This window comes from Geotrypetes seraphini, chromosome 7 (assembly GCF_902459505.1).
Source record: "Geotrypetes seraphini chromosome 7, aGeoSer1.1, whole genome shotgun sequence".
In the NCBI taxonomy this organism is placed as follows: Eukaryota; Metazoa; Chordata; class Amphibia; order Gymnophiona; family Dermophiidae; genus Geotrypetes; species Geotrypetes seraphini.
The window spans coordinates 155989729-156061817 of NC_047090.1; positions in this window are offsets into that span (position 1 = coordinate 155989729).

Sequence of the window (72089 nt, forward strand, 5' to 3'; positions counted from 1 at the left end):
CAAAGCCTACCCCTCGGACACTGGTGTGCCACATATATTTTATTAATGAAGATTTGCCTTAGACGTGAAAATGTTCCAAAACCCTGCGTAAGACTTAGTGGTATCTATAAGGAAACCTCTGGAAAGACTTACGTTATTTGTCTGTTCTCATTTATAGAAGCATTGTCCATTCATTGATATGTAGAAATATAAACACTGCAGTAAACTAACACATCCCAGGTATTACGCTCAATCCCACTGAGCCAGTAAAAATAATGTGCCACCCTATGTAGCTTATCTGTCATCTGAACCCGTGCATCACCAGAGGACAAAAGGCTGAATGAAGAACATTGATGCATATACCCCAAATCCCTTTTGATCCTTACTTCCATACAGATATTTTATCATTTAAATAGGGAGGAAAAAAAGGGGGGCTGCATATCTAAGCCATGAATTGCACATTAAAAGGCAGCTAAGAGGGAGTGCTGAAAAGTTCTCAGCCCAATGAGGTGGATATGGTTCAATCAATGATCTGAAACAATGTCAAAACATAGCATTTTGTTTGTATTATAAGGTAGCTTTTGGACTTGCCCCACGATATCTTGTTGACAGATCTGATATTCTGTCACAGAAGAATAATAGAAGATCACATGCCTGTTTGTGTTTTCTTCGGTTAAGGGCTGTAGAAGTAAGAAATATCACGAACGTACCCTTGTTTATCAGGCAGCATATCATGACAAAGATTTCCGATTACTCTTAGCCAATTCCATTTCATATGAGCACTTTAGAAAGTTGCTGAAAACTTATCTCTTTTCTACATTTTTGACAAATTAGTTATCTCTGTATTCTTCATAAAATTACTGGCTTTCTCTTCCCTAGTATAATCTTTTGTAAACCGCATTGAACTTATGGTTATGCAGTCTAGAAATTTGTTGTTATGTTATGTTTCTGCAAATTGGCACTTAGCAAAATAAGATATCACTCGTTTCACCTACAGTGGCAAAGTAACACTCAGAATTTCTCTTCTGGACAGGGACCGTCTATTGTTTGTTAAATGCACAGTGCTGCATATGTCTTTCAGTACTATAGAAATGATAAATAGTAGTAGAATTTAGGAAGTTGGGTGATGGGGCCGAGAACTTTTCAGCACATGTAGCATAAGTGAGCCAAGTATAGGACAATCAAGCCATTGTGACATCACTGGCTCTTATTGGTGGAATGAGGCATTATGACATCAGAATCTCAACTCTGGTTACCAGATAGTGAAACTCTTCACACTATGAGAGGGTGCTGAAAAGATCTCAGCCCAACCAAGAAGAGAAAAACGTGGATAGGGTTCAATCAATGATCTGAAACAATGTCAAAACACAGAATTTTGCTTCTGCCAATTGGCACTTAATGAAATAAGATAACACTCTTTTCAGTTACAGGGGCAAAATAAAGTTCAGAATTTAGGAAGTTGGGCTGAGAACTTTTCAGGACCCCCCTCATATGCAGCATAAGTGAGCCAAGTATAGGACAGTCAAGCCATTGTGACATCACTGGCTCTTATTGGTGGAATGAGGCATTATGACATCACAATCTCAACTCTGGTTACCAGATAGTGAAACTCTTCACACTATGAGGGGGTGCTGAAAAGTTCTCAGCCCAACCAAGACGAGAATGAGGTGGATAGGGTTCAATCAATGATCTGAAACAATGTCAACAGAACCAAAAGAAGGGAGGTCCAACCTCGTCTGCTTTAAAAAAAACCAGCCAGGAACAAACAAACCAAAACTGCAGATATGTACAAGTTTCAAGTTTCAAGTTTAATAGTTGTTTTGATAGAGTGAGCGATTTTTACTATTTGCAGAGACTCTCGGCGTGACACATCATCTGTTTGGTTTTATATTATCTTTTTCAATATTTGTTGTGACATATGTTTTTTCCTTTATCTACCATGGACCCCTGATGAAGGTTGTCCGAAACACGGACCGTGTTGGGTCCCCCGTTTGGTAAAAAGGTTTTAATATATAGCTTGCTTGTCACAATAAAATTCACCTACATCGTTGTACATATCTGCAGTTTTGGTTTGTTTGTTCCTGAAACAATGTCAAAACATTGAATTTTGTTTCTGCAAATTGGCATTTAATCAGATAAGATAACTCTTTTTTCAGTTACAGTGTCAAAATAATGTTCAGAATTTAGGAAGTTGGTAGGTTGGGCCGACAACTTTTCAGCACACTCTCGTATCTGCTTTGCATTTACAGCAGTCGAAAGCACTTCAAGTACAAAACTCTTTATAAACGCACTGTCTACTGGAGAAAGCTCTAAAGGATTCGCAGAAGGGCTCAGCTGCTCTTAAAAACAACTTCCAGGAAAGTGGCCTACTGTAAAGCAGATTTTATTTCACTATTTATTATTTTTATTAGGTTCTCTCCCATTTTATGTGTTAACTTATATAAAAAAAAGTGTCAGATTTCTTTTTTCACAACTATATAGTTAAGCTGCCAACAGAATTTCACAATAAACAGCCTCCAATAGCGGCCGAGCAATCCCCAATTATTCCTCACAGCAGTGGAAGGCAGAATTTCAAAGACTAGAAGATGCCCCCAATTTGCATCCAGCCTCATTTGTCAGTAAATCTGCTTTCTGTAGGGAAAGTGTTTGCCATCCTGTGCTATTAGTCATTCAGTAAAAGCAAGACTTGTAATTAACACTCGTGATAATTAGGTGTTGGTATGATTTGGTTTGGAATCAACCTCTGGGTTTTAATTAGATCTCAGAATTAAAGACAATGGCTCTGTTTTTGCTAGCCCCGTGAGTTCAAAACTCTGCACTTCATTTCCCATTTGGAAAATATATTCAGCGTTTGACATTGTGAATTGCAAAATAATCACATTTTTACTCCATGAGTCTGATTCTTAACTGTCGCCACTGGTGTTTATTCTTTGTGCACAGGAAAGTATTAATTTTCAAAGCCAATTTCAGAGTTTCACCCGTGGAGGTGGGCTTTAGATCATTTCCCGCTTTCTATGGGAATAATTCCAAAAAGGGCGCTAAATGTTAGTTACCACAAATCTGGGCGCAAAGATGGCATAGGGCCACCTGGATTCTATTATGGAACAGACCATAAGTGGGCATGTGCATTTCAGCAATTAGGTGCCATCGCTTATGCCATGTAAAAGGCAGGTGTACATGTTAGCATCTAAATATTGGAGCACCAAATAACATATAAACCCACTCTTTTACGAATGCATAATGCAGGTTTTAGCGCCGGCAGCGACAGTAACTGCTCCGACGCTCAAAGAATTCCTATGAGCGTCGGAGCATTTACCGCCGCTGCCGGTGTTAAAACCCGTGCTATGCGTTCATAAAAGAGGGGGAAAATCTTATTAACTTTCAAAACTCGAACCTCTTGTCAACCTGAACTCATCAATCAATTACTAATACCATATGCCCCTCAAAGACCCCTCGGATCGGTCTCCCAAGACTTGCTTGCTATTCCATCCGTAAGGCACATCGATACCATGCACACTAATAACTTCTCGGTTACCGCTCCTTCGCTCTGCAGCTCCGCCCCAAACCATTTAAGAGACAAAACATCCCTAAATTACTTTACGCCAAAGCTAAAAAAAAACTTTTTTGTTTCATGATGCCTTTGGATCATAACTGTCCCCTTAAGGGCGTTTTTACCTACAAGCGTTAAACTTTTCCATCCTCCCTTCCCGTTTGTATCTTCCCTTCTCCATTCTATACTCTGATATAATGTAGTTCTCCCCCTTTCCCCACCATTTCAGTTTATTTTAATTCATTTTGTTTGTCTCTGTATTAATGTACATGAACTATTGTTGGGTTTTAAAAGTACTTTACTGTTATTTTATGATTTTTGTTATATCCTTTTCTTTTTTTTTTCTTTTTTTAAATTTAATTATTAGATGTACACTGCCAAGAAGTCTGATTAAGCGGCATAACAAATTTTTAATAAACTTGAAATTTGGAAACATACTCTCAATATTCTATACATTTTGGGACTGAAAAAACCCAAAACCCAACTGATTGCTGTGGCACAGGAGAAACAGCCAGCTTAGACTCCAAAAAGGAAACAAAATGTACAGGTTAAAAAAAAAAGTATATTTAATGAAGCCGATTTTCAGACTGGGAGTGGCAGCCTGGCTACCTTCTACGGTGGTCTGTGCTGTAGTTCCAAAATTAGCCTGGCTCAGAAGGGATCGTATTGTTCTTAGTTGCCTTGAAGAAGAATTTTATGATCAGGGAATCGGTTTGACCCTTCCACACCCCTGTACCTCTTTAAAATCTTCGCCCAATTTGCACACATCATTTGAGTCTTGAGCTAATTTGCACCAGTATTTGGGTGCTAACAATCAATAAGGTGTATGGGGACAGACTTAAAGATCTCAACATGTATACTTTGGAGGAAAGGCGGGAGAGAGGAGATATGATAGAGACGTTTAAATATCTACAGTACATGGCGTAAATGAGTCAAATCTCTTTCATTTGAAAGGACGCTGTGCAAAGAGAGGGCATAGAATGAAGTCAAGAGGCTCAGGAGTGACCTAAGAAAATACTTTTTTACAGAAAGAGTGGAGGATGTGTGGAACAGTCTCCCGGAAGAGGTGGTGGAGACAGATACTGTGTCTGAATTCAAGAGGGCCTAGGATAGGCACGTGGGATCTCTCAGAGAGAGAAAGAGATAATGGTTACTGCGGATGGGCAGACTAGATGGGCCATTTGGCCTTTATCTGCCATCATGTTACAATGCTTCTATAACCATAAAGTTCTATGACATCACAATGCAGGTATAAAGAACCTTAGCCAATAGGGAGAGGAGAAGATAGTGGATGCTGCGGATGGGCCATTTGTCCTTTATGTGCCATCATGTTTCTCTGTTCGTATGTTTCTAATTATTGGCATTAATTAGCAACAATTTGGATTTATACATGCATGAAGATGTGTGTGTAAACCTTTAACTGCATAACTGAAGCAAGGGTGTGTCCATGGAAGGAAAATGGGTGGGTCAAGGGTGTTCAATAAAAATGCATGCAGTATGACAGAATTTGAGGGATTTGAACCTAATTTACGCATGAGGATTTACACCAGATTTTGGTTGGTATCAATCAGCAGCCATAAGTTAGGCGTGGATCCTGGTGCAATGTGCTATTTTATAAATGATGCCCAACTTGGAGCGCAGTTTATAGAATATTGTGCAGTGCTGATTGTTTTTATTGCCCAAATTGGGTAAAGTGGATGGGACTGATATATTGCTTTTTCTGTGTGGTTACAATCAAAGTGATTGACATATTTTAGAAAGGTACTTATTTTGTATCTAGGGCAATGAAGTGTTAAGTGACTTCCCCAAAGTCACAAAGAACTGCAGTGGGAATCAAACTCACAACTAGAGAATGACATGTGGACAAATTTGTCCCCGCAGGAACTCATTTCCCTGTCCTCCTGTCCCCACGAGTTTTGTCGCTGTTCCTGTCCCTGCCCCATTCTTGTAATCTCTGCCTTAACCATGTGCCTCAAAAACTTATGATTTTAAAGTGTTTGAGGCTTGTGCAGATGAGGACGGAGCTTAGGCATTGGTGGAATGAGGCATTATGACATCACAATCTGAGCTCTAGAATGTTGCTACTTATGATTTTATTTTTTTTTTTAAATTATTTATTTATCAAATTTTTAAATGTTATAAATCAAGTATCCACTTGTACAGAAAGTTGAAGAAAAGCAGGAAAATAATACTCAAAAGTAAAATACATGGTAATCAAGTAAAATAAAATAAAATTTAGCTTAAATTCAGCTCAAGTCCTCAAAATTAGATCCAAGAAGGATAAGGCGGACTTAGTAACAAATACTAACAACTATCAATTCAAATATTAGGAAAACAAGATCCCTTGGCTGAGGAAGGATATCATTATTCAAATGCACTTCACTTTGATTTTAATTTTCCTTCATCCAGCCGAGTTCCTACCAAAAAGGCTGTCAACTGGAATGGTTCAAAGAATACATATTTCTTCATATGGTATTGTATTACACATTTACAAGGGTATCGAAGAAAAAAAGTCCCACCAAGAGATATAACTCCTGGTTTTAACAAAAGAAACTCTCGTCTTCTTCTCTGGGTTTCCCGTGCCAAGTCTGGAAACATTAATATTTTTTGTCCAAGAAATTCTTTCATTTTGTTTCTAAAGAACAATCTAAGCAACCAGTTTTTATCTGGGGCAAGAGCCACAGTAAGAAGCAATGTTGCCGGAGATGCAAGCTCTCTATCCGAAAGTTCCGAAATTGCTGAAACATTAATTGGTTGATTATTCTCCTGTTGTTTAGATGGTGATTTAATAGGTTTCGTTGGTAGGTAATATACTTGAGTAAGTGGTGGTAATGTATCCTCTGGAATACCCAAAATCTCCAACATATAATGCTTCAACATATCCCTAGGCGTCACCGAGGGTATCTTAGGAAAGTTAATCAGTCGGAGATTATTATTACGCGAAAAATTCTCCAAAGTTTCCAATTTTCTACGCGCTACTTATGATTTTAAAGTGATTGAGGCTTGTGCAGATGAGGACGGAGCTTAGGCATTGGTGGAATGAGGCATTATGACATCACAATCTGAGCTCTAGAATGTTGTTACTTATGATTTTAAAGTGATTGAGGCTTGCGCAGATGAGGACAGAGCTTACAGGAATGGGGCAGGGCCAGGAAAAGAACTTGCCAGGACAGGACGGGAAAATGAGTTCCCCTGGGGGTGGGGAAAAATTTGTCCCCGTGTCATTCTCTACTCACAGCCTCAGGATGCTGAGGCAGCTGCTCTAACCTCTAGGCTATTCCTCCATCTAGTCCATAGTGTATATACTGTATGAGAGCCCAAGTGATAGAAAACTGCTTGTGAATTCTGTTTTAATTTAACAGTCATAACTCACTTCAACTCGTTCTTCATGGTTTTGCAGATGGCATGTATAAGAATGAAAAAGTTATCAGGGTTGAGATGAAGAAAATATTACCAGCAGAGACTGCCAGCTGGAAATAAAAAGGATAAAAGGATAGAAGGGGGTTCTTAAACAGATAAAGAGCATAAATCTGGAATAAAAGAGATACAATAAAGTGTGAGGGGGAAAAAGACACTGGAAACACTGTTTCAGTTGAGACATACAACAAAGTGGCACATGCTGCATATAACAGTACAAGCAAGAAGGGAGGGAGGGAATGAAAGCCACCATATAAAATGGAAGGAAAGGAAAACCATACACAATGGAAAAAAAAATTAGGATTACACAGCAAAAAGAGTTAAACACTGCATTAACGGTGTCGCTTCTCAACACTAGGCTTGATTACTGTAATATCACATACTCTGACTAGAGGCCAATCTTCAGTTTTGGTTACGGTGCTGAATTACCAAAATCGTGAGTGCCAAACCCATGAATAGGAAGGGAGACCTGAGTAATCCAGTATTCAAGCCAGAATATATAATGAATATATATTCTGACTTGAATACTATTTGGATGATTCTAAAGAACTTCCAGGCCAGGTACAATTTTTTTTCCCCAGAGGATAAAATCCAGATGTTTATGGGCCATGTTTGTGCCATACAGTCAGTACCCGAAGTCAAAACAGAAAGCATTTATTAATAATAATAATAATAATAACTTTATTCTTTTATACCGCCACAATCTGACGACTTCTCGGTGGTTTACATTGAAGAGAGCTAGACAATCAGGGAAGTACAAATAGCAAAAGTATAGAGGATTATCAGAGTAGAATTATTGCAATTATTAAAGAATTATTACATTTTGTACAGATGTAAAGTTATAGTGGGGATTCGTTCTCCCAGCCTCTGTCCTCCATACTTTACCCATCTTCTCAAGTTCACCTCATATTGCAGTAATGGACTCACTAACAAAACTGAAGCACCACAATTCTCTCAAAGCCCTTCTGGCCCCCAATAAAATGTATTCCCTCTTCTTGAGAACTTGAGAGCTACTCCCGTTCCCAGAACTACTCATTTAACAGAAGGGCTGTATTCTTCGGCCACACCTCTATCTTTCACCGTCTGGAAACAGCAGTCAGTGTTCCACGGTGCATTCAGGACATCCTCAGACCCGCTTGGAAACTTTCCAAACAGATGAACATATCCCTTTAAAAGGAAGCAGTTTTCAATCTGATTCGTTACCGATGCCTATGGCCGTACCATACCATTTCATATACCGTGCAGATTTTCAACGAGGGTTCATCGCACCTGCGTGGGCTCTCCCTCTGATGTCACTTCCAAGGAACGGGTCCAGGAAGTGACATCAGAAGAAGAGCCGACACAAGTGCGACAACAGGTTAGGGGTTGCTGCTCACCGCAAGGGACATTACAGAGGTATGGGGAAGGGAAGCGAGGGTTGAACTGAAACATCGGTCGCTAGGTATAACATATCCATCACCTACAAAGCTGCCATCCTAGAAGCAAAAAAGACCTACTACTCTCGCCTCCTACAACTAGCCCCTTCTAGATCCAAACAATTGTTCACCCTCACAAACCAACTCTTCACCAGCGCCCAAAGAAAAAGTCACAACAACCAAACAGAACTTGATAGCGAGACTCTCTCGGACTTCTTCCAGTCCAAAGTACAAACCATCCGAGATAATCTTGACACCAACACCAAACCCACTCCTATTCAACCCCAACCGATTCCAAATACCCCACCCTCCGCCGCTCTCTCCCAATTTCATATGGCCACTCATGCCGAGGTTCTCGAAACCCTGAGAGAACTCAAACCCTCCAACACCATCCTCGATCCCTGCCCATCCAGCCTCCTGCTGTCCACAGAAGACGCCATGGCAGAATCCATCCTCCCCATCATTAACACCTCTCTAACCACTGGGACTGTGCCCCTCAGCTGGAAGTCAGCTATTATCAAGCCCACTCTCAAAAAACCCACTCTTGATCCTAACGAACCCGGCAACTATCGCCCAGTCTCCAACCTCCCATTTGTCTCCAAACTCCTTGAACGAATTGTGCTCCACCGACTTCACCCCTTCATTGAAGAACAAGCTGCTCTATCCCCTGCCCAATCCGGCTTCCGAAAAGGCCACAGCACAGAGTCAGTACTCCTTGACATCATTGATGATAGCTGGGCAATACTCGACAAAGGCAGTGATGCCCTACTAGTCCTACTTGACCTCAGCGCTGCCTTTGACACAGTCGACCACCACCTCCTCACATCCAGACTCTATGACCTCGGAATCAAGGACACAGCCCTCCAATGGATCACCTCCTTCCTCCATCAAAGGACCCAGACTGTCCTACTAGGAACTCACAAATCTCGCCCCAAGCCTATAAAATATGGTGTTCCTCAAGGCGCCCTTCTATCCCCCCTCCTATTCAACCTCTACATCAGGCCTGTCATTGATATAGCGCAGAAATATAGCATTAAAATCCACTCTTATGCAGATGACATCCAGCTGCTCCTCCCACTAGGCGAGAACCGATCGTCCCAAATTACTAACCTCCAACATTGCCTCTCTGATATGAAAACTTGGATGTCAAACAACAAACTTCAACTAAACGCCACTAAAACAGAACTCTTATGGATCAGAAAAAAAAGCACCAAATTCACACGTCCTACCCTAGCATGGGACTCCACTCTACTAACGGCAACAGATCAGGTACGCAGCCTAGGAGTAACCTTAGACGGACACCTATCCCTATCTGCCCACATATCCCAAGTAATCTCCACCTCCTTCTACTACCTCCGCCAACTGAAAAAGATCAAACCCTACATCTCCACACCGGACCTCGCCCAACTCCTCTACGCATATGTCCTCTCCAGAATGGACTACTGTAACTCCCTATTCAATGGACTAACCAAAAATAATCTCAAACGCCTCCAACGTGTCCAAAATGCAGCTATCCGCCTCCTACACAACCTCAACTACCATGATCCCGTCTCCCCAGCACTCTGCGCTGAACACTGGCTCCCAATTAGCCAGCGCTGTGCTTTCAAGGCCCTAGCAGTAGCCCACAAGAGAATTTATGCCACCACCCCCTCCTACATAAAATCTAAGCTTCCCATCTACACCCCCACTCGCACCCTCCGCTCAAAATCGGAAATACGCCTATGCATTCCCCCTGGAAGGTCCCTCCTCTCAGAAACTGCCCGCAAACGATCCTACAGCCACTTCATCCCACATCTCTGGAATAAACTCCCCCCCCCAACTCAGACAACAGAACTCTTTATTGACATTCCGTAAAATGGTAAAGACCCTCCTCTTCAACTAAAGGTCTCCCTCAGTCTACACCCCCCCTTAAACCCCACCTCTCTCTTCTCTCCCCTATTTAACTTCTCCTAAATTTCAGTATAGTCCTCTCTTAGTCTGTACTCTGATAAATTGTCTATACTCTGAAAAATTGTCTGTAGCCTGATAAATACTGCTCAATCTTGTATGTCCAAGCATCTAAACCTATTGCACATTTATTTGCCTAACTACTTCTACTGTGTATGTTTACTTGTAGACCGTTCTGAGCTACTGGGAGAACGGGATATAAATCTAAATAAATAAATAAATAAATAAATAAATAGGTATAGACTTAAGAGGATGGGTCAGCAGACTTGATGGGATGATCGAGACCTGCATCGTGTTGGACTTTAAGAATAAATGGGATGCCTATAGGGGATCTCTAAGAGGGTCAATCTGAAGAAATAGTCACTAGGTATAGACTTAAGAGGAAGGGCCAGTAGGGTGGGCAGACTTGATGGGCTATAGCCCTTTTTTGCAGTCATCTTCTATGTTTCTATGTTTCTATGAGTGGGAGGGGCAGGGAAGGAGCGGGGGGGGGGGGGGGCGGAGAGGAGGAAAGGTCCACACCCCTATCAAGACAACTCCCGGAGCGGACCATCCCCTTACTAAGCCATTGATTCCATAGTCATCTTGATTGGATGTAGGAAGACTTGAAGTGATCCAGAAGAGGGTGACAAAAATGATAGGAGGCTTGCGCCAGAAGACGTATGAGGAGAGACTGGAAGCCCTGAATATGTACACCCTAGAGCAGGGGTGTCAAAGTCCCTCCTCGAGGGCCACAATCCAGTCGGGTTTTCAGGATTTCCCTAATGAATATGCATGAGATCTATTAGCATACAATGAAAGCAGTACATGCAAATAGATCTCATGCATATTCATTGAGGAAATCCTGAAAATCCAACTGGATTGCGGCCCTTGAGGAGAGACTTTGACACCCCTGCCCTAGAGGAAAGGAAGGACAGGGGAGATATGATTCAGACATTCAAATACTTGAAGGGTATTAACATAGAACAAAATCTTTTCCAGAGAGAGGAAAATGGTAAAACCAGAGGACATAATTTGAGGTTGAGGGGTGGTAGATTCAAGAGCAATGTTAGGAAATTCTACTTTACCGAGAGGGTGGTGGATGCCTGGAATGCGCTCCCGAGAGAGGTGGTGGAGAGGAAAACGGTGACGGAGTTCAAGGAAGCATGGGATGAACACAGAGGATCTAGAATCAGAAAATAATAGTAAATATTGAAGAACTAAGGCCAGTACTGGGCAGACTTGCACGGTATGTCTCTGTTTATGGCCTTTTAGTTGAAGATGGGCTGGGGAGGGCTTCAATGGCTGGGAGGGTATGGATGGGCTGGAGTAAGCTTTGACGGAGACTTCAGCAGTTGGAGCCCAAGCACAGTACCGGGTAGAGCTTTGGATTCTTGCCCAGAAATAGCTAAGAAGAAAAAATTTAAAAAATTTAAATTGAATCAGGTTGGGCAGACTGGATGGGCCATTCGGGTCTTTATCTGCCATCATCTACTATGTTACTATGACTATTTTTTTTTTTAAAGTGGAGGATCTCGGGATCTAAGCTCACACTTTTCTGACTTTAAACCGTGACCTTTGCCGGCTGTCACCTGTAAACTAGCATGAGAGCCAAGGCTGGCTCCTATTCATCATCACCTTATTACTCAATAACTAACATATGTGGTGGCACTCATAAAGCAGCCAAAATGTGCATTCCAGTGGTAGAGACTAAAGTATCTCCAAAGCTGGGCCAATGCGCTGAGTCATCCTTTCCTCCAGGGATTATGACATTCGCAAATAAGTAAGAAATGAAGCATTTGGAACAAATGAGAAAAGATTACCTTTGCATAAGTAGCTGTTTGAACAACAGCTGCCATTTTAATGGTCCAAAGAATTTTCAATATTTCTAACATGGTTTTTATTTATATTTAATTTGTTTTTGCCGAACTAATGCCATCCTTTAGTTATATTAACATTGGGGTTTGTAATTGAAACATATTCTTAATTAATTAATAACATTTCCTTATCATTCTCAGCTGCATAAAAGACAAAGATTTGAGAATGCATTAGGCAAAAGAATGATCACATACTATTTTTAAAGACTGTAAGCTGCATTGAACAATGAAGCAAAATAAACACGCAAGAAGTGAATCTGGTAGAGGAAAAATGGCTATATTTCAGGGGGATTGTTTACTAAAGTTTGCTAAGCACCTTAGCATGAGAACTAGTGCTTGCTAATAGCACATGAGTACAGTACCATTACTACGCTGGCATGGCATCGTGCGGTAATTTGATGCGAACTGCACGGAAATACCTTTAAAACAAAAAAGAGCCCAAGAGCTTGTCTCGATGGGCGACTATAACAATGGGCTGGATGGCCCAAGTAGTCGCCCATGTGGAGACAGTTGCAAGGGCATGAGGGGAGGTAACAGGATAGGAGGTAGGAGGGAGGGACTTGGTTCCCACCTCGAAGGGAGGGGTGGAGCAACGGGAAGTAGGGCATGATGGGAGGAGTGTTAGGGGATTGCATGCCTCCGGGGAACAGCGTGCATCCCTGTCCGTTGGAGGCAACTTACTTTGTAAGTCTTACCTTTCCTTCTGCAGGGCTTCTTGTTTGGCTAGGCCTGCTTGGGGATCATGTCTGCGCATTGTGGGGGCGGTGTGGCGACATTCTTGGGCTCCCGGATGATGGTGGACGTGGTCGGCCTCTTTTCCATGTGCCTGAGCATGATGACTCGTGTGCGGGGCCTGTGCTGTGCGTCAGGCGCCGTGGGCTGTGCTCGGGATTTCCTCTTCGCTGGCGGGTGGGTCCTCGCTTCGGGGGTAGTGCGGCGTTCGGACTACGGGCGCGGTGGGGGAAATTTTCGTTTTACGGGGTCGGCACCGGTGTTTTGCCGGACTTTGGGGCCACGTGCTCGGCTTCCTCTGGTGGTGTGGGTCAGGACAGGGGGTCCATGGCGCGATCCCACTGTTGAGCCGTGTTTGCATGCTTGCGGGCGGTGGCTGGTGCGGTGTGCGTGTGCTGGGGGGGAGGGGCTAGCGCAAGGGTGTTGCTTCGGGTGGTCGTGGGGTGTGCCAGCAGCCCTGCTCTCTGCCGATATCGTGCCGGATGTTGTTTTGGGTTTGTTTGTTTTTCTTTTTGAGTGTTGAGGCGGGTGTTGGGGAGTGCTTTGGGTGCTGCTGCATTTCTACGCCTTGGTACTGGCGCTATCGCAGGACTTTCGGCTCCTCATTCAGGGTTGTTCTGGGGGTGCAGTGGATGGGGGGGCGGTGTTCCATGCTATGGGGGTGCCTTGCGTCTTAGGGATTGTACCCCGAGGAACATGCGTTGCGGATACTGCTCGTCCTTCTCCTGGGACGGGTTGGGGGGAGACGGGTGTGGGGGACATTGGGGCACTTGCTCCTGCTCTTCTGCGTTGTCACTGGCGGACATTGGGGTGCTGTTGGAGGTTGGTAGGCTGGTCCTTCTCCTCACAGCCATTCCGCTGCCTTTGCCTGTGGGAGCCCCTCTGAGTCGGGTCTCTCCCCCGTCTGTTTCTGCTGCTCCCTAAGCCGGTGCTGGACTGCGGCTGATTGGGGCCCCGGGGACACAGATGCTGTCTAGGTCCCCTGCAGTTGTGAGTTTTCTGCCTGGTGGCTCCTGCCAGTTGATCTGTACTGCTCTTGCTCGTGGGCGCTGGTCTTGCTCGCGGGCTTAGGGTCCGTTAGGTAGGGGGTCAGGGTCCTTCCCTGGGGCTGGGGGAGTTAGTACCCTTGTCGCGGTGCCTTAGGGCATGGTTCCCCTTTTCTCTGGGCGTGCATTTGGACACCTGCTAGGTCTGCCCTCTCTAGTTGGAGTGGGGGATGGCTTGAAGGGGGTTGGCAGTGGGGGGCTACGGCCATGAAGGGTGGTACATCGGGTGCGGGTGCTTTGGGGTGTGGGTATGGGGTGCTATTGGCCAGTTGCTGCTGTTCTTTTGGTTTTGTTTAAGGTCCGGTAGTGGCTGTCACAGAGGATCATCTCTTCTTCGCTTTTGGTCATTGGACAGGGTATCAGATCCGTTGGTGACCGTGCCCTGGCCGGCACAGTGGGCGACATGGATCGGGGGCATTGGTGGTTGCTGCAATTAGCGACTCTGTCTCGCCTGATCCTCTCTGCTTCTCTGGTGGGGCACTGGCCAGGAATGCCAGTGCTGTGAATGATGGTGACCCTGGTTGACACGGCTGCGGGGGCCAGCAGACATGGTGGTTGCTGCGAATGGCGCCATTATTGCTTCCAGTCCGAGAATGGCCGTCTCAGGGGCTCATCTCTACTTCACTGTCAGGAACGCCGGAGCTGGCGGTGGTCTGCTGCCGCGGTGGTAGCTGCGGCTGGTGCCATTATTCCGGTTCTGGGATTGCTGTGAGACTGGGGGTTGCTACAAGGGCGCCCTTTGCTTCGGTGGCATGCCCCTTTTGCCAGCTGACCGCAGGACATGGCGTTGTTCTGTGGCAGCGAAATGTGGCTTGGCTGGTGGCCTGGCTTCCCCTCAGGGGGATTGGGCTGGTCTGGTATTGTGGACCCCCCGGGGGGGCAGGTCCAGGTGGTTCTGTGGACTCCCCGGGGGGGCAGTGCCTAGGGGGTTCTGTGGACTCCCCGGGGGGGCAGGACTGGGGTGGTTCTGTGGACTCCCCGGGGGGGCAGGACCGGGTGGGTTCTGTGGTCTCCCCGGGGGGGCAGGACTGGGACGGTTCTGTGGTCTCCCCGGGGGGGCAGGACCGGGGCGGTTCTGTGGACTCCCCCGGGGGGGCAGGACCTGGGCGGTTCTGTGGACTCCCCGGGGGGGGCAGGACCGGGGCGGTTCTGTGGACTCCCCGGGGGGGGCAGGACCGGGATGGTTCTGCGGTCTCCCCGGGGGGGCAGGACTGGGGGCGGTTCTGTGGACTCCCCCGGGGGGCAGGACCGGGGCGGTTCTGTGGACTCCCCGGGGGGGGCAGGACCGGGGCGGTTCTGTGGACTCCCCGGGGGGGCAGGACCGGGATGGTTCTGTGGTCTCCCTGGGGGGGCAGGACCGGGATAGTTCTGTGGACTCCCCGGGGGGGCAGGACTGGGACAGTTCTGTGGACTCCCCGGGGGGGCAGGACTGGGGTGGTTCTGTGGACTCCCCCGGGGGGGCAGGACCGGGGCGGTTCTGTGGACTCCCCGGGGGGGGGGCAGGACCGGGGCGGTTCTGTGGACTCCCCGGGGGGGCAGGACCGGGATGGTTCTGTGGTCTCCCCGGGGGGGCAGGACCGGGATAGTTCTGTGGACTCCCTGGGGGGGGCAGGACCGGGACGGTTCTGTGGACTCCCCGGGGGGGCAGGACTGGGGTGGTTCTGTGGACTCCCCCGGGGGGGCAGGACCGGGGCGGTTCTGTGGACTCCCCGGGGGGGGGCAGGATCGGGGCGGTTCTGTGTCTCCCCGGGGGGGGGGCAGGACCGGGGCGGTTCTGTGGACTCCCCGGGGGGCAGGACCGGGGCGGTTCTGTGGACTCCCCGGGGGGGCAGGACTGGGGTGGTTCTGTGGACTCCCTGGGGGGCAGGACCAAGGTGATTCTGTGGTCTCCAGTTTCATGTTTCTCTAGTTTCCAGTTATTCCTGTTTTGTTTTGATTGAATGCTTATCCGAAGATACTAAGTGTTGTACCAAGATTAAACCATAACAGGGATACTAACATTTGAAGAGATTAAGCATACATGATTCATTATGGGGCATACTTGGGGGGTGGGAAGAGAAGGATTGATGGCAAAGCTATTTGGTTGGATCAGGGTGGTTTTGTGGACTCCCCGGAGGGGGGGGGCAGATTTGGTTCTGCTGACTCCTCGGGGGTGTTGGCCTTATGTGGTTCGGTGGACTCCCCGGGGGCTGGACCAGGGGGGAGTTCTGTGACTCCCCGTGGAGGGCAGGACCGGGTGGTACTGTGGACTCTCCGGGGGGGGGCTGGACCTTTGTGGTTTTGGGGTCTCCTTGAGGGGGCAAGGCTGGGGTGGTTTGGGGCTGGACTGGGGGGTAGTTCAGGGGTCTCCCAGATGGGCAGGCCCGGGGATTGTTGGGGCACTTCAGGGGGGGAGCCAGGACCGTCCGGATTTGGCTGACATCCGGGGGGCTGGTTCGGGGCTGTGCTGTTGTATTCATGGCTGGGGTAGGATTGGGGGGTTCTGGGGATCTCTGTGGGGGCAGTTTGGGAACGGATGTGGTTCGGGGGCAGGCTGAGCAGGGACAGGTGGCGCTGGTAGCTTGCCGGTAGTAGGAGTTACAGGGGTCGGGGGCCGCTTCTTCCGGGTACTGGTCGCTGGAGGTTGGTTCGTGGGGGCGTTTGGGTTGCGGTTATGTCCAGGCTTGCGGTTCTCCAACGCTCTGTTTGATGTGTCTCATTAGGTGATGATTGGGAAGGTTGGCAGGGAGCTGCGCCCAGGTTCTGTCGTGGTTTGTTGGCAAGTTAGGGATGCAGTTATCCCGAACGTGTGACTCGGCAGGTACTGAGCGGGGGACCGGCAGGGAGTCACGCTCGTGCTCTGGTGACTCTGGTTATAGGGGCATGTTTGGATGCGCCACTCCCCATGACTCTTGCGGCAGGTCAGGGTCAAGGGCCGCATGTTTTGACACTGGTATGTTGGTGTGTTTGGGTTTGCCGTCCTCCCAAGCTCTAGTTAGTCGATTTCATCTCGCTTGTTACTGGGGCGTTTTTAGACATGACATCTCGGACTATTGCTGCCGAGACAGTGTCGAGGGGGGGGGGTTGAATTTTCCGGGTACTGGTTTCCGGGGTTCTGCGGGACCTGGTTCTTTCCTGTGTGTTCCCTTCCTGGGTTGTTCTTTAACAGGGTTGCTGGGATTAGTTGTACTGTTGGGATTCCCAGAGGTCGCAGCTTTGCTTTTGGGTGGGGGGGCCTGTAAGTTACAGGCCTATGGCGGTAACCCGAGCTACAAGGTCTTCGCTCATCAGAAGATGAGCGGGTATTTGGCAGTCAGCTCAGATGAGTGGTGAGGCCGCGGGTCAGGTGACCCTGTAAGGGGAGGGGCATGGCGGTCCATGCCTACACCCCTAGGCTCATCTGGGGATGAGTGGTTAAGGGGAAGGGAGCTCAAGTGAGCGAATATGTCTTGAGGCCCGTGGCACGGAAGAGGGGCATGGAGATTCATGCCACCCCCTAGGCTCTTGCTGATACGGCAGGATCAGGGGAATACAATTGTGATTTCTGTAAAATTGCAATGTCTTGTAGCTCGGGGTGAAGCAATTGTTCATTGCTTATTGGTTGACCCAATAAACAAAGCTGCGGCCTGAATTTTACCATCAATAAAGTGTCTGTGTTTTATTTATCAATAACATTATTGCTGAGGATATAATAGCGTGAGTACAGTGAAGGGAGGTTTTAGTAATCATGGGGTGGGTGATGGGTTATAAAGGGGGCGAGGGGACGACAACTTGGCCATTCCAGATCCATAAGTTAATAGGAATTTTCTTTTCACTCAACAAATAAGTTAAGCTCTGGAACTCATTGCCAGAGGATGTGATAACAGTAGTTAGTGTAGCCGGGTTTAAAAAGGTTTGGACAAGTTCCTGGAGGGCAAGTCCATAATCTGCTATTTATTTATTTGTTTTCTATCCTGTTCTCCCTAAAGAGCTCACGTTTTTATCCTAATTTAACACATATTAGGTATCTAATACCAATATACATAATATACAGTTTACAGGTTAAATTTGTCATAGTTACAGTGCAAGATTTATCAATATAAGTTTTCATCCAAATTGACACATACCGAGGATCTCGTACCAATATCCATTTATATTTCTTTGTAACCTATTGGCCTTAGGCAGGGGAGTTATTGAGACAGACATGGGGGAAGACAATGTTTGCCCTGGAATCGATAGCATGGTTTGGGTTTACTGCCCATCTTCGGAGTTCGACCTCCCTCCAACACTTCAGAAAACATTTGAAAACTTGGCTTTTCTCCAAAATGTACCTACTCCCTCCCTCTCCATTATACTAAGTCCCCTCTTTCCCTCCTTTTTACCAAGCCCTTCTTCTTTCCATTGGAGTTCCTTTCTTTATTAATTCCTGTAAACCGTGTCGAGCTCCACTTCTGTGGAGATGATGCGGTATATAAACTTAAGGTTTAGTTTAGTTTAGTATTTGTATTCTATCCGGTTTGGCCACTGTTGGAGACAGGATACCGGGCTAAGTGGACCATTGGTCTGACCCAGTATGTTATGCAAGGAGGAATGATTGTGGGCGGCATATTGCAGTTAGCACCCAGTATTTTACTGTGATATAAAAGCATAAGACTAGTTCAGACCAAAGGTTCCTCTAGTCTAGATCAGTATTTTGTTTCTAATAGTGGCCAATCCAGGTCACAAGCGCCTGGCAGAATTCCCCAAAGTACCAAGATTCTATGTTACCTTTTCCTAGGAAAAAGCAATGGCTTTCCCCAAATCCTCCTAAAAAATAATCCATGGACTTTACTTCCAGGAATTTGTCCAAAACATTTTTCAACCCAGCTACATTAAACTGCTTTTACGCATGAGCTCCAGAGCTTAATTATATGGTTAGTTAAGACATATTTACTGATCTGCTGTTAGTGATATGCAATCTGTCATTAAAATTGTCCATAATACCCAAAGATTGGAAGGGAGCCAATGTAATGCCAATTATTATTATTTTTTTTTTTAAAAAGGGTTCTAGGGGTGATCTGGGAAATTACAGACTGGACATCAGTTCTGAGCAAGATAGTGGGAACTATTATAATCTTACACTACATTACATTACATTAGTGATTTCTATTCCGCCTGTGCCTTGCGGTTCTAGGCGGATTACAAATTAGAAGAGATCTGGACATTACCGAGAGAAATTACGTAACAATGATTACCGAGAGAATTACATAACAGTGGTTCATGTACTTTACATGGTCTGGTAGAGGATTATAAATTATAAGATATTTGGATTTTTCCAAAAGAATTACATAGCAGAGAATCAAGTGATAACAGGATATCGTGGAGAATATCAGTATATATGGGCTGCAGAAGAAAGATTACCAAACAACGAAGGAAGAAGTTTGTTGGATACTGTAGGTAGATGCTTATTTAGGAATCATAATAATTTTGGAAGGTGAGGTTCTAGGAGTTGACTAATGTGTTATTCACGAGTGGGAGAGCTTGTGCGAAGGGTAGGAGATTAGTTAGTTAGTTATAACCATTATAACTATTATACCAGTTCTTCTACCATTCACTGCAGATATGTTAATATCCATTCGTGACTATATGGTTTATTTTCTTAGATTCTTCAAAGCATGTGTTCTTAGTCACATTCTCTATAAGTTATTGATTCCATAGCTTTGTGTTTTGATCCTATAGCATGTTATCTATAATAATGAAACCGTAGCCGCGCATGCACACTTGAAATGCCGTGCCTCCGCATGCACAGGAGAGGAACCGCCGACCAGAGAAGCGTCTCAGCGCAGTGGCAGCAGTCCTGACCCGCCAACCCCCCACTGTAAACAGGCTGTTCACGGCAAGCCCTTCAGGGCCTTTCCTCTGCCGCATTACTTTGGATGAGGTAGAAGAAAAGCCCTGTCAGGGTTGGCCGCGAACAGCCTGTTTACAGCGCTGCCACTGCTGCTTTGGGTAAGGAATGGGGGGGTTGGCGGGTCAGGGCTGCTGCCGCTGCTACTGATATTTGGGTGGGGGAGGAAAGAGATGCCTGACTGGGAGCTGGGGCCTGGGTTGGTGAGGAAAAGAAAGACATGAGATAGCCACTGCAAAGTGAAAGCCACAGCTGGATTGAGGAAAGGGCAAGGGATCCCTTAGCTGGCACAGCTGGAAGGCGGCTTCAGTGAGGGTCAGGGCAGGGAGAGAGAGAGAAAGAAAGATAGATGGGGCAGGGAGAGAGAGAGAAAGAAAGAAAGATAGACAGCAGGAGAGAGAGAAAAAGAAAGATAGACGGGGCAGGGAGAGAGAGAGAAAGAAAAAAAGATAAGATGGGGCAAGGAGATTGACAGACATCTATTTCTAGCACCCGTTAATGTAATGGGCTTAAACACTAGTTGACTCTATAATGTATGGATCTCTGCTCCTAAAAACTTTGTGCATGTATTCTTGTAACCCGTTCTGGGCTCCTGGGGAGCAAGTAGGCAGGTCTGGGTCAACATGGGTTCAGCCAACGGTAGTCTTGCCTCATCAATCTGCTTCATTTCTTTGAAGGTGTGAATGAACAAGTGAATAAAGGTCAGTCAGATGACGTAGTGTATCTAGACTTTCAGAAAGCTTTTGATCAATTTCCTCATTAGAGACTCCTGAGAAAATTGGAGAGTCACGGGATAAGAAGCAGTATTCTCTTCTGGAACAGCAATTGGTTACTGGACAGAAGACAAAGGGTAGGGATAAATGGCCATTTTTCTCATTGTGCTGTGCACGGATTTGTGTGTGCAACTTGGGCCAAACTATACAGCATCCGGGCCTTATTACAGCTAAGTAAATAAGCCTCTAAATATGCCATTGTTCTTTAGCTGGGGTACACAGACCACATATTTTGAATCAATCGATCTGTTTTGTTGATCCTCAAGAAACTCTGAAGAGGCAACATTGGTTTGGAAACTTGGAAATCACAGGCCTGGAAGGATCCTGAGCATGTTACCGCTCTTCAGCAACTCGAGAGCAAAGGAGAAAAGGAAGACAAACTCAGTCCCAGGAGTCAATACAGAGGGACAGGCAGTCCCGGGAAACTGCACCACCCCCTACTGGCAGGAATGCAGTCAGAGGACTCCCATTCAGCTTAGAGGAAACAGCGACTATACAGTGCATCCATTCCGTTTGCTTTGAAAATCCAGGAGTTTTAGGCCCTCTTTTGCTAAGGTGCGTTAATCGAATCGAGGAGGATGGGCAGGGGAGGGCTTCAATGGCTGGGAGGGTGTAGATGGGCTGGAGTAAGTCTTAACAGAGATTTCGGCAGTTGGAACCCAAGCACAGTACCGGGTAAAGCTTTGGATTCTCGCCCAGAAATAGCTAAGAAGAAAAAAAAAAAAAAAAATTTAAAATTGAATCAGATTGGGCAGACTGGATGGACCATTCGGGTCTTTATCTGCCGTCATCTACTATGTTACTATGAATCTGCACGCGCTAAACGCTAACGCGTGCATGTTAGTCTATGAACACATTAGCTTTTAGCCTGGGCTAATTCAATTAGCATGCGCTAATCGGTTAGCGCACCTTAGTAAAAAACGGAGTTAGACAATTTTCTTTTTCTTAGACAGTTTTCTTCTTTTTTATTTTTTTTTTTGCCCTGGTTTTGATAAGGGCTTCCTTTGAATTACTGCATCATGGCTTAAGGCGTTAAGACTAGAAGCAATTATTAAATAAACTGACCAATAAATAAAAAAAATACTGAACAAACTGCACACTGTTCCTTCTTTTTAATTAAAAGCAACGACCCCCTCCCCCCCCCACACGCACACACTTTTATATTCATTAAATAAGTCATCTCTTACATTTATCAACTGTACATATCTATTCTAGTACCAAATTCATTAAAAACAAAATAGCTTTGCGTTAAAAAAAAAAGTGTTATCTCCTGTGTTTTGAGTGATGTGCTGCATTGCCCAGGAAGGGTTGTAAAGACGGGATGGTGCAAAGGGGAAATTCTTTGGTTTGAATGAATAGTGGCAGTTCTGAGCTCTGTAGCAGAAGCATCGTTTTCTCTGCATTAGTCACAATGAGACAGACAGGGCTTGAGCATCTACAGCTACATTTGGCTGTCTGAGCTACAAATTTGGATAACAGCTAGATTGCACCGGCTCAACTGGTAGGGTTGCATGAATACAAACTAAATGCTGAGGACTGAGGATTATTGATCTCGAGGTCCTTTGGTCACAGTCCCTTGAAGATGTCTATCAAGGCTCATAGCATTAAGAATGACGTGCACACAAAGGAAAAACAATCTGCATATTGTCCTCTTTATTTGGAGCTTTCTTTTCTGACAGTTACCGGGTGTTTGTATATGCTACTTATAGAATTTGCTCGATTCAAACACCACGTGGTCATCTTATATCCTGAAGGCTGTGAAAGGACACATCTCTGGCACCTGCCTAGAATCATCAAAATTTGGCCTGCTAATTCCCCGCAGCCCAAACATATCACGCATCTCTGTTGTATCTTGAAACTGCTTAGTATTTCCACAGTAATGGGCTTTTTTTTTTTTCTTCTGACAAACGTCTCTCAAACCAAAAGCCTAGTTATGCACACCGTGACATGACAGAGGTTTTCTGTCCTAGCAGCGTAAACGTGATGGATGAAGACCTATTCAATTAAATCTGCATTATTGATTCATGGTTTGATAATTGCTTCCTAGGCCCTCATCAAGATTCTGCCAAGAACATTCAGATATTTATGAAATGATTTCAAAACTAGCTCTATGAAACTTTCAGATAAATAGGAGACCCGATTTGGCAAAGGTTGGGAGAGTTGTTATTTCCCAAAGAAACCTGTGCTTAAAAAAATATAGGAAAAGGTGAAAGCTTTATAGAGTATTTTGCCTTTCTGTGGTTACAGTCAAAGTGCTTTAAATATTATATGGAGATACTTATGTATTTTGTACCTGGGGCAATGGGAGAGCAGTGTCACTGGGATTCTGAAACAGTTATATATAGAAACTAGTATTTTAGCCCATTACATTAACGGGTGCTAGAATATATGTCTGTGTGTCTTTATTTCTGTCTCTCTCTCCCTCCCGCTGTCTGTCTCTCTCCCTGGCCTCCTTTGTCTGTATGTCTTTCTGTCTCTCCCTGCCCCTGTGTCTTTCTTCTTTTCTTTCTATCAGTCTCTCTCCCTGCCTCCTATGCAGCAGCATTTCTCTCCCACCATTTCCCTGTGCAGCAGCCACAGCAGGATTCCCTCCCCCTCCATGTCCCTCCCCCCACACCACTTCCCTGTGCAGCAGCAGCAGCGTTTCCCCTACCCCCCTTTCCCTTCCCGCGGTCTGGCCAGCTCCCTTAGTCCCTTACCACCCCCCCCCTCCCTTCCCGTGGCCCCGACTAACCTTCCGATTCCAGCAGCGTCTGCAGCACTCTACACAGAGTGCTGCAGATGCTGCTTGAATCAGAAGATTTCAGGACCCGCAGCCCTTGCCGGACCCGAAGCGAGCTCTGGGGTCTGTTTTTTTTTACGTGGGCCCAGCCAGAGCAGGAGGAGAAGCCTGGGAGGCAGCAATTAAAGTCCGTTCCGGCCCCCACTGACGTCGCCCTGGCCAGTTCACATCCTTGAGACTGCAAGAGCCGCCATGTCCGACAGGCTCCGCGCCGCCGTGCGCATGCGCACTCCTACCTGCGGGTCCCTACAGCTCACGGAAAACGGGAGCATGCAGGTGGGAGTGTGCATGCGCTTAGGGCTTTATTATATTAGATGGCAATTTGCAATGTAGGCTTGGAAGAGCAGCCATTTACACACAAAGGGCAGATTTTACAAAGCTGGACATCCATCCTTTTTACTAAAGCGCCTTTTTACTATCAAGAATGATATAACTGTCAAGGTCCTGTCATCACAGAGATTCTGTCCTGCGGTCTGGGTAAAATAGAGGCATGGAGGACCACCTCCACCTATTAAAAAAAAAAAAAAAAAGGTAGGAGAAGAGGAAGTAAACTGTTTTAGTTTTAACTAGTCTACTGACTTGGTATCCAACTGAATATCCCACACCAAGGTTAAGGAAAGGAACCCTCATATAAACACCTAGCAGTGCCTTGGCCTGAGGACTTCAGCTTATCTCCAGCCATCAGGAGAGCCACCTTCTCCGGTGTTCTAGATTACCAGAGAGATCATCAAAGCTACATAAACACGATTCCCTTTATTATAATCAGAACTGCTACTAAAGATAGGTGTAATTATGGAGGCGAACTTTGAAGAATGAGCCATTCTCACAGTGGCGTTACAAAGGTTTTCGATTTAAGAAACTGGAGCCTTTGCAGTTGTAGCTATGTTTGAGAAGGACATAAGAACAGCCATACTGAGTCAAACCAGTGGTCCATCTAGCCCAGTTTCCTGTTTCCGACAGCGGCCAATCCAGGTCACAGTACCTGCCAGAAAACAAATACTAACATGAAAATGTGCAAGTTTAAACTGATTTGAAGTAATTCAGTAAAAAAGAAGTGGGTCAGAGCACATATGCAGTGTGGTCTTTGTTATTTCAGAAGGAGAGTGTATGAAATGTGTGATTAGCAGCCTTCCTCAGCCTTCTGGAGAAGTGTCCAGTTCTGGCTAATGCCCCCCAAAACAAATATTGTGCACCCGGCCCACTCTCAGGCTCAAAGTATACTGTACACTGGGGCCCAGGTGCACTAAAAATTGTCATAAGACCATGTGGGTCACTGTGGGCCGATTCAATGACCAATTTTAAAAGGGTGATTAATGTTCAGCCGGCTGTGCATGCAAATTAGTTTTGCGGAGGTCGGCTATAATCCCACCCCAACATTCATTGTAAAAGCAGCTTTAGACACAGGAAATGCAACTTTCACACGTGCAGAGCCAGCAGGTGAAGTCCGAATAGTGAGCGCCAGGGGAAACCCCGAAGCAGCCTTCTGCCACTCAGCTGTTTAGAAAAAAAAAAAAAAAAAAAAGAAGCCACAGACAGCAGCAAAAAAGGTCTAATGGACCTTCAAAGTAACTAACTTCTATTTCAGGCACTGGACTAACAATTATATACAATAAGATATATATAAATCATTAAAGAAGGGGGGAGGGAGTCTCAGTGTGATGGAACAGCGAAAGGATAAAAAAATCTCCAACACTCACATACTGAGGTGAAGGTCTAATAACCTCCACCTGCACACCATCATCGAGTCCCTCCTGTGTGCACCCACCAACCAAATCACAAAATAAAGTGAAAACATGAAATTCAACAGTGACATATTCACAATGCTGAAACAGAGAAAAATACTTTGAAGGTCCCCCCAGCTGACTCCCAGGATCAAAAAGGAAAAACTTAGCTTGCAGGCATAGTCCGAAGATGAAAACAGAGGCAAGGCAACACAGTAAACTGCCAAGTCAGATGAAATTCGGGATAAGGTTCAACCAGCCCGGTTTCGGGGACTCTAGGTCCCTTCCTCAGGAACCTGTAGCTTTAAACGGGCATCACTCATTCAGCCATGAGCAGCAAGTGAAGCAAACAAGCCAGCATGGAGAGAGGGAGGAGCCAACAGAGCAGGAAGCAGACAGAGCTTAAAAACTGAACAGAGAACATGTTTAGGGCAGGAAGACTTTTTTTTCTTTTAATGGCACAGATGTTGTCCTTGTGTTACACACACACAATACCTGTCCCTATTTTTAAAAAGTCATGCTGCCCCCCCCATGCCGCCCCTCCTGATTATGGCTGCACCCCTGACAGCCCCCCTAAAAAAAAAAGAGAGGCAAGAGGGATTTGTATTGAGAGCTGTTACTTGTATTTACTATCAATAATAAAATGCTAGAGGCGCATGCGCTCTTAAAACTTCGTGAGCATTGGCGCCTGGAGGTGTGCTTCTGTGCCAGTCCTCAGGGCGCCTGTGCCAAAGACACCAGCGACTCCTCCCTCCCGCTCCTCTTCAAAGCGGCCTGCTGAGGTTCGCCAGCCGCTGTAGCGAACCTTGCAAGCCGCTCTCCACCTGCAGAAGAAGGAGTCGCCGTGTCACCTCCCGCCCTCACTCGCCGCTGCCGCTGATCCTCCTCTTCAGAGCAGCCTGCGATCGTGGCCGGCTTTAAAGAACCTCGCAGGCCGCTCTCCAGCTTCAGTAGCACGCTCCCTCTGACGCACGGGATCACGTCAGAGGGAACGTGCTACCGAGTTGGAGAGCAGCCTGCGAGGTTCGCTAAAGCCGTCCACCACGATTGCAGGCTGCTTTGGTGAAGAGGAGCAGGCCAGAAGACGCCTGGATGTTGGGAGGGTAAGAAGGGAATCAATACCGGGAGCCAGGGGGAAAGGGAGCTGCTTTGGGGGGAAGGGTGTGCTGGGGGGGGAGACAAAAGGGGCCATGGAGAGATAGGGAGAGAGAAAGGGGGCTGCTTTGGGGGGAGGGGTGTGCTGGGGGGACAGAAGGGGCCATGGAGAGATAGGGAGAGGGAAAGGGGGCTGCTTTGGGGGGAGGTGTGCTGGGGACAGACAGCTTTGCTGGGGGGGGGAGACAGAAGAGGGCCATGGAGAGACAGTTAGGGAGAGGGAAAGATGGCTGCTTTGGGGGGGAGGTGTGTCCTGGGGGCTTTGCTCAGGGTGGGGGGGAGACAGAAGGATATAGACAGCGACCAAGGAGAGAGAGAGATAAAGAAACAGACAGACAGATACATCTATTCTAGCACCCGTTAATGTAACGGGCTTAAAGACTAGTGATCAATAAAACTTTATTGAACTTAAAAAATATTTCATAATCCTTAGGGTTTTTTTAAATCAAGATAAATATGCTCCTGTAAGTTCTGGAGGATATAGAATGATATTGCATTTAGGATGCAAATAAAACAAAGTTGACGTACTTATGAACATATTAAAGTTCTTCTGAAGTGGAGCGCTTTGATTCATTGCCTTGCTGATAGAAAGATTAAACCAATAACATGGAAAGACATCAAAATATCAAAGTCTCTTCACGGTGCACATCCACTTGTGATGCCTGAGCTTTGAAATAGCTGACTAGCTTCCTTGCCATTCACAGATGTCACACTCCTTGTAGCTGGCATGTCCTCGAATGTTGAAATATAACTTTATACTTTGCAACTCTGGCTTGGGTTAATGACTTTTCATGGAAGAACAAACTGAAAGAACCAAAGTGATTTTCAGTCAAGAGGTTATCAGGGTGCCTGAGCCTTCCAAACATAAATCTCTCACCCCTTCTTAATACAGCCCAGCTTCTCGGTACCACGTGAAAAGTCATCTCTTTTCACCCTATGATTCAAAGGCTCTTTTGAAGGAAAGACAGAAGATGACACTGAACTACTGAAGAAGGCGAAGTATTATCCATTAGCTACCACTGCAGGAAAACTAATTACCTCTGTGGTATTAATTGGCTATCGACACCAGCTTTTTTGGAGGTAAGGCCTTCGTTTCTTCTTGCACACCGATCCTATGAATGTAATTTAAAGGCAGACATGAAAACATACAGTGTGAACAGCCGTCCCTGAAATTTTTCAGATTTCAAAATCTTTGCCTCTAAATGCAAAAACCACATCGGGCCCTAAATAAATATGCCAGTTTCTGCTTAGTGTCTGACCTTTAGCACTGAAAAGTTGTCACTGGAATTGCATCATCCATACTATGTTTGAATGGTTATGGGATTTTATTTTACACAGACTTCCCCAGGGTAATTATTTCCTTTCGGAGAAAGGGAAGTGTAATATCTATATGCGGTATGTATTTACACTTCATACCAATGCATTAAATCAAATTCTATTACATTCTGGCTGTCTTTTTGGTTTCTTCTTTCCAGATGAAAACATGATCTGCTTGCAAATTGCAGAAATAGTTCAGCGTAAAGCCTGTCTATCAGAACAGTGTTATGAAAGCTTCCAAAGCCAGAGCCTCGCTGAAGAGAGATCAAAATGAAAATATTGTTGAACCTGGGGGACAACAAATAGGTTTACATGAGGCCACTGGCTATGAATCCTGGTCTCTAACTACATTCACTTGGCTGCCATCTACCCTTATGATCAGTAATATTGTTTGCACTGATCTAACTCTGTCATTATAAATTATATCTGTGGTAGAAAATCATTATGTCCAGACGGCAGACAAGGATGGTTTAAAGTCATATTTGAACAAATAGAAAATTCAGCTACAGAACTGTGAGAAAATCTGATAGAATAGTTTATACTTGCCTTGCCTGTCTGGTGACTGCTGTCATGGTGGTCTTCACTGGCGTGATTCCTGGTCCTGGTGGTGGCCGGTTGACCTGGTTCTACAGACTGAATTTACTATCAAGCCACCTCAGAGACTTTTCTATCTCTTATTTTAGTTCTATTTTATTTTATTTTAATTTTTTATATTTTTTCATTATTTCTATTTTTTTGATTTTAGAAATGTATTACATATTTTTATTTTAATCAGGTACTTTAGCTAGATTGTGAGCCTTCGGGAAAAATAGGGTAGTTTTTCTCAAGTACCTAATTTCATTTTAGTTTGATACATTGTAAACAGCTTAGGTCAGTAAAATGCAGGAGCGGTATATCAAATCTTAAATAAATGTAAGCATAAACATACTTTACAGTATTTCAGAGGGAGCCAGGCTGGTGCCAGCAGCAGGCTAGAGTAGTTGCTCGTGCTGGCAAATGTTTTAAAGAGGTATGGGGGAGGCGGGGAATGAAGGGCACCTGTGGCGGTCTGCCTCCCCATCCCCCCCTTTCTATGCCACTGCACATGGCATAGAAAATAAAGGCCCGCTTTTACTAAGCTGTGGTAAAGGTTTCTACTGCTGCTCGGGATACTAAGAGGGTCGCAGCAGCGTTGGAGCAATTAACATTCCAGGCCATGGTAGAAACCTCTATCGCAGCTTAGTAAAAAGGGGGGGGGGATGATTAAATGAAACTTTTGGCTGCCCTTCTCTAATACCCACTAATTTTCATTTATTAGATGATATGATTTCCCAGGGTCTTGTTTCCATAAGCTTTTTATCCAAAGGCACAGAATGGGCGAAAACAGTTTGGAGTCCACAATGTCATCACAATGGTCGTCTACTGATCTCTTGGGCTGTTCATATGTTTAATTTGTTTTATTTTCTAATAGCCACACTTGCATGGAACATGTATTTATCTACAGTTAACAATAGCTCACTAAAGAATTCAAAATCAAATTATTTTGAATTAAGCAATTGAGCAGCTGCTGATCAATATCCTAATATGGTAAATAAGAAATGCCTGAACTCTACAATCAATATTACAAGTAGAAAATAACCCTATTCGTGCCTTAGCTAAGGCTGGATAGCAAAGGCTCTCTTTTTTCCTCCACATCACATTTCACCCCATTGCTTCCATGGGAATGTTATCTTGATACCACAATTTGAGACATTGTGAAGACAATTTGAAAGTGGAGAATTTCCATGTTAATTGGATATTGGAGTCATGTGCACCACAGAGCAGTTATATGTGGCCATATTTTTCACATGTTATTATAGATTTAAATTGTACACCAAGAGTGATGAGATAGGCTTTTACCACCCATTAGTGGAGATGCAATACAAGGTTTTGAGCTTGGAGTATGTCCAGGGCACAATTTGGATGTTTGAGGCTAGACCTGTTTTAACATACGAACATAAGAATAGCCTTACTGGGTCAGGCCAGTGGTCCATCAAGCCCAGTAGCCCTTTCTCATGGTGGCCAATCCAGGTCACTAGTACCTGGCCAAAACCTAAGGAGTAGCAACATTCCATGCTATGTATCCAGGGCAAGCAGAGACTTCCCCAAGTCTTAATAACAGGCCATGGACTTTTCCACCAGGAATTTGTCCAAACCTTTCTTAAAATCAGCTACGCTATCCACTCTTATCACAACCTCTGGCAACACATTCCAAAGCTTAACTATTCTCTGAGTGAAAAAATATTTCCTCCTCTTAATAAAGAATAAGTGCCAAAATCGTGTCCAGCACGACCAGAGGACCATTAGAAGGATGAAGGTATGACTATACCTTACTCCCCCAGTGGTCACTGATCCCCCCTCCCATCTCTGAAAGATATGAATGACACAGTACATACCTGCTTATATGAAAGCTTCAGATGTTATGGCCAGTCCTAGTAGAGCAGCAAGCAGCTTCCTGGAGTAGCTTGGTAGTCAATGTTGTGAACTATAGAGATGGGGACTAAAGCCCATATCCCACTCTGACTACTAACATTATAATGGAGTATGTGAGCCTTAAAGGTGACACCTGCAGGCATAATGGCTTTTGGTGTGGTGTACAGTTGGGCCCAGTGGGTTTAGGATGGATTTTGGAGAGCTCATCGTTCAATATAGGGGAGTTATGGTGAGATGTGTGCCTAGAACCTTTTAAGTGAAATTCACTGCAGTGTCCCCTAGGACAGTGTTTCTCAACTGTCCCCCTTGCCGGTCAGGTTTTCTGGATATCCACATTGAAAATGCATAAACTTCATTTGCATACACTGCCCCATTATATGCAAATTTCTTTCATGCATATTTATTGTGGCTATCCTGAAAACCTGACTGGCAAGGGGGTACCCCCAGGACCGAGTTGAGGAACTCTGCCCTAGGGTGCCCCACTTCTCTGCTGGGATATCTGTGTGGCCAGTCTACTAAAAATGCTGGCCCCTCCTACATCCCAGTGACTTGTTTTGTGCGATTTTCTTATTGAAAATGGCTCAAAAAGATAGATGCTCTAAGCACAAATGCGTCTGCAAAATGGCTATTTTCAAAACAAAAAGATAAAGACATCTATCCATTTTGAAAATGGTCACGCTCACTACTGGATTTTTGTGCGTGTTCCGTAAAATGTCTAAACTCAAGATATAGATGTCATATCAATTGGACAAGATTGAAATTATTGTATTTACAGGATTTAAAGAAAATTTCGGCCAATTGTTTGAGGGCCACAATGGAGGATGTCAGGGGTCGCGTGTTGGACACCACTGCCTTATACAATTACTATGTTTTGGATTCAAGATGGCCGAAAGCTAGGAGGTCTAAGTTTCATTCTCCCTGGCTCCCTTTGGAATTACTTGTCTGCAAGAACATTACCTGGTTTTTAAAATGCCGAAGAGGAGAGGACGAAGTGCTGGTGTAGCCTCACAGCGCTCCAGGACGGCCGTCTCTGGCAACATTGAAGAGCTGGTGAGGAGAATGCAGGAAACACCGACACCATCAGGGAGCTCCCTGCAGGAGACACGCAATGGCGGCAAATCTGTGCCGTTCTCCATAGGGCTGGAAACATCGTTAAGCCTCGATGTGAGAGCACCTCCCCCACGCCCTCAGTCCACCAGTTCCCCGCGAGCGGAGGTACGCCCGGATGTTGGAGTTTACCTCCTCCCGGAGGCTAATGAGATCGAAGGGGGAACTGTGTTGCAGGGGTCCTTGTTGCTACAGGGAAGCCCGAATGTTGAGACTGAGGAGGAAGCGAAGGGAGAAGCAAAAGCCCAACAGGACGTTCGAAGAGCTGGATTGCCAGTGGGTGAGCTAAGTAAATTTAATTTACACCCATTTCAGATAGAGAAGCCCTGGGAGGTAACATTAGACTCCCTATGGGATCTTGTGGCTAATTTGGCAAAGTCCATAAACCCACAATTACAATAACTTGAAAATAAATTCAATTATCAAGAGACTGAGATTAAAAACTTGAAGACTGGAATTGAGGACTCTAAGACCTCAATACAAAATGTTTACCAATAATTACTGAGATTAATTAAAGATAATACTAACTTAAGAAGGAAGATGGAGGCAATGGAAAATTTTTCCCAGAATAACAACCTTAGACTGATTAACTTTCCCAGGGTGCCTATGATAGCCCCTAGAGAAATGATAAAATGCTATTTGATGGAAATATTGGAGCTCACTGAAGAAACATTACCTCCATTCACACAGGTTTATTACCTTTCAAATAAGACACAGGATCAACAACAACAGAATTTGGGACATAACTCAATGAATATATCTAATATTTTGGAAACATTTGATAAAGAACTAGCAGTTCCAGCAACTTTGCTTTTAACAGTAGCTCTCGCACCAGATAAAAACTGGTTGCTGAGACTTTTCTTTAAAAATAAACAAAAAGAATTCTTAGGTTGTAAAATACAGATGTTTCCAGATTTGGCTAAGGAGACTCAGCGAAGGAGACGTGAATTCTTATTAAGGAAACCTGGTGTTATAGCTCTAGGGGCTACATTTTACTTGCGACATCCATGTAAATGTGTAATTAATTATCGTTCACATAAATTTGTTTTCTTTGAGCCATCTCAACTGACAACCTTTCTCTCAACTTCGTGTTCGGAGAAAGATGGAACATGAGTGCTAGTTTAAGAAAGGGTGTACTGACCTTAGTCAACTAGTATATTTTTGTAATTTAAATTTTCCTTTTATTTTCGCCTATCATCCAACTTGGATCTTATTTGAGGAGTTGAGTTGAAATTTAAGCTTTTATTTGATGTTTGATGTTTTATAATGTTTTCTTGCTGAATTTATTTACTTGCTGAATTTCCTTTCTGTACAAGTTAAACTTGATTATATTGAAAATTCAATAAATATATATAAACACAATTACTATGTTTTAGGTCGATGGAGGTTAGTTCCATGGATACCATATAAAATGACTTCCATTGCCCCTCGGATATACTCAGCATTGTTGCTCTGTTGCATTCTCCTTAAGCCAGTTCCTGAATGTCTTTAGATAGATAAATTGGGTGCCATTGCTGTTGGCCAAAACGAAGCTGCTAGTTTATAAACTTCATTGCAGTCTTCATGTCAGCAAGCATGCTTCAAAAATTGGACATAGCCGCCTTTGATCAATAATTAATCTCAACATTAAAAAGCATTTTCCTTTACTTGGCAAGAAATTGATTGGTGGAGTCAGAAAGAATTATAGTATTTTCTTCCTAATGCAGTCACATTGCTTTTTAAAAGGCTGTCATATCTCTTCCTCATTTAAATAGTCCATTTCATAGGAGGTCTCTTAGATCCATAAAACTACATTTGTAGCAGTAATTTTCAGTTAACTCTATGTCACTCACACCAAATAGATGGCTGAAATAGTTGCAGACTCCCATAATTCTATGTGTGCTAAACTGTAGGAGTACCCACCTCAAAATGGACACCCTTCTTCATTTTGAAGTAAATGTATCAGTCTCTGGATACCAGACTGTGCCTGGGTTAAATGTTGATGCAACACCAAACTGTGTGGGGTAATTTTATCATAAGGTGCCTAGAAGACATAGGTTTCTATGGGGGGAATTCTGTTAATGGCGTCTAACGTTAGATGCTAACATGATTTGCACCAAGCATCAATACTACCACTAAGTAACTTTTGTAGAGTAGCAATTGGTGTGGATTCCTGTACCTAACTTTCTAGAATTGCCCCTTAAAACATTTAGGGGGGAATTCTATATATAGAAACATAGAAACATGATGGCAGATAAAGGCCAAAAGGTCTATTTAGTCTGCCCGTCCGCAGTAACCATTACCTCTTTCTCTCTCCGAGAGATCCCAGGCCCTCTTGAATTCTGACACAGTCTCTGTCTCCACCACTTTTTCTGGGAGACTGTTCCATGCATCTACCACCCTTTCTGTAAAAAAGTATTTCCTTAGATTGCTCCGGAGCCTATCGCCTCTTAACTTCATCCTATGCTCTCTCATTGCAGAGTTTCCTTTCAAATGAAAGAGACTCGACTCATGTGCATTTATATTATGTAAGTATTTAAATGTCTCTATCATAACTCCCCTCTCCCGCCTTTCCTCCAAAGTATATCGATTGAGTTCTTATGGCGCCCAAACTTAGGTGCCGGACAGATCCATGCTAAATTGGTACTCTGCAAAGGGTGCTCTGTGTAGAATGGCATTTATAGAATATTACTTTAGCATGGATCTCAAATCTACCTTTTCTCTCTAAACCAGGGCTGCTCAATTCCAGTCCTCGAGATCTACAGGCAGGCCGGGTTTTCAGGATATCCACAATGAATATGCATGAGAGAGATTTGCCTGCACTGCCTTCTTGGTATGCAAATCTCTCTCATGCATGTCCATTGTGGATATCCTAAAAACCCAGCCTGCCTGTAGATCTCGAGGACTGGAATTGGGCAGCCCTGCTCTAAACTCACAGAACAAATCGTCTTTAAGCAGCTCTTATATTTTGCAGAAACTAAAAACATCTGACCCGTACAGAGCTGTGAAACAATTCTGGTCACTCTTCTGAATCTCCCCGACTCTGCTTTGGATATGGGTATTATTATTTTACTAGGGTCTCTGGATCTTGCCTTTGATAAATTGATCATTCTATACTTCTCTCTTGGCTTCAGAATATAGGTATTAAAGGCTGTGTTTCGTTTGGTTTAGTTAATTTTTAAGCAACCGCTCCGTTCGGGTCCTTTTTTTCAGAACATCAGTTTAACGACTTTCCTATCACTTGTGGTATTCCCCAGGGTTCGGTCCTTGCCCCTCTGTTTTTTAATATTTTCCCGTCAGCACTTCTAATCCAGGAACAAGGCATTCAATATTTCTTTTATGCTGATGGCATTTTGCTAATTCATAAGACAAGTCTGAAGTTAGTTGAAAGCCAAACGTAAAACGCGCAACCTTTAGACAGTTTTAAAACTGCATCACTGGTGCGTATGAAGTCAATATCGCACTATGCTGTATTACAGCTCAATACCTACTATTGAAACAGCATGGTGATTGCAGAGTAAGATGTGACGCAGTGTTAAAACTGTCTAAAGGTTGGGCATTTTACTTTTGGTTTTCATAGAAAAACAAACGATGTATCCAGGACCACTCAAATGAGGAGGAAGGAATTTCTGAAATTGAAGGATAGAGTTTTAGCCCTGGATGCATCTTTCTATCTGAAATTTCCTTGTAAATGTCTAGTTAAATTACAGGATGTTGAGTACGCTTTTTGGGATCCTATACAATTACAACAATTTTTGGTTGCAAGAGAACAAAAATGAGAGATGAGATTTGTTTCATTTAACTGAGAATATGAGGAGAAATTAGAATTAACAATATCCTATTTTAAGGAATGATTCAAGGTTCTCTAGTTTGAATCGAGAATTATTGTCCTTTATTTTCCTGAATTTATTTGATAGAAATAGCAATATGTGTTCCCTATTAATGTGGGCTTAAAAGGAATTATGTATGTATAGTTTGATTATGTATTGATTTATTTACTTATTTTCCTTTGGAATTATTGGATATTGTAAATGTATTCAAAATTTATAAAGAAAAAAAAAACCAGGAGAAAAAAACTCCACAATCCCAACGGAAATGAAACACCACAGTGGAGATTTCAAGAAATGTTGGTGTGCAGTTTATTCACTATTAATAACAATAAAAGTCTGTGCGATGGCTCGACACGTACGTGTTTTGGCCAATGTGGCCTGCCTCAGAAGCCTTACACTGAATGTTCAATTACTTGAGTGGTGTGACCAACTACAAATGAAACACCTCATTCAAGTATGAATTTTGGCAAGGATACCATACTGGTCTCTGCACACGCAAATACCACTCAAGTAATTGAACATTCAGTTTAAGGCTCCTGAGGCAGGCCACATTGGCTGAAACATGTGCGTGTCGAGCCATCGCACAAACATTTATTGTTATTAATATTGAATAAACTGCACACCAACATTTCTTGAAATCTCCACTGTGGTTTTTGGTTCATAGACAACCCCGCGAAAGACAAAGGCGCGCGCCGACAACTGAGCGCAAGACGGAGGCGCGCGCCGAAGAAAATTACAGTTTTTAGGGGCTCTGACGGGGGGTTTTGTTGGGGAGCCCCCCCAGTTTACTTAATAGAGATCGCGCCAGCGTTGTGGGGGGTTTGGGGGGTTGTAACCCTCCACATTTTACTGTAAACTTAACTTTTCCCCTAAAAACAGGGAAAAAGTGAAGTTTTCAGTAAACTGTGGGGGGTTACAACCCCCCAAGCCCCCCACAATGCCCCCACAACGCGGTGCGATCTCTATTAAGTAAAGTGGGGGGTTCCCCCCCCACGCCCCCCTCCCCGTCGGAGCCCTAAAAACAGTAATTTTCTGCGGTGCGCACCTCCGCGCTACACTCAATTGTCTGCGCGCGCCTTTGTCCCGGCGCGCTTTTGACCTGACACCGTGGTTTTTCATTACTTTTGGTTTTCAACCAGAAGTGTATGTCATCGGACAATAGGCTCCTGAGGCAGGCCGGAGAGGCCGAAACACGTGTTGAGCCATCAAATAATAAAAGCAGTGTTTTGAAAGAAAAAGCACCGTTGCGTTCTTAGACATCTCCACTGTTTGTTCGCTATTGTCTTGCGGAGGTGATCCTCCTGTTTTTGCTTGGCAATAAGCGCATAGGACATGCTGAGCGTGTCCCCAACAGTTGCCATACAGCCTGTGGACCTTACGGCTGTGCAAACACTTACTACACTTTAGTAAAAGAGGCCCTTAATGTGGTTTAGTAATTAGGCTCTATAGGTTTGCAAATGCAAAATGCGCATGTGCTTTTCCTCCCCCAGCCTCATCACACCTCTGGGAATGCCTCTTCTAACTGTAGCCAAAACTACATACAAAATGGCTAAATTCAATAAATGGTGCCCAAAGTTAGCTCCCGACAAGATTCGTCCTAAGCTAGTATTCTGTAAAGAGCATTGTGTGTGAAGCGCCCTTTATAGAATACTTATTTTATTATTTAAAAATTTGTATCCCACTGCATCCACAGTTCTGCGCGGGTTCTACTAAAACAGACGCAATCAAATTGTTTTGTTTTTGTTTTTTCTCAAATATTTTTTATTAATTTTACCAAGTAGATGCATCAAATACAAATAAAACTAGCAACATAAATTAATTACATACAATAATACACTATTACACTTCTCCCTCCGTATTCGCGGTGGCAGGTCAAATGCGCGCAAGACAAAAGCGCACTGACATAAGCGCCAAGACAAGTGTGCGCAAGTCAATTGAGTGCAAGGATAACAGCGCGCAAGACAATTGAGCGCAGGGACAACTCAGCGCAATGACAATTCAGCGCACCTCAAAATGGCGCATGGCGGAAGTCACGCGCACGTTCACCACGTCACCACGTTATCAGTATGGTTACCTTGCCTCTTTTTGCTTTGAATATAAGTCATGTGAATGCATTTTCATTACTATGGTTACGTTTCCTCTTTATATATGTGCTCATATGAACCGTATTCGCTGTGATAGGGGATTAACAGACCCGTGAATACAGAAAAACTGCGAATAACTTTTTCATATGTTATTTGCTGTTTTCTATTAAAAACCATCGTGAATATGGTGAAACCGTGAATAACATGGTGGGAGACCTGGCCTGTTTCTGAAGGAGAAGCAAAACATAGTGAACAAAGTGCTGGGAATAGGCGATTTTCTCTGTAAACGCTTGGAATCAGCGATTTCTCTACGCAAGCTGATGTAATTTGGGGGGAGGAGCTAGCAAGCTAAAAGCCGTGAATAATCGAAACCGCGAATACTGAAACCACGAATATGGAGGGAGAAGTGTATATTGAAAACAACAGAATAGAGGAAATAACCTAAAACAAATTAGACAAATTAAACATAAAAGAAAACAAAATGCTCAAGAGCTGCAGATAATCTTTTCAGATATAGAGAAGTCAAGTGAGATTACAAAGTGTTTCTACAGAAATCATCTAGTGGGGCCCATTTCTTATTAAAGCTAGCAATAATGTTATGTTTGAAACCAATGATTTCTTCAAATTTTCTAATTATACTAAACTAAACTAAACCTTAGGTTTGTATACCGCATCATCTCAACATTCGCAGAGCTCGACACGGTTAACAAGAATTAGGGTGGAAAGGAACTCCAGTGGAGGGAAAGATGAAGAGGAAATTTAGAGGACTAGAGTAAACAGAGAGGGAAATGATTCCACAAATTGTAACACAAGAAAGAAACCCTCTCAAAAAATGTCCACACTAAAGACTCAAAATAATCATAAAATTAGAAAGCTCTTAAATTATGTCCAAATAGAATGCTAGGCATGATAAAGAAGGGAATCACGAGTAGATCGGAGAAAGTAATAATGCCGATTTATAGAGCGATGGTCAGACCACACTTGGAATACTGTGTCCAACATTGGTCTCCCAACCTAAAGAAAGATATAAAACTGCTGGAGAGGGTGCAGAGACGAGCAATGATGCTAGCGAAAGGTATGGAGAAACTGGATTACAAGGAACGACTTAAGAGACTGGGGTTGTTCTCCCTTGGGAAGAGGAGACTGCGAGGGGATCTGATCGAGACTTTCAAAATTCTAAAAGGAATCGACAAATTAGAGCAGGAAAAACAGTTATTTACAATGTCCAATTTGACACAGACAAGAGGGACTGAAGCTGAGGGGGAACAAGTCCAGGACAAATATCAGCGAGTGGTGGGCACCTGGAATGCTCTCCCAGAGGAGGTTATTGCGGAATCCACCGTTCTAGGATTTAAGGGTAAACTAGATGCGCATCTCCTTATGAGAGGCATAGAGTGATACGGGTGACTAAAATTATGCCAGGGTACACTTGGCAGGGCCTCCGCGTGTGCGGATAGCCGGACTTGATGTACCTAAGGTCTGATCCGGAGATGGCAGCTCTTATGTTCTTATGTAACAACTTCTGTTGGGTAGAGGAAAAGACTTCAGAATTTGGAACATACAGACTTTCCTGACCCACTCACATATTATTGAGTCATCATCAGTCATTTAAAAAAAAAAAAAACTCCTTCCTTTGAAACATCCAATATATCTTCTTCTTGCTTTTCTTTTTTCTATTCTATTGGATGGAAATAATTTGACAGCTTTCTAATTTTATGGTTATTTTGAGTAGACAAGACAAGCAAACAACATATAGGGCTGCGGTAGCAGATTTTAGCACGCACTAATGCCAGCTCAAGGGAGGCATTAGCGGTCTAGCGCGTGTGGCAATGCACTAAAACCGCTAGCACAGCTTAGTAAAAGGAGCCCATAAAGTAAAACTCTTATAAAATTTACATTCTACTATTATGATCACTATTCATTTTGCAAAAACATAATAAACTAAAAATTTGCCTGCAATAAATGAAAGTACTTATATTCTCTCTCAAATAGCAAAGTTTTTACGCTTTTAAACTGCATCAAGTTTCAAGTTTTATTAAAATTTGATGAAACGCTAATCATAAATTCTAAGCGTTTGACTATTAAAACATTTAAATGAGGAACAATTAACATACTTATTAGTGACAAGACGTAATTTACATGAAAAACAATAGGATATTAGGGAGAAATACAATTTTTTTTTTTTTAAGAGTACAATTAAGGTTAAAAACAAGAGGAAAATGGGAGAAATCATATCAGTGTTGAGTATGAGTAATACAGAATGGATCCAGAAATCATCTAGCATTCATATGCATCTTTAAATAGGAAGCTTCTAATGTTTCCCTTAAATTTATGTAATTTTTGCTCAGACCTTAAATGTGATGGTAACAAATTCCAAATTGTGGAATTCGTTACCATCACAGTGGAAGACTGCTTAATTTCAGTCGGTAACAAATTCCACCCAGTACTGACACCATGGACTGTCGAATTCTGACCGGCCTCACCAAACGGAATGACGGAATTTCAAGGTTCATCCGATTCTCAGATCGCAGTGCACACCGGTTTAGTGTGCATTTTGGGGGGGGGGGGACATTCTATAAATGGCGCCTAAACATTAGGTGCTGAGTAGCGCAGTGCTAAGCGCAATTGTATAAAAGTTAGGCGCACTTTATAGAATAAGAACATAAGAACATAAGAAGTTGCCTCCGCTGAGGCAGACCATAGGTCCATCCTGCCCAGCGGTCCGCTCCCGCGGCGGCCCATCAGGCCCATCGCCTGAGTAGTGGTCTATATCTATCTATACCCTTCAATCCCTTTTTCTTCTAGGAATCTATCCAAACTTTCTTTGAAACCATTTAATGTTTTCTTGTCTACAACAGCCTCTGGAAGCACGCTTAATGACTCCTATTTATGCCTGGGTTTTCCTGGCTTAACCGAGTGTACCATCAACCAGGGCAGATATGCTGACCCCCCTAAATCCCTCCCAACACAGCCCCCACAACCTGAGAGGAATCCCCTTTTTCCCATACACCCCCACAACAAAAAAACGTATCTACCACCCTCATAAATGCCAGACCAGTAAACAACAAAGACATCATACTAAAAGACCGCACACATAAAAACTGGGACATATTTCTGATTACTAAAACCTGGCTTAAAGACAATGATAGTTACACCAGGTATATGTCCCTTAGGCTATCACATTTTAGCAGGAGGAGGAGAAACAGCCATTACCTGCCCTTACATGTTATCTTGCTCACCCTTTAGTTGCTTAACATTTAAAACAAAACAAAAGACAAACATAGGCCTCCTTTTACGAAACTGCGATAGCAGTGTCTAGCGTGGAAAGCCACGCTGAATGGCCCGCGCTGCTCCCGACGCTCATTGAGTTCCTAAGGGCCATTCAGCGCGGCTCCCCGCGCTAGAAACTACGTTTCGTAAAAGAGGGGGTTAGTATTATTTTTCTTTGGAGGATGGGAAATCTATCTTAAGGTTTAGATTAGATTAGATTATCGGTTGTGGGCGGGGGAGTTAGGTGAAGAGGTATGTTTTTATTACTTTCCTAATGTTGAGGTGTCCTTCAGGGGATCTGATCTGTAGGGGCAGTCAATTCCAGTGGCTCGGGAGGGGGGGGGGGCACGTTTTGAGGCGTATTTCAGCCTGGTAATGGAGAGACTGGTTCAGTACGTATGGAGGAAGCTTAGCCATCACATAGCCCGGTGCCATGTCATGCATAGATCTGGGATCTGTGGCTAAATTTGGATGAGTATATAGGGGAGGGGATGGGATATAAAATGAATTAAATAAGTAAATAGATAAATCTGGAGGAACATGTGTTTTTCACTGCCTTGCATGTGGCCAGTTTTTAGCCAGTTTACATAGGTAAAAGGCTTTGATTCCTCATAAATTATTTTGAAAGCTGTTGTCTACTGTATATAGAATAAAGATGAGCTAAAAGTCTTCCATATAACCAAAAAGATATTTTCAAATATCTCCGAGGCCCACTTAACAACAGAAGAGTAGAATAATGGGATTTCAGCAGCACAGAATTTACAAGCTCTTTATCTGAGCTTCAGGTATTCATCTCTTCAATTCAAATTTAAATCACCCTAACTTTAAACAAGATAAATGTAGGACAATGAAAGTTGGCAGAAGATCATTAGAAAGCAATGGAAAAGAGTGCAAACATCCACACTCGTCAAATAGCAAAGTCAATGACCCAAGGGTTCTAGATTTTCATCATTCTCGTACTTGCCTATTCACCAAGAATATGTGCTGTTGCTTTTAAAGCCCAGTTTTCCCATACACATAAAATGGGGGTAAAAAAAAAAAAAAAAATCCATGTAGTACTTGGGTCATCAATACTACTGACTTATGAAGCCATAATTTGTGGTAGCCTATTACATGTTAAACCTTCTTTGGATCGCTATAAAAGCCGTTTTTTCTTAATAATGACAGGAATAGCCATCCAGATGATAACACGCAACTGGAAGAGTTATGATAGACTTAATTATACTTTCTGTTGAGCAAACTTATGTTCTAGCTACAAATATGAAAGAAAGAATGCGGAAATTTTAGGATATAGGATATAGTAATGCATTTATTGAGTCACAATAGTTATCATGTACCTTTTCTTTTTATCTGTCCTCCTTACACATCCAGGGTGGGAGGGAGGGAGATGGGAAAACATTATAATTATTATTCATTATATCTATTTTATTGAAATGATACGTGTGGTTTTATTTTCATTAGTTAAGGGGAGGAGGGGTGTGTGAAAATGTTTGTTGTTGAAATATTTGTGTATTTAAAGTGCTTTTGTTTGATTCGTTTATGTTTAAATTCACTGTATTGCACTGTTAATAATTGAAAACTAATAAAGATTTACAAAAAAAAATAAAAAAAATCCAAAATCAGACCTTCATGCACAGTGAGAGTTGAATTTGTTGCATCTGCTAAATGAACTAGGCACAGCGCGCCTCATAAATCCCAGACACGCGCCCTAATCGAAGAAAGCACATTGGAATGCATGCACACAAGGTTTTACGTGGACAGCAGCTAGTACAGTGAGCATGCCCAAACAACATGAAAGCGTCAGCACATACCTGCACGTGTGTGGAAATGTTATTCTGCGATTAAACTAAACTAAACTAAACCTTAGGTTTGTATACTGCGCCATCTCCGCAAGCGCAGAGCTCGGTACGGTTTACAGAGTTAGGAGGAAAGGAACTACAATGAAAGGATATAGGAGAGGGACTAAGAGGATAACGAGGGACAGGATACTAGAGAATGGGAGGTGAATTAGATTTTTGAAAAGAGCCAAGTTTTCAAGTGTTTGCGGAAGGATTGGAAGGAGCTTGAATTTCTGAGTGGGGATGAGAGGTTGTTCCAGAGTTCTGTGGTTCTAAAGGGGAGGGATGCTCCAAGTTTTCCTGCGCGAGATATACCTTTTATAGAGGGGAATGATAGTTTCAGTTTTGGGGAGGATCTGGTGGAGTGTGGGTTTGAGGAATTCCAAAAGAGTGGGATAACGGGAGGAAGGACGCCATGTAGGATCTTGAAGGCTAAGCAGGCACATTTAAAGAGGATTAATATCAGCGTCACAAAAAGTTTTTGCACCAACATTGTTGGGATACTGATAGTCAGATCGGATTTATTGTTTTGATGTACCGCTACTGACATGAGTACAACAGTTACCAAAAAAACACCATTGAAAACAACTTTGTTTGTGGAGGCATTCTCTTGATTGATCTTGACTGAACATGTTTTACCTATGTTTGTTTACTCATTTGTATGTTGGTTATATGATGATTGTGTTTGTAGTTTTGTAAACCAGTTAGCTCTAGGCGGGCTAGAAATTTTTTACATAATTAAATAAATAAAAACACCTTAAGTGCAACAATAAGAAGTACAATTGTTAAAAATAGACTAAATAGATACAAAAGCGACAGTTACTTACAATCAGTGATTTAGGGGCAGAACCACATTGCCATAATGTGCAGATACCATGGACCCGATATTCAAAGGAATTATCTTTGAGAGTTGTACTGAAAAGTTGTTTGGCCTATTTCAAATTTTACTACTGCTCAGTGCGAAAATTGTGACTTAAAATTTCACTAAGGGGTCAATATTCAGAGTGATCTATGCTTCAAAATAAAATAAATAAATCCTCAGAAATGGCTCCTCGCCATTTAGGTCACTTGTCCGGAGCTAATCGCGCACATAACTGAATGGCATACAAAATGGGTGGCAATGGGGCAGATTTAGGGCGGGGAAAAGAAGTTAGAAGCGTGGAGAGGCATTTTCAAATAAAAAGTCTAACTCCGACTTGGATGTTTCCAGTTGGACGTCCAAAGTTGGAGGAACAGAGATGACCATTCTCGAATCGCAACTGCTGGACTCCAAATATAATTAATTTTTTTAAAAAAAATTATATACTGAAAGGTCATGGCTACTGGGGTGTCTAACTTTATATCCCATTTTCGATCAGAAAAACATCCATGTTGAAAACGTCCAAATACAGAGCATTTGGACTTGGGAGGGGCCAGCACAGTAATGGACTGGCAACATAAACATCCTGAAAGAGCAGTGGGACACCTTAGAGGGCACTGCTGTGAACTTCACATAAAGAGTGCCAGATGTATATCTCACCAGAACCCCCTTATAATTTATGGTGCACCCCCCAAAAAAACCCAAAAAACCACCTACTATACCCACCTGTGTACCATCCCATTATCCCTTATGGATGTAGGTGGCACTTATACAGCAGTTTAGTTTCCAAGTTTATTTATAATTTGATATATCAGCCATCGACAAGTATCTGGCCGGTTTACAATACTAAAATTTTAGTTATATATATAAAAATAAAAATAAGATAGGGCAAAGTGTATACAAGACAAGGACGGAGACATAGACAAGACAGATGCGAGAGGTGCTGGGGGAGGGAAAGATTTAAATTACATCAAAAAAAAAAATTAAAGGGTGGAGAGAAGGGAAGGGATTATACAGAGGCGGAAGGGGTGTCGCTTCTTAAAAGCGGTTCTCATTATTTGTAGGAGATGGATTGAGAGAGGGTCTTATCTGGTATTTTGATAAGCGTCTTGAAATAGAAAAGTTTTAAGTTTTGTTTTAAATTTGTCAAGAGAGTTTTCGTGGTGGAGGGTTTGGGTGGGTTTGGATGACCTCACACTTTCTGCCATAAATGTAGTGGTTAGAGTGGCTTATGGGCCTGGGTCGTCCTCTCTATGGTTCACTAGCCCACTCACCAAGTAACTCTGCACACCTGTGTGCAGCCCCACTAGGCTTCCACACACCAGATGCTGCTGTTCTAGAGCCAGGAATGTACCCTTTTGGTCTCATTTTTGTGTAGTGGAAGAGGGTCAGTGAACACTAGGGGAGTGTGGGGGTGTCTTACCTTGATGCATGCACTGGTCATCTAATCACTTTGGACACCTTTGTGGCACATAGATGATTCTAAAACAGATTTAGCGCTGAACGTCTAAGTTCCATCCAGGATGTCTTGCAAAACATTTATCGCTGCAAGATGTGGAAGTCTAACCAGCCCTTAAGTAAGCCCAAAACACACTCGTAACACACCTCCAACACGCCCACTTTGATCTCTGGACACATAGAGGCTGGGACATCACGCAAGACATTCAGAAAGGTGGTTTTGATTATCCGCACTTGAACATCCCGGAGATTCGGACGTCCAAGTGCTGATTTAGGACACTTTTTAGGCATTTGTATTTTCTAATTATGAGCCCATTAGCATTGATTTTCAATACCAAGCTCCTAAATTAGGCTCATAAATCCAGGCAAATGAATGGCAGACCAAAATTTATTGAGCATAAGTTTTATGCTCCAAACTTAAGATTAATTTTTAGCTGAAAAGTGAATTTTTAGCTCAAATGCTACGCTCCTACGTTTGGTTGAAAATAGGTGAGGAGGCTAACTTAGATGCATAAATTTAGAAGTTTAATATTTTCTAAATATTTCGACCCAATGTTTTTGTTTGCTCAGGCCTGTGCACGGAATTCTCACCTTCCATTCTGTCTTAAAAGTTGCAGGTATTAAATCCTCTCCGACCCACTCCAGAAGAATGGACTATCCATACAACACCTTCTCAAATCTGACATGCAAGTTAAGAACATAAGAATGGCCGCTGCTGGGTCAGACCAGTGGTCCATCGTGCCCAGGAGTCCGCTCAGGTGGCGGCCCTCTGGTCACAGACCAGAGACTAGCCCTACCTGCTTACATTCCGGTTTTGCAGAAACTTGTCGAACTTAAAGTTTTCTGCATACTTCTCTGCATTGGATCCAAGTAGGTACAATAATAGCTTCATTAACATTTATTTTAATATGTTCTGAAGTCTAATACGAGTTTTAACTTCTACACCAAAACTCTTATTTGCATTGTGCACCCAGAAACTTAAGCACAGATGTCTCACTAAAAGCACAGTTCCATCCACACTAACTTTCTGTGTTAGTAGGGTTTCCAGACATCTGGGAAAACCCGGACATGTCCTCTTTGTAGGACTTTCCAAAACCCAGTAGTTTGTCTGGGTTTTGGAAAACCCCAACGAGCTCCCGCCGCATCTGGAGGGCCTCTGAGCATGCACAGATGTCTACGCATACTCGAGGCCGTCCAGACGCAGCCGGAGCTTGTTGGGGAAGACGACAAAGCTATGAGGGGGCGGGGCTGTGAGCAAAATGGGGCGGGGATGGAGGTAGAACAAGGTGGGGATGGGGGCGGAATGGGGCAGGGCCGTACATCCGGGTTTGTGAGGCTCCAAATATGGTAACCCTATGTATCAGCCCCTAGGTGATCTCTGCATCAGCGACTCCATGATTCTTAATCTTATCTACCAAAAATGCATATTATTCAAAATCTTACTAATGCCAAGTACTTCAGATAACGTCTGCTGTCTGATTGTACCCAGATTCTAACACATGTGCTGAGCAAAGTTCTCCCTTTGCTACATCAATTCTGCCTTGTCTTAATTAATTGGTTTGCCTGTAGGCATCCTGTACAGTTAACCTCGATGATGGTGCCCATTAATTTTCCAGTTAAAAATATTGGACTGAGTAACTGATAATTGTAGATCCTTCTTTCTGTCCTAAATTAGATCTGTTCTAAACATTTGACACAATGGACCAAATTGAATTTATTTATTGGGATTTATTAACCACCTTTATGAAGAGATACACCCAAGGAGGTACTCCCCCCCCCCCCCCCCCCGAAAAAAAAGCACTAAATATTTTATACCACTCTGTCTTTTGTAATGTTTTATTTGTAAACTGTCTAGGGTTAGACAGTATATAAATTTAAAAAATAAAATAAATAGAAACATTCTATAAACCGTGCTCTAAACCCTCCCCCCCCCCCCCTTTTATCGAGCTGCGCTAGTGGATTTTAGTGCAGGCCGGTGAGAGGAGAGTGTGTGGCGCAGTGGTTAAAGCTACAGCCTCAGCACTCTGGGGTTGTGGATTCAAACCTTCGCTGCTTCTTGTGACCCTGGGCAAGTCACTTAATCCCCCCCATTGCCCCAGGTACATTAGGTAGATTGTGAGCCAGCTGGGAGAGACAAGGAAAAATGCTTCAGTACCTGAATAAATTTATGTAAACCATTCTGGGCTCCCTTGGGAGAATGGTATATAAAACTCAATAAATAAGTGCTCCGACGCTAATAACTTTCTATAAAGGAAAGTGGGTGCCTACCTACCTTTACAATATTGGCTCCTACCAGACACCCATATGCAGAATTACACCCTTTTGTGCCTAAGGAGCTTATCAGTTACTTACCGGCACCTTTGTATGATTCCTCGGTTAACTTACATTTAAGACAAATAGAGCAGTATTTTAGAAAGGTCCCTCAAATCAGAATTGAGGCCTCCTCTAACCTGTGTGGCAGTCTTCCATTTACATTCCTGTAAGTAGGGGTGCTCCGAGGAAAGGGATATTACCAGTAGTGTGCCTCAAGATTCTGTTCTTGGGCCTGTTTCTTTTTAACATTTTTATAAATGATTTTGCTGAAGGGTTGTCGAGTAAGATTTGCCTCTTTGCGGATGATACCAAAATCTGCAATAGAGTAGACACACCAGATGGTGTGAATAGCAAGAAGAAAGACCTGGTGAAGCTTGAAGAATGGTCTGAAATTTTGCAGCTAAAATTTAATGCTAAGAAATGCAAGGTCATGCATTTGGGCCATCATATATCTATGTTTCTATAACAGGGAGGGACAGGTAGGTTCTACAGGACTCAAGAGGACCTGCTTGTCCCTAGTGATTAAAACTATAGTAATGAAGTCCCACCCTTTTCTGGCAGGAATTATGTTAGCACCTATTCCCAAAGGAGAGGGATTGGATTTGTCTCTTCCATGTACTTTTCAACCTATTGCCAGTATACCCATTATTGCAAAATTTTTGTAAACTTTTGTGGCCCAGCAGTTTTCAAATTGTCTACTTGCATTCTTCTCAATTCAGGTTTAGATCTCCTTTCAGTACTGAATGTCTCCTGGTAGCCCTAGTTTCTGAAGTAAAAAAGATTCTAAGTCAAGGAGGTGAAAGGATTTTATTACGGTCCGATATATCTGCTGGAGGAATTCATCAATGGGCATGGCACACAGTGGCGTAGTAATGATAGGAGACACTCGGGGGCAGTGGACCCCCACGCCCCCTCTCCACACAACCCTCCTCTCAATGCCCCTGCTCCTTCTGTGTCCCTAGCTCCTCCCCACCCCCACCCCACTTCCACTCCACACTCATGCTCTCCTTTCCCCCGTACCTCTTCGATCTTTGTGATTTCCGATTAGTATGGAGGATTTTATTTCTTTTTATTTCCTTACTTCCTTCATGTCTTTGGTCTTTCATTACTCACGCACATAAATTTTTTTCTATGTTTTTTTAATCATTTTTCCTTTCTCAGTATTTGCTTTTTTGATTGTCGCATTCTTTGCTAATTCATCTTCTTTTTATGTTTAATTAGCAAGGCAACTCGTGTTTGGAAATTCCCCCGAAGAAGACCCGGTTCAGGGTTGAAACACCTTCAGAAATAAAAGGCGTCAGGAGTTGTTTAATATATCAACGTTGATGGTGGCTGGTTCCACCTCACAATAAAGCTAAGTGTTGCTTTCCTTTTTTATCGTTCCACTTTTTTCTTTCACATTAGCGATTTTGCACATTATATATGTTTTTATATTTAATCAGCTGTTTTGCACACAATATCATCTATTTGTAAGGTTTTTCACATGTATTTTATGCACCTTATAAAAAGTTCTCTTAAGTTATGAATTTATCATACATATCTTTTCAATTTATCATGCACTTTATAAAAAGTTTTTCCAAAGTCAACATTTATCAAAGTTATTAAATTCCACTAGCACCTTCAAAAGTACTTTTTAAGGTTTCACCTATCCATTGCATCAATATGAATTAATATTTTAAGCTCTCTTTCTTATTTCTTTCTTCTATTATACATAAAAAATATTTAAATATTATACATTATAACATTATAATAATATTAAAAAACAGCCTTTTTTAAAAAATAACATATTTTAATAAGATCTAAATGTGTTATTACAATAAATTCAGAAACATTAATTTAATTTTGTTTGGAAATAAAGCATTAATAAAATAAAGCGTTAACAAATTTATTAGGGAACAATAGCAATGTTTATACTTAAGTAGTTGGATAAATAAAATATTATTTGGTAGGGGGTGGTGGACATAGATGATTATAATAATATACAAGACAGGAACCTGTAATGACATACATCATAAGAGGTTCCAAAGAATGAAGTCTATAATTTATGATATGTCCACCACTTTTTTGGTTCTAGATATTCAACAAGGAATCTTGATTTAGCATTTATAATAATTTATTAATTGCTATGATGGCCCTGATATAGTTATAAGTATAGTTAGAGTTAATTTGCATAATTAGCATTTTCCCTAGCAACAGCAGCAGATGAATCCAGAGACCAATGGGATAGCTCACATCTACCAGCAGGCGGAGATAGAGAAACTGATTAATAGGTGGTCATATTGGCTGGCACTCCTCCTGTTTATCCAGTATTCTCTATCTCCCAGCAGGTTGAAGTCGCTATTCAACTAGCTCCTGGATTCTGGCTGTGACTGGAACTTTATTACCTCCTGTTGAGGTTTTCTCTTCAGTGAGACTGCCATTCTGTTTCTCCTGTTGAGATTTTTCTCTTCAGTGAGACAGGGGTGCCGGCTAAACGGTGCCGGCTTTAGAGGTTACACTTGGGCCCCCCCTTGTCCCTACCTCACCCTCCCTCCAATGATAGAGGGTCTAACTTGGTCTCTAATTTTTTTTCTTCTTTCCCTTTTAAAAAAAAAAAGAGACCGCATTTGCTATGTATGATTCTGCTCTGTCTTTGGGCTCAGCCAGGGTCTACCGGCTCTGCAAGCCCTATCCACCAGGTTGTGAGTATTTCTTTTTATGTTACATCGGTGGGTTATAATTTCTGGTGATGTTGGAGCTGGGTGTGTTAGTTTTTTGACGTTGTCTTAGAGCTGCGGGTTTTGCTGGTGATCTTATGTTTGGTGATTTATGGAAACTGCAGCGGTGTGGTCGCATGGCTCAACCATGGGATGATTTATTTCTCAGAGGCTACGCTTTGTTAAATTTTGATGTAACTGGACATGTTCGATGGAGGGCTCCCTGCTGTTGCTAGGGAATGTACGTTTGTGTATGCAATCTAGTTAATTTTGAAGATTTTTGGGCTCAGTTAAAAAAAAAAAAAAAAAAAAGGGCCGGTGCCTTCCCGCACACGGGAGGCGCGAGCTTGTCTTCTTGCGTGGGCGGGAAAAATCCTGACTGTTACGGCCTGGTCACTGAGACTGCTGTTTGCACGGCGTATCCTGCAGCTGTGTTTAATTGCACTGCGGGTGACTGTTTGTGGAGCCGGTGCCTTTCGGTGGCCCGGACGCTCACGCTTGTGCTCTGACGCTGGCGGGAGCGCCGTGGCGTCTTTGGTGTCTGTTTCGACATCTCTCCTCTCACTGCGCTTTCTGCGATCTCCCGATTGCTGGACATGGACGCTTCTGCGAGTTGCAGTTGCCAGTAATGCGGCCATAGACTCTCTCCCGAGGCTGTTGTTTGGGCCTATCTGTTTTTTTTCGGGCATGGGAGCCGTCCTGACTGGCCAGAGGGGGTGACATGGTGTGCTTGGCTCCTGGGTTGCAGCTTGTTCCTGCACTGGAGCAGCAGCAGTCAGATTGTCACTGACGGAGGTCAGCAACGGGGGGATATCCGGATCTGGGTTCGGATCTCTCCTCCTCTCTCCCGGGGTACCTGTCTGGTGCTTATGCAGTTTGTCTGCTTTCCTCTTCCTTGCACCTTCGGGCTGCGCTGCGGGGGTCTGCTAGCGCTATGGAAATTACTTTTTATCCTAGCGTATTATGTTTTCCTGGTGAGATGCAACCTAAGGCTGGAGTGGGGTAGCCGGGTGGTGCCTTGCCTTTTCCTACGGGCAGGGCTAGGTTTTCTTATTTTCAGGAGTGATGCAAGGTCCTGTGTTTTACAGGCTTCTATGCAGTCTTATGAGGCTACCATCTTCTCCTGCCGTATGGAGCTGTACACCCTATTTTTCCAGGTTGTTTGAGGGTTCATTTCACCTTGCAGTGACTCTCAGTAGGGGACACCAGGGCTATATGTCAGTTTGAATATTCCCTGACGTTTTTTCTTTTGGAATGGATGTCTTATCTTTCAGACATCCGGGTCTGTATACTTTTCCTAAGGGCACTCTTTCTTTGTTTCTGAGGGGGTCTGGACTTCGGATTTCCATGCTTATCATGGATTTCCATGCTTATCATGGATTTCCATGCTTATCATGGTTTCTCCTGTCACCATTTTCTCATGGCACATACTAGATGGGCCCCCCGACCAGACAAGACGGGCTGTACAGCTCCTTTTAACCAGGAGCCGGTTAACTATTCTATCAAACCCGCGGAGGACGCGCGCTATGTGGCTGTTAGCCTCATCCCTGAAGCTCTCATTAGCGATGTGAGCTTTGTTTGATACCTGTAAGGATGCTGTTGTTTTCCACGGGGCGGTAGATGCAGCCTCTTGATTGAGTCTAGTACGTATTCACTTTAACGGACATACGTATTTAGCTCATGTTGCATGGGGTTAGTACTGTTTTCATGGTTCCAGTATATTCCTCTTTACATTGTGACACTTGATTTTTCCTAGGAGACTCTTCTTGCAGATCCGGCAGTCTCATCCTGACATTCCCTGACCTTCTGCACTTCATTCTGAGGGGATCTTGACTTCTTCCAATGACTCTTCAGGCTTTCTCATGAGGGAGAAGACGCTGTACTGTCAGGTCAGGGGGGTGTGTAGATTTTTCATGATGCTTGCATCTTTGCATCCTCCTCAGGTTTCCAGTTCGTTCTTGGAGTCTCTATGTTTTGTGTTTCCCTTTTCAGTGTTCCTGGTCCTCAGGGCAGTTCTTGTAGTTCTTCGGGAACTAAGGGACGTTGTTCCACTTCCTGCATGGGGCCTGAGACGGGGGCATTGGGCAGGCTGAATCCCGTTCTGCTGAATTAGTTTCTCGGGGTTACACATTTCTGCATACAACCTGGGAGTATATTTACATTTTCTCTATGGACTCCGAATGGGCACTTGGTATGCCTGCCTCTCTTGGAGCGGCGCTTTCGGTTTTGGCACATGCCATTTCGCCTACCCAAGGCTTCACGAACGTTTTAGGTGATGTGGGCGGTGGTTCCGTTTTGGCGCTGCCAGGCGATTCATCTAATTTTTTCTTGACTGCCTACTTGATTCAGACGACTTCCAGTCGGGCCATTTGACTGACACGAAAAGGGTGGTATCTTTCCCTCATTTCTTTACACGTGCATCTTCGAATTTGCACAGCGCTTTTTTTTCTCTCCTGTACTATTTATAGGTATAACGGGGTGATGTTTTTATTCATATAGGAGTGACATGTGTTTCTTTCCGGAGACTTGGGCGTGGGGTCTCGGTCTCAGATTGGTCTTCTTCTTCGCTTACCATGACCAAGAGTATGGGATTCTGTACAGTTTCTGGGATCCATATTGCTGACTCCACTGGGAACTTCGGCTTGCTTTCCCCTTCTTACGCTACAGCAGTCGCTGTTGTTCCAGTAGTTCCTGGTATCTCAGGGCTCCAAATTTTTGGTAGGCTCCCCCTGCATCGCTCTATATGTTTGGTGGCTCAGAGCGATTTCTCTTTTCAAGGCATGCCTCGGTCTTTGCTGGACTAGCTCATGACCGCCGACCATTTGGTCAGTATTAGGATGGGGGTATTTCTCTACAGCTTGGGCAATAGGTGTTGTACTCAGTTGGCAGGTGAAGTTGGTCTGCTTCAATGGGTGGACTTTCATCTTCATCTTCTGTTGGCAGGGTTTGGATAGACTTTCTCTCCGCGGAATCTGAGCATGGCCCATTTTCTTGTAGGTTCCAGTGTACAGCGCTGTGTACGCTCTGGAAAGTGTGCATGTTGGTAATAGTGTAATCTTCTGCATCCTGGATGTTGAGTTTTGTGGCTCAGGCGTTCTAGCTCTTTTTCTGGACGTGAGATCTCCTTGACCTAGACCTCATGGCCTCGTCTCTCAATTCTAAGCTTCCTAGCTTCTTCAGCAGGCCCAGGGAGTGGGAGTTAGAGGGGGTGGCTGCATGGCTCCTTTCTCGCCTCTGCCTTCTCTTTTTCAGTGTTTTCCGCTGGCTGATGATGGCTTGGTTTTGCCATTTCAAGCTCGCTTTCTGGGCACAGTATTTGTAGAATCTCTGGATTGGCGGCGCCATCGTTACTATGCGGATTTGCTGAGTCTTTTGACAGCCAGACTAGGAAGTTTCCTGGTACCTCCGGCTATGCTCGCCTAGGGTCCGATCAACCTGGATATTTGTTCTACTTTCGTATTATGACCTAGTTTTTTGACAAATCTTGGCTGACGTGTAAGGGTTATGCGAAGCAGGTTGTTTCTTCTCTTATCCAGGTGCTACGGACGCCTTCTCCTGTGGCGTCTGCTTCCTTTTGGAGGTTTTTTCCTTTCTTGGGTGCTTCTTCACGTTTGAACCACTCCAGAGTTCCTTTTTGACACAAGTGTATTGCCGCGGGCTTAGCGTTCAATTCCCTTCAGCTTCTAGTGCCGTTCTTGGCTTGTTACAAGGGTTAGGTATATTGCTCTTCGCTTACTTCTCAGCTTCATGTTTGGAGTACTATCTTCATGTACTTCTTCTCAATTTACCGAAGGCTTCATTTCATCCTTGTCTTTTGGGACTCTAAAGGGCTGTGCCGTTGAACATGGGGTTTCTTGTGGCCATGGCTTCAGCTCTGCAGTTTTCTATGTTGCAGGCCTTGTTCACTGGGAATTCCTATTTCTGATTTCCGAAATATGGGGTATCAGTTCGGATGGTACCCCTATTTCTTTCCAGGGGGGGTGTCATCCTTTCTTTTATGTCATCCTCGCTTTTCCTTCCTTCTTCCTGGGAGGAGAAATTGGAAGCAGTGCTTTTATTCACTGCATTTTTTGATACGTACGTAGCGTTCTCTGTGAGCTCGGTTTCTAACGGCTTTTAGTTGTTTATGTCTCCTTTTTTGTATTCTTCAAGGGACGCCTCAAACGTATGGCGGCGTCCGAAGCCTCCATCGCACGGTGGGTCCAGGAGGACATTCTTTATGCTTGCTTGCTGGCAGGGAAGCGGTTGGCGAAGGAACTTCATGACCATTCTGCCGGAGCGATGGCTACTTCTTGGGCTCCGCCCAGAGGTATTTTCCTTGGAGGAGCTTTGTCTCGCGGCTAATTGGTCTTCCGAGAGTGCTTTCTCTCCGCATTTCTACTTGGATGTGGGGGCGCATGCGGTAGAGGTGTTTTGTGCTTCGGTTGTTGCGGAGGCGGCGTTGGCTTCCCACCCAGATTGAGGATTGCTTTGCTACATCCCATTGGTCTCTGGATTCATCTGCTGCTGTTGCTAGGGAAGGAAAAATTATGTTCTTACCTGTTAATTTTCTTTCCCTTAGACGCAGCAGATGAATCCAGAGCCCCACCCTTTCTGGATATTGTCTCTTGTTTCTTTCTTTTGCAACTTTCGCAGTTTGTTATTATGGCAGGTTGTTTTTTGTATTATTGCATTTTGAAATTTGTTATGGGAAAGAAGTTTTTTACATTCTATGCCTATTGATGGTTACGGATGCTTGGGCAAGGAGCGATACTAGATAAACAGGAGGAGTGCCAGCCAATATGACCACCTGTTAATCAGTTTCTCTATCTCCGCCTGCTGGTAGATGTGAGTTATCCCATTGGTCTCTGGATTCATCTGCTGCGTCTAAGGGAAAGAAAATTAACAGGTAAGAACATAATTTTTCCATCTCTCCCTCCAGTTTCTCTTGTTATCAATTATTTGATTTTTAGGGATGACATACATTTAAGGCCTCTCTCACACATTATCTTAGAGGAGATATTATAGGCAGATTTCTTGTGAATGCAATAAAAATATATGGTATAAAATAATAAGACGATTCATTGCCACTCATTTAACTATCAAATGGCAAAAATTTGGAATTCACTTCTTATAGATATTCACACTACCTCTAAATATGATCTGTTCTGAACATCTTGAAAAGTTGGCTGTTTTCAGAAGTACGTACTTATAAGGGGCTTAGCTTCAATCCTGGCTTTGCAATGTATGCTTACTCATGTCTAGAGAAAATACTGTTTTGTAATCTGCTGTTTCTGACTTCTTTGTTAGAAGTATAACCCAGTTTTCTCTTACACTGTATGTACCTTTTCGGCACTGCACCCACCTACCTTCTGAAACACTTTGTTCTCCAAGACAAACTCCGCTTCTCACGCAGAACATTATTATTCGCCTTTCTGACTCCCAAAGGATGCCAATTTAAAAGATTCCTCGACAAGAAACTTTCCTTCCAAGCAGGAATCTGGAACAATTTTCCAAGGGCTAGATTCACTTACCTTCCCAATTGTGTCCGATCTGTGGCAGGCCTACAAATTCTCAATGCTTCCTCATGCAAATGGGGCGATTGTAGGCATGCCCCCTACTGACTGCACTGATCGCTCTACAGCGATCCTGACGCATTCACAGAACATATGAACATAAGAATTGCCACTGCTGGGTCAGACCAGTGATCCATCATGCACAGAAGTCTGCTCCCGCGGCAGCCTCTAGGTCAAAGATCAGTGCCCTAACTGAGACCAGCCCTACCTGCGTACGTTCCGGTTCAGCAGGAACTTGTCTAATTTTGTCTTGAATCCCTGGAGGGTATTTTCTCCTATAACAACCTCCAGAAGGGCGTTCCAGTTTTCCACCACTCTCTGGGTGAAGAAGAACTTCCTTACATTTGTACGGAATCTATCCCCTTTTAACTGTAGAGAGTGCCCTCTCGTTCTCCTTACCTTGGAGAGGGTGAACAATCTGTCTGTATCTACTAAGTCTATTCCCTTCAGTATCTTGAATGTTTCTATCATGTCCCCTCTCAGTCTCCTCTTTTCAAGGGAGAAAAGGCCCAGTTTCTCGAATTTCTCGCTATATGGCAACTCCTCTAGCCCCTTAACCATTTTAGTCACTCTTCTCTGGACTCTTTCAAGCAGTACTATGTCCTTCTTCATGTATGGCGACCAGTGCTAGACGCAGTATTCCAGGTAAGGGAATACCATGGCCCGGTACAGCAGCATAATAACCTTCTCCAATCTGTTCATGATCCCCTTCTTAATCATTCCTAGCATTCTGTTTGCCCTTTTCGCCACTGCCACACAATGCGCGATGGCTTCATTGACTTTTCGATCAGTACTCCCAAGTCTCTTTCCTGGGGTGTCTCTCCAAGTACCACCCCGGTCATCCTGTATTCATGTACCGACATGCATCACTTTACACTTATCCACGTTGAACCTCATTTGCCATGTAGCGGCCCATTTCTCGAGCGTGTTTATGTCACGTTGCAGGTCTTCGCAATCCTCCTGCATCTTCATTACGCTGAATAACTTCATATCATCTGCAAATTTAATCACCTCACTTGTACTAATTTCCAGATCGTTTATAAATATGTTGAAGAGCACCCTGCAGCACTCCACCGGTGATGCTTTTCCAGTCAGAGTATTTTCCATTTACCCCACTCTTTGTTTCCTATCCGCCAGCCAGTTTTTAATCCACGTGAGTATTTCACCCTCGATTCCATGGCTCGCAATTTTTCAAAGTAGTCATTCATGCGGGACCTTGTCGAACGCCTTCTGAAAATCCAGATATACAATGTCTATCTGCCTGTGTACTCCCTTGAAGAAGTGCAGCAAGTTCATCAAGCAAGGTCTTCCTTTGCTGAAGCCATGCTGGCTGGTCCTCATCAGATCGTGTGCGTCAAGGTGCTTAATGATGCGGTCCTTTATCAGCGCCTCTACCTTCTTTCCCAGTACCGAGGTCAGACTCACCAATCTGTAGTTTCCCAGCTCACCTCTTGAACCTTTCTTGACAATTGGAATAACATTCGCCACCTTCCAGTCTTTTGGAATCCTTCCCGATTTGATCAACAGATTGGCTATCAGCTGAAGCAGTTCAGCTATAGTTTCTTTCAGTTCCTTGATTACCCTCAGATGGATGCCATCCGGTCCTGGGGATTTATCATTTTTAAGCCTATCAATTTGCCTGCATACCTCTTCTAGACTGACCCTTCAACTGTCAGTTTCCCGTCTTCATTTCCCACGTATAGTCTGTCGGCTACCGGTATGTTGTGTATATCCTCTTCGGTAAATACAGATGCAAAAAATGTGTTCAGTTTGTTGGCTAGCACTCCCTTTATTCCATGGTCATCCAATGGCCCCACCACTTCCTTCACGGGTCATTGCCCCTTAATATATTGAAAGAATGGCTTGAAGTTTTTTGCCACCTTGGCTATTTTTTCCTCGTAGTCTCTTTTAATCCCTTACAACCCCGTTCGCTCACTTAGATCGTCTTCCCAAAACTTATTGGTGATACCCTCTCTAAAAGCAATAGGAACAAGAAGAGCAGACATGTTTTCTGTAATGGGTCCACAATTGTGGAACTCTTTACCACACCATATCACAAACAAAAGAGATCTCCATTCTTTTAAAAAAATTTTGAAAACCTACCTTTTTAAAGATGTTTTTAATACTCATTATTAAAAAAAATTTTTTTAATTTTTTAATCTTCTACTTAGCCCTGTTTCCTTATGTTTTTTCCCGTATTTGTTTTTCTATATATAACAGATGTAATCTTTTCCCCGTTTTTCCTCCCAATTCAAGTTTGTCTTGTTTTAAAACTGTTGTTACTGAGTTTTTATTTGTATCTTTATATTTTACTCTTTTAGTTATGTACATCGCTTTGTAAATAGATTTAGCGATAAATCAAATATTAATAAACCTTGAACCTTGAACCTTGAACCTTTACCACCTTATGGCACCTGCTTTGATGCTGTTTGTGCTTTTTCCAGTTTTCGTACGTTTTTGACCTTTTCCATTCCTTAAACGAAGTCTTCTTGTCTCTGATTGCTTCCTTCACCCCTACAGTGAGCCATACCGGTTCCTTGTTCTTTTTCTTCTTGGATCTCTCGTTGATACACGGTATATATAGATTTTGCGCCTCGGTGACTGTGTCCTTAAAAAGGGACCATGCTTGCTCTAGCATCTTTACACTGCTAATCCTCTTCTTAATCTTCTTCCCCACCATGAGTCTCATCCCTTCGTAATTTCCTTTTCGGGAGTTCAGCTCCGTGGCCGTCATTCTGGATCGATCTTTCGCCCCTGTGTCCAGATCGAAGTGGATCATATTATGATCACTGGTCCCCAGCGTCCCCTCTACTTCTATACCATGCACCGGTCCTCGCAGGCCATTTAGAATTAAGTCCAGAATTGCATTTCCTCTTGTATTTTCCTTGACAAGTTGTTCCAGGAAGCAATCACCCACAGCATCCAGGAACTTGGTCTCCCTATCACAGCCAGAAGTGCATAGGTTCCAGTCTATCCCCGGATAATTGAAGTCACCCATGATAACTGCATTGCCTCCCTTGCATTTGCGTTTAGTCTCGACCGTCATTTCTCCATCAATTTCTTCGGACTGCCCTGGAATCAGTAGAAGATGACGATCTTCGTTTCCGTTCCATTTGTTCCTGGAATTTTGACCCATATAGACTCTAACTTATTCTTCGTGTTCTCTCCGGTAGACTCAATTCTCTCTTTGATGTATAGGGCAATGCCCCCACATTTTGACCCACTCTATCTCTGCGGTATAGTTTGTATCCCGGTAGCACAGTGTCCCAGACATTTTCCTCATTTCACCATGTTTCCGTGATGCCGATGATATCGTTTTGTGCCATAGCTTCTAATTCACCCATCTTATTCTTTAGGTTCCTTGCGTTCGTGTACATACACTTAAGTTTGTAGCCTGTTACTTTTTTGCAATTCCTTCCCTCTTGTGTCCCTTTTGATCCATCAGGATTTCTGTCCTGCCCATGATCCGGTGAGTCTTCCCCGCTATCTTCCTGCACGGTAACCCCTTCTTCCTAGTTTAAAAACTTCTTAATTTTTCTCTTGATGTTGCTTGCAAGTAGCCTCGTTCCGTCTCCACTGAGGTGGAGTCCATCCTTCCTGAATAGCTTGCTCTTCCCCCAGAACGTCGTCCAGTTGCGCATGAAGTGGAATCCTTCTTCCTCACACCAGCTCCACATCCACACGTTGATTGCTTGCAGCTCCATCTGCCTCTTCTCGTCAGCCCTGGGTATCGGCAGGATCTCTGAGAATGCTACCCTCTGCATTCTGGTCTTCAGCTTCCTTCCTAGCATCCGGAACTAGTCCTTCAGTAATTCCCTATTGTAGTTCCTGTTGCTCACGTTGTTTGTTCCCACATTGATCACCACCACCGTATCTTCCTCTTCCACGCTGTCAATGATCCTGTCGATGCGGCTCACTATGTCTTCTACCTTGGCTCCCATAGGCAGGTCACCATCCGATCCTGTCTTCTTCCCGCTATGTGGCTGTCAACTTGTCTGATGATGGAGTCCCCCACAATGATTGTTGTCCTCTCTATCTCCTCTTGCCTCTCTAGCCGCAGGTCTGTGTCCTTGGTGTATGACCATCTCTCAAGCCGTAGATCCATGTCCTCTGTGCACTTCTATCTTCCCACATCCTGGCATAGGCTTGCACCCTACTCGTCTTCTTTTGGGTTCCCTCCACTGTTTCCAGAGCTTGCTGCTGTGTCACCCTTTTCTTCCTTGTGGTTGTCCTCCAGGTGATCCTCACTCTCTGTAGGTGTATCTTGGCAGTTCCACTGTTGCTGGTGATTTTCTACAGCCTCCCTGTATGCCTCCTTGATGAACTTTTCTAACTCACGGACTTCTTCCTCAATGGTTTCCTCTGTCTTGACGTTCTCTGCATCTCTGTCTTCCTCCTCCACTACTCAAAGTGCTTCCATTTCCAGTATTCTGCTCTGCAGGAGTCTGACTTGTTTTTTCAGACTTTCCAGTTTCCCGCATCGAGTGCATACATAAGACCGCCTCCCAGAGGGGAGGTAGTCATACATATGGCAGACGGTGCAGAAAACTGGGTAGCTCAACATCCTGCTTCTATCTGCTGTTTTCATTGCTGTCTGATTATATAATGTCCTTGATGTTACTGTGAGGTCCCTCACCTGATTTTAGACCTGCTACCCTTGCTTGCTTGTGTGTCCCCTGTATCTGCTGTGGTTGCCCTCTGCTACTGCTGTGTTTGTTAATCTACTGCTTGTCTGTCCTCTTTGCCCTTGTTGTACTTGCCTGTGTAGGTGTCCTTCCTTAGCGCTTCTTCTTTGCAGTGATGCGTCCCTTCTTAAGGCCCTTCACAAAGGCGCTCTCAGCTAAGCGCTGTTGGCTCCTCCCATTTTAAGGAGGAGTTCCAGATCGGTGCTTTGCTGACATCATGGGTGGGCGGAGCTACCTCTTGCCGCTTCCCCTCACTCTCTCCTGCCTCCTCTGCCTCTTCTCCCCTCTTGTCTCCTGCCTCCCGACTCTCTCCTGCCTTTCAACTCTCTTCTGTACTGCCTGTCCTGCTCTCTGGGCTCAGCTGTTTCCAAGTGCCACTGGCTCCTCCTCTTTTAAGGAGGAGTTCCTGATTGGTGCTTTGTTGACATCAGGGGTGAGTGGAGCTACCTCCTTTGCCTGTAGACGGTCTGGGCATGCTCACCGCGAAGAGGGCATAGGGTTTAATGCTCTACTAGGAATATTATAGACAGATTTTTATGAATTCAATAAAATATATGGTATAAAATATAAGATGATTCATTGCAACTCATTTAACTATCAAATGGCAAAAATTTGGAATTCACTTCTTATAGAGATTCGCGCTACCTCTAAATATGATCTGTTCTGAAAAACCTGAAAACAGAAGTATGCACTTATAAGGGGCTTAACTTCAAGCCCGACTTTGCAATGTATGCTTACTCATGTCTAGAGAAAATACTGTTTTGTAATCTGAGGGAGGTAAGGGAGAAATGAGTTCACTCCTACAGCGTTCCTTCATCTTGAGGAGAATGAGAGACACGCGAAGAGAGCATAGGGTTTAGTGCTCTACTAGGAATTTCTTGAACAAGTATGTTTTCAATTCTTGCCTGAAAAGCATATTTGACGAAGACGATCCTATAATGGGGACTAATTTCCATTTTGCAATAAATAGAGACATAAACTTATCTTTAAAGCATTTTGTCTGTCAGTCAGGGGGAATATGTCCAACATGTTTCGCCAAACAAAAACAGCTTTTTCAAGGACTTCCCCTATTAAAAAAAAAAAAAAGACAGAAAAATCAGTTACTCATCCTTAATTATCTATCATAATCATCTTATATGCAACATTTGCACCCACCTCTTACTGCTATTCCCTACCGTGTGCCCCTGCATATTACATATGTATATTACAGTTTCATTTACTTTTTAACATATGCATCCCTAGCGGCCTTTTTTCCAAAGCCGCACAGCAACAGCCCCAAAGTCCTTTAAATCTCTATGGGCTTTGTAAAAGAGGTTGTAGGTATTGGACGGCATCTCCACTTTTAGGTGTTGCTAGGTATCCTGAGAGTTCAACACCAAACTCTTAAATTGCTTCATTTTTATGTATGCATATATTATTTTATTTTTTTTGATTGGCTGAATCATGGTCATTTACCACACTGATTAATGTCAATTAAAAAATAACCCCTCCTTTTATGAATCTACATTCTCGTTTTTTTATCGCCGGCCGCTGAGGTAAAAGTTCTAATGCTCACAGGACTTCTATGAGTGTCGGAGCTTTTACCACCACAGCCGGAAATAAAAAATGCTAACACGGTTTCATTAAAGGGGGGGGAGGGGTTAATTTTGACGTGGATACTGAGCTTAGGCTTCGCTAGGCGGCCATAATTTGGGTGCCATTTATAGAATTCCCCAGTTACCGCCTACAAAATAGGTGGCGGTAGGAGCTCAAGTGCTAATGGCTGCGAGCTAATACCACGTTTTCCCGAAAATAAGACAGTGTCTTATATTAATTTGGGATCCATAAAACTCACTAGGGCTTTTTTTCGAGAATGTCTCATTTTTTTCATGTACAACAATCATCTCTCCCTTCCTCTTCTCTACCCTAATTCTTCCTCTTTCTTTTCTCCCCCCTCCCCACCCCATCATTCCTCCCCTCTCACCCATTCTCTTGTGCAGCAGAACTCCACCGACCCTCCCACCATGGAGGCTCTGAAGCCTCCTAAAGCAGCAGGGGTGGGGGGTTACTGAATTGACGAGTCCGATTTTTTTCAGCAAATCAGGCAACACTAGTGTCAGGGATGGAGTCAGGGAGTGTTGGAGACATTCGTGGAGGGGGTTTCGGGGATCAATCTTAACTAAGGCTTATTTTTGGTGTAGGGCTTATATTAGGAGCATCTTTACAAATCATGCTAGGTCTTATTTTCGGGGAAACAGGGTAGGAAAATCAGTACATGACCAGTAACTAAAAAAAAAAAATAGAAAAAACCCCCATCTATTTTACTGTCACCATTAAAATGGCCTTAGCGTGTTGGGGATGACTCGCGTAAAGATATGCTAAGGTCACATTTTACCACAGTTTGGTCAAAGAGTCCCTTAATGCGCAAACATTAAAAAATAAAATAAAAGATAAAAATAGTATGAAGGAGCCTTCCTATAATCAGATCTGAGTTTCAGCTCCTCTCAACGCTGTACTGTTGACTTAATGGAAAATTAATCCCACAAAACTATAAAATGATCAGGTTGAAAACAATAAGAACAGGAAGGTGCTTTGTACTGAAAAGCTGAAATAGAGACTAACAAAAATGTGGAACCTGATAGCAGAAGCATTAAATCTTCATCCTAAAACCTGATGTATGTGAAGCACTGAAACAGTTAACGTATTCCAGTGAACCACAAAACAGTCTCATTATCATTTCTAATACAGATCAATAGTCCAACACCGCCCCTTGGAAACTACAGCTCTCTCAGGGCTATGCATTCATTGTCATCCTCCCGTTAGCTCCGCAACATTAAAGATTTCACATAAACCCCCCACAATCATTTATAAAACCCCACTCGCTGTTCTTCAGTCGACATGTTTTTTTTTTTAAATCAAATTGTAAGGGGGGAGGAGGATAAAAGATTTTAAACAATGCAAATCAATATCCCTGATATTGATTCTCTCTTTCCCCTTTTCTGGTGACATTCTGTCAGTTGCTTCCTTTGGTCCTAGGGGCTTTTTTTTCTGGCATTAGAGGGCTCCTCCCAGTAAGGCTAATGGCACAGCCTCTGTCCCAGGTGGTCATTGGGTATTCTTTGAAGTAATTGATAGGTGTGAGACTCTCGAGCTCCCCTTCCCCAGCATGGGCTCCCAGGAACAGCATATGCTTGCTGCTTGGCAGATTTGTCACCGATAATAAAAAAACAAGATTTCTTTTCAATTTCAGACTGGTGTCTAATTTATCACGTGGAATAACACAAGAGGCTGGGAGGGCAGGCTTGCTGATAATCTGCGTCAATTGGACTGGACTGTGCTTCTGGGATAAACTCCAACCAAGTGAATATCTTCTGTTCCCTTTCCCAGTTCATGGAAAGCATTTTGTTATTTATTAGGACTCTGCTGCTATGGAAGTCTATTAGACCTGGGAATTAAACAGTTTCATTCATGATGCATTGCTGTTTTTAGTTATGGTCTCTGTAAACCACTGAGAAATGTAATGATTAGCAGGGATGTACATGCTTCCAACTAAATAAATTACAATACATATTTTTCTAAAATGATTTAAAAAAAAAATTCTAAAACATCTCAACACAGTAATTTAGAGAGTCAATTATTTATGTTTTATTTTAAAATCCAGTCTATTATTTTCTCTGCTTCTGGAGTGGAACAATATACCAGTACACTTCTCCCTCCGAATTTGCGGGTTTAATACTCATGAATTCAGTTATTTGTGATTTTTTTTCCGGTCTACATTTTAATGGCAGCCCGGACCTCTCCAGACCTTACCTGGTGGTCTAGTGGTGACGGGGAGCAGGAGCGATCTTCCTACACTCCTGCCCCGTGCAGATCCGTCATCAAAAATGGCTGCCGTGATTTCCCGTGGTCTCATGAGACTACAACGGGAACTCACGGCAGCCATTTTGGATGACAGCTCTGCACGGGACAGGAGCGTAGGAAGATTGCTTCTGCCCCGTGTCACCGCTAGACCACCAGGTAAGGACTGGGGAGGTCCGGGATGCAGGAGGGAGGCAGGAAGGAGGCGGGGGTGGATCAGAGTCAGCCCAGAAAGTTATTCACGAATTTTCCATATTTGTGGGCAGGCTCTGCCCCTAACCCTCGCGAACTCGGAGGGAGAAGCATATGGTATTCACTATTAAACACTTTTTGAAGATGTAAATATTATTCACAGGTCGATGATACTAGTTGGAAGTAGGGTGGTGGGCGGCAGTGGCGTACCTAGGGTATGTGGCACCCGGGGCCCATCATTTTTTGACACCCCCCCCCCCCCTCATGTAAAATTTTTTTTTTTTTTTTTTTTGCAATAACCATGAAATGGAATAAATGGTCAGAATAGAAACAGGCAGTGAAAATTTTCTTTTTTTTTTTTTTTTTTTTTTCCAAAGTATTTTTATTGAGAATGGCAAAAGGTCCAGACAAGCAACCATGGTCTGTACAGAAACTTATACATTATCAAAAAGAACACAGAATGAGAGTAACAGCAACAACAAGCATGAACAAGCCTCTCCCAAGAGAAAATTGCCAATGAGAGGCATAGCAATACACAACAAAAGGCCAAAACTTGGGGCAAGCAAACAAATCCCACCCCAGAACCCACAAGAATAATAAGCCGGACTAGACCCTCAGCCATATTTTATAATGAAAAAAACCCCCACAAGCAACAACACCCAGACCGCTCACCAGACACACCAATCCGCACAACAAGCACCCAAGAAACACCCAGCCACCACCCAGACACAACTACCAGACACACCTACCCCACCAAGCCCAGACCCAACCCCCCCTCCCCAGAGAGTGCAAGCGCAAAGTGGACCGTGAAAAGGGCAGCTGCAGAAGTGGAAAGCCCCAGATAAGTAGGTTAGCTAAAGAAAGCCCACAGATAGAAGAAATCAGGATAACAGAAGTTCCAACAAATGCTCCCACAGAAAATTTTCTTTTATTGAACCTCATTTATGTAACCATTATTCCAAACATAACATAACATAAATTATGTCTGAATTGTCATGACATCAGAAGTACATATGGAGTAGTTGCAGGTGATGCTTGGGACAGTTCTGATTATGTTAGTTTGGTTTTATGTGTTTTTTTAATAGAAGGGTTTTTATTTCTTTTTTTAAGGTTTTGTAGTTTGTGGTCGAGGTCAATAGGTTGTAGAGTTGGGGGTCAAGTGTTGCAGCTCGAATGGCTAGGAGGTTGTCGAACAGTTTTTTTCTTTTGACGTTTTTGGTTGGAGGGTGTGTGAATGGTGCGTGAGTTCTCCTATGTCTGTTTGAAGTGGATTGAATTATTTAGCTGAAGAAATTAGTTACCCCCCCCCATTCCACACACATTAATTCTCTTCCATTTTTGTTCCCATTATAAAAAAACACTGATAAGTTCCCAGGAAAAAAATACATTAAAATAAGAAGTGAAAACAAAGGCCCCTACAGATGAGAACATAACATAAGAATAGCCTAACTGGGTCACACCAATGGTCCATCATGCCCAGTAGCCCATTCTCATGGTAGCCAATAGTGCTGCCCGATTCAGAGAAAAATATTTCATTCGATCCGATTCACCCTGTTGAATCGATTTTTCGATTAGATTCACTGTTAATGACACCGCTTTTTAAGTTTAAACAAAGTATAACAATAAATTTCACAACAACAATAAATTTCACAAAGTACTTAAAAAAAAAAAATCACATTTTTCCATTAAAGCAGTTCTGGAGACATTTGCTTGAACAGTCTTTTTTCCCAGTCCATAAGCAAGCAATATGAAAAAGATTTCCTTAATTATCTACTCAAACATTTTTGCTATTTACTTTCATTGTACCTATACTATTATTCAGTAGAAAAAATGGACTTAACTGTGCAGGAAATGAATCTCCTCATACACCCACCATATAGTGCAAAAATGTGCAAAGGTCTGTTTTTTTCTTTCGATCACTACATAGCCTAATGCCACACAAGCAGCGCTGTTACAAACATATTCTGAAGGTCAATGCTAAGGTTGACAAAGTTTCCTTCCTTGGACCAGAAGGAGATACTGACAAACCACTGGAAGAGATTCTAAAACAACTACCCAGAAATAACACCCAAAGACCCACTCAGTGTGTGAACCAGTTGAGTGGAGTGGACTAACTGGGGGTGGAAATGGGCCCAGAGTTTGCTCAGCAGAATTTCCCAGACTACCTCTTCCTCTCAACACACTGACATGCTACCACCACCACCAACACTAGGAACACCTCACCGAGTATGCCAGCAATGCTTATAAACTTTATAAAACACATTATTATATTTTCTTATAAAGCATATATTTTAACTGAACTCAGCCTTGCCATTCACAAAAATAGAAAAGTTCCCATTTCAAGCTGTCTCATGTACACTTTTCAAATCTAACATATTGTAATCACAAAACAGAAAATAAAATTATTTTTTCTACCTTTTGTTCTCTGATCAATATTCAAATCTTGTTGGTCCCAGGCTCTTGTTGTCTTGCTTGCCAGGGTCTCCTTTCTCCGTGCTAACCATCCGTCTGCCATCTCTGTTCTCCCCTTCCGTTTCCCTTCCCTCTCCCGGAGATCTGGCATCTTTCCTTTTTTTTGTCTCCATCCACAGATTCACCTTTTCTCAACTCCCCACCACCCCAGGATCCATCATCTCTCCCTTTCTGTTCCCAACTATCCTCCTATCCAGTATCTCTATCCCCCCTCCACACCATCCCCTGTTTCCAAGTTCTCTCCCTTTCTGTTCCTTCCCTCCCTAAATCCCATTATGCACCATCTCTCTCCCACTCCTCTGTTTTTAGACCCATTATTTCTAACCCCCAAAGTCTGGCATATGCATGTATCTTTGAACCCCCCCTTCCCTCTCTCCCTCTGTGTACTTTTACACCAGGACCCCCCTCCCCCGAAGGTCTGTCCCCCCTCCGAAGGGCTACACCCCACCCCTGAAGACCTGCACCCCCCGAAGGACTTTACCTCCCACCCGAAGGTCTGTCCCCCTCTGAAGGCCTAAACCCCACCCCTGAAGGACTGCACCCCCCCCCCGAAGGCCTGCACTCCCTTGAAGGCCTGCACCCCCCCTTGAAGGCCTGTCCCCCCCCTTGTAGGCCTGTCCCCCCCCTTGTAGGCCTGTCCCCCCCCTTGTAGGCCTGTCCCCCCCTTGAAGGCCTGCCTGCCTTTCCCCCCTTGAAGGCCTGCACCCCCCTTGAAGGCCTGCACCCCCCCTTGAAGGCCTGCACCCCCCCTTGAAGGCCTGCCTGCCTTTCCCCCCTTGAAGGCCTGCACCCCCTTGAAGGTCTGCACCCCCCCAAAGGCCTACACCCCCCCCCCCCGAAGGTCTGCACCCCCCTGAAGGCCTGCCTCCCCCCCTTGAAGGCCTGCACCCCTTGAATGTCTGCACCCCCCCCCCCCGAAGGCCTGTCCCCCCTTGAAGGCCTGCCTGCCTGCCTGTCACCCCCTCCCCCTTGAAAGCCTGCTTGCCTGCCCGCCCGCCCCACCCTGAAGGCCTGATGCCCCGACCCACCCCGAAGGACCGCTCGCCCCCCTGGCCTCCCCGCACCACCTATGAACAGCCGCAGCAGGATCGCGAAGTCAGCGTCGGGTACCAGCCCTAAGGGGGTGTTCCCGGCCTTGCCGTTCAGTCCCCCCGCCACCCCCGAAGGACCGCTCGCCCCCCTGGCCTCCCCGCACCACCTATGAACAGCCGCAGCAGGATCGCGAAGTCAGCGTCAGCGATCCCTGCTGCTTCCTGCGCCACGGTCCCGCCCCTCCTCTGACGTCAGAGGAGGGGCGGGATCGCGTCGTAGGAAGCAGCGCAGGGATGCTGACGCTGACTTCGCGATCCTGCTGCGGCTGTTCATAGGTGGTGCGGGGAGGCCAGGGGGGCGAGCGGTCCTTCGGGGGTGGCGGGGGACTGAACGGCAAGGCCGGGAACACCCCCTTAGGGCTGGTACCCGGGGCGGCCCGCCCCCCCCGCCCCCCCTAGGTACGCCACTGGTGGGCGGACTGAATATTTTTGTTTCATTTCCTATGTCTTTTAGAGATTCATTTTGGCCCTCTTTTACTAAGGGCTCCTTTTACTAAGGTGCACTAGCGATTTTAGCGCGCGCTGCATTGCCGCGTGCGCTAACCTCACCCTACGTGCCAAGAACTAATGCCAGCTCAATGCTGGTGTTAGCATCTAGCGCATACGGCAATGCAGCGCACGCTAAAAACACTAGTGCGGCTTAGTAAAAGGAGCCCTAAGCCTCGGTAGAGGTTTCTATCGTGCTCTGACGTTCATAGGAATTCTATAAGCATTGGAGCATTTAGCACTCCAGGCCACAGTAGAAACCTCTACCATGGCTTAGTAAAGGGGGAGGGAGGGTTTTTGGGGTTTTTTTTAATTGTCAGGGCCATTATTATTGATATACTAAGCCAGCTTGATTACTGTCTATTTGGCAATTTCCCAGAAGAATATGCAACGATTGCGAATAGTACAAAATGTGTCGGTCAGGCTGATTTTTAGGTGACACCCTCCTATCGAGTACTGCATTGGCTGCCAATGGAGGCGTGGGTGAAGTTTAAGTTTGGTTGCTTCTGTTGTAAGGTTTTGATTGGTTTAGCTCCCAAATATATAATTGAGCTTTTCTCTTTTGCAACCAACAGACATAAGAGAAACTCCCATCTGGGTTTTGTTTTTCTGCCTGTTAGAGGATGTCAACTTAAAAAACATCATCAAAATCTTTTTTCATATCATATGGGGTAAGGATTTAGAACAATTGCTTTTGCTTACTGACATTTATGGGGAATTTAGGAGACATCTAAAAACATCACCTGTTTTCGTAGTATTTAGGCAGCTAATTCGTAACAATTTTGATCATTTTAGTGTCTCTAAGTATTGGCTTTTAACTTTTTTAATTCTATTCAACTTCTTTTATTGTTTTTTTTTTAAACTATTATAAACCGCATAGAACTTTATGGCCTTGCGGTATATCAACTGATTATTATTATTTCTTAGCATTGCCTCTGTTGACAAACAGCACATATTAGTGAGCAATTGTTTGCTCTCTGGGGGTAACTCTCAAAAGATCACCTGAATCTGGGTGCCGGGACGATGCACATTAATTGCAAAATTCTATTTTGGTAATTAAGCATGTAATTGCTATTATAGAATACTAGTGTAAGGGAAACGGGTGGGACTTGATACCCCATCTTTCTGTGGTTACAACCAAAGCAGATTAATGTATGATATACAGGTACTTATTTTGTCCCAGGGCAAAGCAGGGTTAAGTGACTTGCCAGAGTCACAAGTAGCTGCAGTGGGAACTGAACCCAGTTCCCCTGGTTCTCAGGCTGCTGCACTAACCACTAGGCTTTGTCTCCCAAATTCTGTACAACTCGTATGTCGATTAAAGTCATGCGCATGCATTGCGTGCAGATAACCTGCACAACTTGATTAGTTGGCTTAATTGCTGCTGATAATTGGCAATTAACACCTTGCAATTCATGCTACTTGGCATTAATTTAAAAGTTACACGCAGAAACTGGAAAGTGTGAATCTATACGTATGCACCAGTTGCAATGCGTGAATTTAAAAAGGGAGTGTGGACAGGAGCAGATCATGGGGAAATTTATTTATTTATTCAATTTCTATACCGTTCTCCCAGGGGAGCTCAAAATGGTTTACATGAATTTATTCAGGTACTCAAGCATTTCTCCCTGTCTGTCCTGGTGGACTCACAATCTATCTAATGTACTTGGGACAATGGGGGTCTTGCCTGGGGTCACAAGGATCAACGTAGGTTTGAACCCACAATCTCAGGGTGCTGAGGCTATATCTTTAACTGCTGCACCACTCTAGAAATCAGAATGTAGCAAAAGTGAGCCAAGTATAGGACAATCAAACCATTGTGACATCACTGATGAGGTTGGCTCTTAGGTATTGGTGGAATGAGGCATTATGACATCACAATACCAGCTCTGGTTATCAGAGGTTGAAACTTTTCAAACTATTTAGTTATTCAGTTTTCTATACCGTTCTCCCAAGGGAGCTCAAAACAGTTGACATGAAATTATTTAGATTCCAACTTCTTAGCTGCTGGAGGTGGTGCATGTGTCTGCGGAAGCTCCGCTGTCCACTGCTACTGCATTTTCCCTGTCTGTCCCAGCAGGCTCACAATCGATGTCAGGTCAAAAGCACGCCGGGACAAAGGCGCGCCCACACAATTGAGCGCAGCGCGCGCCGCCATACCGCTCTAAATTACTGTTTTTAGCGCTCCGACAGGTGGGCGTGGGGGGGAGAACCCCCCCACTTTACTTAATAGAGATCGCGCCGCGTTGTGGGGGGTGTAGGGGGTTGTAACCCCCCACATTTTACTGAAAACTTCACTTTTTCCCTGTTTTTAGGGAAAAAGTTCAGTTTACAGTAAAATGTGGAGGGTTACAACCCCCCAAACCCCCCATAACGCCAGCGCGATGTCTATTAAGTAAACTGGGGGGGGTTCCCCAATAAATCCCCCATCGGAGCCCCTAAAAACTGTAATTTAGAGCGGCGCGGCGGCGCGCGCTGCGCTCAATTGTCGGTGCGTGCTTTTGTCTTTCGCGCCATTGTCTATGAACCCTCACAATCTATCTCATGTACTGGGGCAAAAGGAGGGATTAAGTGACTTGTCCAGGGTCACAGGGAGCAGCATGGGTTTGAACCCACAACCTCAGGGTGCTGAGGCTGTAGCTTTAACCACAACATTACAGAATAGACTTGATGCATACACAACTTATATTCAGGCATTTACTACTACTATTATTTATTATTTCTATAGCATTGAAAGGTGTAAGCAGCGCTGTACATTTAACACTGACAGGCGTACGCAGCACTGTACATTTAATATTCACTAGATGGTCCCTGCTCAGAAGAGATTACAATCTAATTTGGACAGACAGACAGAACATCTCAGGGTTGAGGAGTTAGGCCTACTATTAGCTGGCCTAAATGGGTGTGCCTGACTTATGTGCTTCTATAAAAGGAACGTGCACCTTGCAGAATCATGCTAAGCCCTAGTCTAGGCAGCATCGATTTTTTAGTTGCCGTTTATAAAATATGGCCTTATGGCCATGATTCTATAAACGGTGGCTTAATGCCAGGGTGTTCTGGGCCTAAATGAGTGCACCTACTGGTGCTTAAGTCAAGCCCAAAATCAACCCCCAAATCTGCCAAGAATTTGCCCCTAACCACACCTACTTATTGGTAGGGACCTTGGCGGAGATGCCCACCTCGAAGTGGCAGGGCCTACCAGCTGATTAGCTTTTTTAATTGTTTTGTAATGGTGCTTTCAAAAAGTGCTGATTAAGACAAGAAAATTAAGTTAGGCTTTATGCCCAACTTTATGGATCTTTTATCAGAATCTTGGCCTATGTGCCTAATTTTAAGTGTGAGCACCTAAGGCTAGCGCAAAAGCTGATGGAAATGCTAATGGTGCCCAAATTTGGGCACTGAAAAAAAAAATAGAGTGCTGAACTCCGTTCTACAAATGGTCCTCTGGGTTGGGCAAAGGTGACCTATAGTGCTCAGTCGCTTTATTGTGTCATAAGACTCGACACGAATGTGTTTCGGCCCCAAAGGGCCTGCCTCAGGAGTCTGATATTGAAGCAGATCCTGAAAACAGCTGGATAGTTCATTTCAGTTTCCAACTTCTTGGCTGCTGGAGGTAGTGCGTGTGTCTGCCGAAGCTCCGCTGTGCACCACTCCTGCTCCCGCCGCGTCCAGTTCCTGGTGCGCATGCTCCCCTCCTCTCTTGGGCCAGAGTGGAGGAGGAGAAAGTAGTGGAGAGAGGGAGGGAGGAGGTGCTGCGTGCCATGTGCTGGTGTAAATCCTCAGGCCTAAATTAGGTATGGATCTCCCGTATTCTCGAACACTGCTCACATCTGTAGTGAACGTCCCTGACCCACCCATGACACTTTAATGGCCATGTGCACATCTTTATAGAACTGCACCTAACAAGATGAATTGGCGTAGGGAAGGGGGTGCGGTCCGCCCCGGGCGCTGTCTAACTAAGGGCGCGGCACCCCCTCCTGCTTTGTGTTCCCCCCACTCCTCTCCTTGCCATTCCACATGCACCCCTTGCCTTTCCATATACCTTTTTTACTTCCTTGGCGTGAGATTGCTGCCTGCGTCGGCATTGGCACTCTCTCTGATGTCGCTTCTGAGACCTGCACCTAGGAAGTGACATCAAAGGGCAAGCCTACACTGAGGTGGGCACTTTGCTCACGCCAGATAAGTTAAAAAGGTACGGGGAAAGGGAAGGGGGCGCACACACGGCGGGGGGGGGGGAAAGGACAGGGGAGGGGCATCGCTCACCCTTACTGCGCCCCTGGCAACATGTGCACGTAAATTCAAATTGTTGTCAATTAGTGCCAGTCATTTATAGAAGTTAGGCACAATTTAT